The sequence below is a fragment of the Beta vulgaris genome, chromosome 4, assembly GCF_026745355.1.
Source record: "Beta vulgaris subsp. vulgaris cultivar EL10 chromosome 4, EL10.2, whole genome shotgun sequence".
In the NCBI taxonomy this organism is placed as follows: domain Eukaryota; kingdom Viridiplantae; phylum Streptophyta; class Magnoliopsida; order Caryophyllales; family Amaranthaceae; genus Beta; species Beta vulgaris.
In genome coordinates this window covers 31623655-31695743 of record NC_079205.1, presented here as the reverse complement: position 1 = coordinate 31695743, position 72089 = coordinate 31623655, and the positions used below count along the sequence as shown (strand labels likewise).

Here is a 72089-nt window from a genome sequence, read left to right as displayed (position 1 = left end):
GAAAAAACTAATGAAATAGAAAGATCTGTGCTTTATCTTAATTACATAGTAGTTCAGAAGATTTTGGTTATTGTAAAAGCTAAGTGCTACTACAACGATCTGGTTAGTCTTTCCAAGATATTGCCACTTCAAGACTAAAGTATAACCATTTCTTCAGAGCTCCATTCTTCACGAAAGTCCATATCAAAAAATAAATTGCAAATAGCTTCCCAGTCAATGTTTCCTTGGGATGCTACATGAGAACTCCTTGATTACTAGAACACATAATCCAAGTAGAACTAATAATCAAACTCCAAGCCTTGGAGAGGCATGAAATCATACCTGCAAATTCATGTAAGATTAATTAATAGCAAACACGAAAAATATTGAACATTCTAGACATTCCAAGGACAAGGCTACACATTGCAACAAAAACTTCATGTTTAGTTTTGAATTATAGACGCCAAAAAGCAAAAAATTGATGTCCATGATAACCTCTACCATTTCAAGCTTACAATGCAAGTTATGTTCTCATCTAATTAATGTGTTACTAAGTTTAATACGCACATTTCACTACTCAATCCCTCATATATCATAATGGTGTTTACGTAATTACTCTTTTGTTAAGTGGTTTTTCCAACTGTAATTATTCATGTATTTTTCTATTATTCATATTCATTTAATAAGAAATAAGGTCGAACAACTCTACTTTTCTCTCCAAACTCGACTCTTTCTTTCTCACTTTGATATTATTATTTATTTCCCCCCAGTACTCAACCTTTAACACTTCATATCTTCCCCTCAACTCTCATATGCTCATCTTCCCTCTTCTAGAATTTTCTTCATCCTTCGCAACAATTCTCCCCCTCCCTTGTATTACCATTGCTTTTTTCCAAAAAAAAAACTCATATAACAAAATATTCTCCTACAATTGCTTACTCAAATTGTCTCAAACTCGCTCTCTATCCTCAAAAGAACAGCGGAAGTGTATCATGTAATAAATTGGATATTAAACATGCTCCTCCAACGTCCTATTTTATTATATAATATGTTATACATAATTCTATCACCTAGGGTGATAACCTCAATCTCTCCTCCTCATTCTTTCTTGCCCGACACCTGGCCCTGTTCTCCACCTCCCCTTCCTCCCTCATTTCTCAAAAATGAACTCCCTAAAACCCTGCCTTTCTTCTCTACACATCCTTGAACATCTCCCCATTTATTTTAACAAGCACCCCTATTTTACATTACTACTCCAAGAAAATCAACAAAACCCTAAAAGAAAATTTTATTTGCAATATCAGATAAAACAACATTTGGTAAAGAAAGACCAGGAGAGAAAATTAGGGGAACCATTGCCAAAGAAGAAATTCTCAATTAATATAAATCATACATTTGGAATACTATTTTGTAAGATCTCATTGAATGTGTTTAGAAATGTTCCTCCAGTTCACCAATCATAAATTTGACCTAAATATGTCATTGCGAGAGAAAAGGCAAAAGCAAACCAACTAAGAAGTTATGACTTCTGAAATAGAGTCAAAAGTGCCATTTAAGATAATAAAAATAAGGCACTCAGAAAGATGAGTAGACAAAATACAAATGTCAACAAAGCTTTCCTTTCTACATAATCTCAAGAAAAGAAGTACAACTGTAGCGAAGCTCATGGTCCTCACTCATCACTCCTGAGTAACGATTCTACTTTCCAAGAAAGAGTGATTCATAAATATCATTCAACTTCCATTAACAAATCTTATCTTTATTCTCACAAAAACTAGAATAACCCCATGAAACACAAGACATCACCTGCCTTCGTATCATTCGTAGAAGACAATGTTTGGAAAATAGGGCATCTCAATCACAAATTTCTTAAGGTTTTTCAATGTGTCATGGACCAAATAATCACAAATATAAAAAATAACTTTGCTCATCATCATATATACAAAAACAATTATACTACTACCTTTTCTTATCCTAAGTTCTACCCACTTTCATTTAGATGATCTCCAACTGCTTCTACAAAATTTAAAAAATAGTTGAATACAGGAAAAACTAATGGAATTTACCTCTGTATTTGCTTTAACCAACATCAGCACATCTAGCCAGAGATGAGTTGCGAGCATACTTTTGTACCCAAAGAAGCAATGTGAAGTAGAGTAAGAGGGAGAGAAAGAAAAAGAAAAACCTTATGATAATCTAGAAGGACCTATGAAGCGTAGGAGAGTTAAAAGCCAATATAATCTGAAATATATCTCTGACGTCTGTGCCACTTGCTAACAACCATATGTTTTAATAAAAAAGAGAGAGGGAAGAAGTTCAAATAGTACATAATCTGGAACTTACCAATAAATTGATAACTTTAAACAGTATGCACTGACAGAAATTTGACAATTGGAGGGTAAAAAGAAACATAAGAAATTAAACTCTTGCTTCAAATTCGGATGTTGGTGTTGCAAATTACGCCTGGCATGGAGAAGAGAAGAGAGAGGAAAGGAGAATAGAGGAGGAGAGAGAAAAAAAGAGAGTGGTGTAAGAATTGGAAAGTTGTGAACAACAGAAAAGAGGTAAGGAAATAGAAAGCACAACTATTAAAGATAATAAAATTGGGGGAGGGGTTATCCACGGTGAATTTCAAGGTTTTCGGACTCATTTCATTATTGTACTAAACACCAAGTCGAACTCCAATTTTATAAGAGATAGAATTAAAGGAGGAAACCCAATAATAGTTTTTCTTTAATTATCTAAAAGTCATGCTCTCAGCTAATGTAATACTCTTTCTGCCCTACACTGCCGTTCACAAGTTTTCTGCTATGATTGACACGAATAGTATGCCACATTTCTATTTAGTTCAAAAATAATCACTCCATCGCAACCTTTATTTTTTTTCCTTATCCAAATGCTTTCTCTTACATTTTCTTTCTCTCGGTTAACTTTAATTTTTTCATACTACTTTCACCATCAGCGCCCTGTGAAATCCAAATATGGAAATCCTTTAGGGACAAAGGGACTGTATGTCAAACGATTAAAGATAAAAGATTCATTTTTTAGAACTACTACGTCCACACACACATACCATATTAGTCGAGAAAAGTAATGTTAAGAATGATTGTTTATATCAAACCATTAGAGCGGTAGGTTCTTTACAAAATGGAATGATTATCACAAATGCTCCTTACTTTTGATAGTAAGATAGAAAGAAAGATGAAATACCAGAAAGGCAGAAACATCGAGAGAGAGAGAGAGAGAGAGAGAGAGAGAGAAAACACAAAGTATCCTTGTGACATTGACCACTCACTCCAAAGTTCAATAAACTGCTTTATTATTCCATGATGAGCAGTAATATCCAATCCAATATCAATAGAACATTACGCAAATTGAGTATTAAACTCAAGAAACACATATATCGAAATACACTAAATCTTGTGTGGTAAACAACAAATTGTTGTATTCACGGTTTTAATGATGATAAATAATGTTATTGAGTCTAGGAAAATAAGTTGAGTCTGGTAAATGAATTGTGTAACTTGTGGAGAAATGGTTATGAGTTTAACCTAGTCAAGTTATTTAAATAAATTAGTACATATGCTCGAAATATTATGTGTTATAAATTGCTAACCTAGAGTTATGGAATATTATTTTGAATAAAAATAATCTCCATGATATTCGAGAGAGTATATGTTTGTTACTTTCTTGTAGAATGAAAGGCTGAAATAATGGGCGTAACAAACCATAACAACCTGAGCTATTGCGAAGGACACTAAATTTAAGCTGGTGTTCCTGGATTGTAGGGAGTCAGTTTCTAGAATCTTGGAGGAGTAACTAACTACCCAAGAAGATAGCGCATAACAACTAAGTGCTGAGACTATGGAGTGGTGGCTGGATGAATGTGGATTTAGTGAGAAAAACAGCATGGATATTATGGCTACATCAACGGTTAGATCATGGGTCACTTCTAACACCCATGTCTGCTTAGTGGAGCAAAAATAGGAGCTGTTGTGGTCTTCTATATATAGCTCAACAATGAACCAAAATAAACTAACACTCTCCAAAGTTATCGTAATATCTTATGTGAAAGTTTATTTTCGGTTATTACTCTTCAAGCAATTATTGTAATACTTTTCGAGTGTAGGTTGAAAGAACAAATATCTTGTATTCAAGAGAGAGAAAAGAGAAAGAGAAAGAGAAAAGAGAAAGAGAATACTTCTAGTGAAGTCAAGTGCATGAGGATAGTCATGTGTTCAGGGAGAACAAGGTGACTAGGAACTAAGTGAGGATAGATTTATAATAAGTTGTAAGAACTATTATAAATAAAAGAGCAAGGTCCTTCCTAAAGAATTAAGGAAGAGAACCTTATTAAAAGGATCTTCTTGTGTTCTTCCTTATTCCTACTGCTCTTTATTAGCTTTCCAATTAGTTTATCCATAAAAAGTTTGATAATCTCTCCAACTATAATTCACCCCCTTCTTGTAGTTGATCAAGTGTTTATACTAGACTAACAATTGGTATCAGAGCCTAGTTCCTCCAAAATCAGTTAACATTGAGGGGTCTAGTACCTAGTAATAATGAACACTACGGGATCGAAAAAGATTAGACGAAGGTTACTCAACCCAACGTCCGCCTATGTTCAATGGCAAGCATTATCCATATTGGAAGAACCGTATGGAAATCTTCATTCAGGCTGAAAACTATCAAGTTTGGAGAGTCATTGAAATCAATGACTTTGAAGTCAAAGAGAAGGATGAAAAAGGCGAGTCAGTTCCTAAACCACTCTCATAATATGATAAAGAGGACTTTGATGAAATGGAGATGAACAATCTAGCGAAGAAGATTCTCCACTGTGGTCTTGGTCCCCGTGAACACAATAGAATCATCGGATGCAAATCGACCAAGAAAATATGAGAACTTCTACAAGTGACTCACGAAGGAACAAGCGAAGTCAAAAGATCAAAGATAGACATGCTCATGCACAGATATGAGTTGTTCTAGATGAAACCTAAAGAGTCAGTTCAAGATATGCTCACTAGATTTTCCAATATCGTCAGTGAGCTTGACTCTCTAGGAAAGGCTATCACTCCAGAGGAACTGGTTCGAAAAGTCCTAAGGAGTCTCCCACATGATGACAAATGGATGGCGAAAGTCACAACTTTGCAGGAAACTAAGGACTTCACCACATTTGATGTCGAGCAACTTGCAGGTTCCTTGTTGAACTCATGAGTTGCACCTAGGAACTCATGAGGCTGATCCTAGTAGACCTATAGCTCTAGCTTCTAAAGAACAAGATGATTCAGAAACGGGTGATGAGGAACAACATTGATCGTGAAAAAGTTCAAGAAATTATTTAATAGCAACTACAAAGGGAAGAGCGCAAGAAAGCCCTCAAATCTTAACTGCCATAAATGTGGAAGTCCTGACCACTTTATTATGGAGTGTCCACTTTGGGAGAATGACAAGGGAAAAGGAAAATATCAGAAGAAAGGGAAGGAACAGTAAAAGCCTTTCTTAAAAACTGAAATGAGAAGGGGCATGGTTGCAGCCTGGGGGGAATCCGACTCTGATGAGGAGCAGGAACAGTCTGAAGAAGAAACAACACATCTATGTCTCATTGAAAAGACATATGATGAGGAAGACTTGCCAAACAACAAGGTATGTATTAATGTTATTGAAGAAAGTTATCATAACTTAAAAAGAACCAACTTATTAAATTGCTTTTGGAAACTTTGGATGATTACAAGGCAATCTACATTAGAGAGAAGAATATGAAAGTCACCAAAGAACATTCAAACTGGTTTAAAACTTTAAACACAAGTATTGAGGAACGGTTCTTTGAAGTTTTTGATGAAAACTGACGTATTTAAGAAGCATTTGAAAAAGTCAAAAATGAAAACTACTTCTTGAATATGGAAATGGCAGAATTGAAATTGTTTGTTCCTGAAGGAACCAGTTCCCCTAGAAATACCAGAACATATTTCGAGAAATTAAAATTTGAATACGATTCTGTTTTAAATGAAAATATGGTACTCAAAGGAAAATTGGAATCTTCAATAACAAAACTTCCTGATCTAGGTAGCCGGATACAAAAATATAAAAATGAAGGAAGAAATGGACTAGGATTCAATCATAAGAAGAAAAACAAAACGAAAAAAATATGTTGATCTGCCAAGCAACCAAATATGTTCTTAATGTGGGAACAGTGGTCACTTAGTATTCGACTGTTCCACCAGAGAAGAACACATTGAAAAGAACACTCGCTTAGTTAAGCAAGAGAGGAAAGTGAAAAGGAACTCAAGCCCGACAGAGGAACCCAAGTCAGACTGGTTTCCTACCACTGACTAATTGTGCTGGATATAGGCTAAAGTGAGGGGGAACAACCAGTGGTATTTCGATAGCAGTTCTAATAAGCACATGACAGGGGACAAAACCAAATTTCTCTCACTTTCAGTCTATGAAGGAGGAACTGTGACATTTGCAGAAAATCTTACATGTAATATAGTAGTTGTAGGTAAGGTTGGGAAATCTCAGTCACATTCCATAGATAATATATTTTTTGTCGAGGGTTTGAAACATAATTTACTTAGAATTTCCCAATTCTAATGACAAGGGGAACAATGTGAAGTTTACTAATGAATGTTGTGTAGTAAGTGATGTAGGTACAGGTACCAAGATTATGAAAGGAACTAGGAAGGAAAACATTTATGTTGTTGACCTGAACCTGGTTCCTAGGAACAATCTGATTTGTCTAAGTGCGGTAGATGATGAACCACTCCTTTGGCACAAAAGGTGTGGTCATGCAAGTATGACCTTGCTCCATAAGCTAAGTGGTAAGGACTTAGTTGTTGGTCTTCCAGCAATCAAGGTCTCAAATCATGAAGTTTGTGACGCATGTGCAAAAGAAAAACAAGTTAGATCCTTGTTCAAACCAAAGAAGATGGTAAGTACACAAAGTCCACTTGAAGTGATTCACATGGACTTATGTGGCTCTGTACGTGTCCAAAGCAGATCAGATAAGAGATATGTACTAGTCATACTTGATGATTTTTCAAGATACACTTGGGTTTTTTCTTTAGCAAAGATGAAACTTTTGATGAATTTGTGACCTTTGCTAAAATAATTCAAAGAATAAGTGGTTTTAAATTAAAACATTTAAGATCTGACCATGGTAAGGAGTTTGAAAACTCCAAGTTTGATAATTCTTACAACAGTGAAGGACTAGATCACAACTTCTCTACTCCTAGGACACCACAACAAAATGGCGTAATTGAAAGGAAAAATCGTACTCTGGAGGACATGGCTAGAACAATGCTCATAGCCAGCAATCTTCCAAAGAACTTTTGGGCAGAGGCAGTCAACACAGCTAGCCATATCATCAATAGGGTCATCCTGAGACCCATTACCTTCAAAACCCCTTATGAGCTTCTCAAAGGAAGAAAACCTAATATCTCTTATTTTCGAGTATTTGGATGTGAATATTTCAGAAACAACAATGATAAAGATAACTTAGAAAACTTTGATGCAAGAAGTGATGAGGCAGTTTTTATTGGATATGATATAAACTCGAAAGCCTATAGAGTGTATAATAAAAGAACAATGTATGTCGAGGAGAGTGTCCACATTATCTTTGATGAAACTAACACTCTGCAGGAACCATGTTATAATAGTGACTTTGAGATTGGATTCACTCAACGTGAAGAGTTAATCAACTTTGATGCGGAACTAACTCTTGCAGTTACCAACAAAAAGCATATTCCTAAAGAAGAAATGAATGTTCCTAATCCTAATCCTCAGGGGGAACATGCAGATGAAAGAACTCATGGTGATGAAGCACATGAAGAAGAACTCGATCCAGAGAATGAATCAACTGAAGAACCTCGAGTAGAAGGAACAGGAATAAGAAGGTTTGATCCAAAACCTTTGAAGCACCTAAACTCCCATCCACTAGAGTTGATCATAAGTGCTATTGAGAAGGGAACTCAGCCAAGATCCCAACTCAAAAACTTATGTGCATTCCAAGCCTTTCTGTCCGTGACAGAACCTCGAGATCATAACGAAGCCCCACTAGAGTCTGACTGGATAAATGTCATGCAAGAGGAACTGAATAAGTTCTAGAGGAACAAGGATGTCATGTTGAGACCAAGGCTAAGAACAATAAGATAATTTGGCTGAAATGGGTCTTTAGGAACAAGCTAGATAAGCATGGAACAGTGATAAGGAACAACGCCAGACTTGTGGCTAAAGAGTATAATCAACAAGAAGGTATTGATTTCGATGAAACCTTTGCTCCTGTTGGTAGAATAGAAGCTATTAGAATTTTGATTGCATTTGTTGCATTTATGGGGTTTAGGTTGTACCAAATGGACGTTAAATGTGCTTTCTTAAATGGATATTTAATGGAAGACGTCCATGTGGAACAACCTCACGGATTTGAAAACCCTAATCTTCCGAACCAAGTCTATAAGCTAGATAAAGCTCTTTACGGGCTGAAACAAGCTCCTAGATCTTGGTATAAAAGACTATCAAAATTCTTACTTTCTCATGAGTTTAAAAGAGGTAAAGTTGATACGACCCTGTTCCTTCAAGCTAAAGGAACATACATTCTAGTATTACAAATTTATGTAGATGATACAATTTTTGGTGCTACTAATGAATCTTTCTGCAAGGAATTTGCCAATTTAATGAGTAATGAATTTGAGATGAGCGTGATGGGAGCATTGAACTTCTTTCTTGGTTTGCAAATCAAGAAAACTGAAAGAGGAACAATGATCCATCAACAAAAATATGTGAAGGAACTATTGAAGAAGTATGGACTTGAACACGCTAAGACTAACCATACTCCTATAGGAACAGGAGCAAGGTTGGATGAGGATCAAAGTGGTAAAGTTCTAGATCAGAAAAAAAAAAGAGGTACGATTGGATCTTTACTTTATCTAACTACTAGTATACTTGACATTTCGTTTAGGGTTGGTTTGTGTGCTAAATTCCCGTCACATCCAAAGAAATCTCATTTGACAGCAGTCAAAAGAATTCTTAGGTATTTAAAAGGAAGTGATGATCTTTGTTTGTTCTATCATCGGAGTGACACATTTAATCTAGTTAGTTACTCTGATGCTGATTATGTTGGGAACTTGGTAAATCGCAAAAGCACTTGTGGAATTGCTCAGTTCCTGGGAACAAGCTTAGTTTCTTGGAGTTCAAAGAAACAAACACTGTTGCACTCTCAACAGCTGAGGCCGAGTATGTAACAGTAGCTGCTTGTTATTCCCAGGTATTGTGGATCAAACAACAGGTACGCGACTTTAGCATTTAATATAAGTGTGTTCCTATTTTATGTGATAATACTAGTGCAATATTTATTTTCAAGGATCCAGTACATCATTCTAGGGTCAAACATATTCATATTATACATCATTTCTTGAAAGATTATGTTGAAAAAGGTCTTGTAAAAGTAGAGTTCTGCCCTACTAAGAATCAAAATGCAGATATTTTGACCAAGCCTCTTTCTATAGATAGATTTGAAAAGATTCACTTGGAACTATAGGGATGATTAGAATAATATGAAAATGCCTTTATATTTATCTCCCTAAGTTATATTCATTACTAAGTGTGTCCTGCAATTTTCATGAATTTTATTCATACACCATAGTTAAGGTTGAGAACTCACATTAGTCTCATAATATTTCCCTTAGTGTCCTCACTACTACTTTGAGAATAAAACAGTACTCGTACAACTTAGTAAGAAGGTATCAAAAGCATGAGTTCAAATATTCTTCATTCTATTTCTTTCTTTTGTTTTTTCTTTTCTCATAATTTTATTATTATTCACATTTCATACGTTGCATTGGTTTGAAATATTTAAATGCATGCCCTTTTGAAAAATTGAATGTCTAAGAAAAAGGGAAAGCACCACAATAAATGAATCCTCTTGAAACACGCATAAAAGCCCCCTTCATAAACACTTCCCTCCATCCCATCATTACTCGCGCTCCTATTCACTCTCAAAATCCCATCACATCCGAAACTTATCATCTACTCTCTCTCTCCTCAAAACCCTAATCTCCATGGCACCAAAGCGTTCAAGCACCGAAAGTATTCATTTTTCACAGGAGGAAGCTCCTCTTGTGGAATATGATGAGAGCGAAAATGAGACAGAGGTATCAAGCCAAGAATCCTCTACATGCAAGAAAAAATTGCTGGAATTGGAACATTCTTCCAAGCAATTGGAAGATGAAATTGAGGAAGAAGAAGAAGTAAAAAGGGAAATTAAAGTTCCCGCGAAAACAGGTAAAAAGTCGAAATCCTCAAAAATTTTGATTGGTTTTTGTGTGGATTTGGTTTGTTGCAAGAAAGTTAAGTGGACAGAATTTCTTGAAATAGTTGAATTTTAAAAGTGGTCGAGTATCTTATGTGTTGATGAGGGGTTGTATCAAAACAAGATAACCGAATTTTGTTTCAAGTTTGTCAATACCAATGGTTTGTGTACAAGTGTTGTTAGGGGTAATGTAGTTTAGTTTGATGAACAAAAACTGAGTGAGTGGTTCCATGTACCTGCTGCTGGGTACAAGCAATATGTGAAGGGGATGGCTAAATTAAATGTGGCTGGTGCCAAAAATGAGAAAATTTTGAATTTTTTTGGTGGCCATCCCTCTGATCTATCTATGGACCAAAAGGACCTAAACTCTTTTCACAAATTTCTTTTTCAACTAGTTTGGTGGTTCCTTGTTCCTCACACCTCAAAAAGAAACCAAGTCAATCTCCTTGATCTTTCTCTCATGTATTGCCTAGCCAACAACATCCACATAAATCTCCCTACCTAATCGTAACTCACCTTACTCGTTGCATCACCCACAAAATTTGCATTGGTTGTGAAAATCTTATTACCATAATCTTGAAGAAGTGTAACATTAAACTACCCTCCAAACCCTTTTTTGCTCTAGAACCAAAGAATTATCTAACTAAAGACACCCTCTCCCGCCTAAGTTTAAGAGTTCATGGGGGTGTGTTGGGCTTTGAGATTGAAGAGGTAATTGTTAAGGTGGAGAAGGAGTCTGAGCCTGGTGGCAAGAGAAAGAGTGATGAGGAAGTGGAATCCGGGGTCAAGCAGTCTGTCAGGAGGAGCCAAAGATGGTTAAACCTAGGAGGAACCCAGCCAGTAGGATCATGATTGATCTGGAGGAGGATCAAGGTCTTTCAGGAACAACTTCTCAAGCTGTGGATTTTCCTATTATGTCTACTACGGGCGTACATGGGATCCTCAAGGAGATTCAAGCTTTGCTCTACTGGGAACTAAGGTGCAAGCTTTGGAGGCTCGAATAGCACATCAAGATGTTCAACATGATCAGCTTCTTCATGCTATGAGCAAGGGTGCCTCCAACATTTGTACCAAGATCGATATTGTTGCTGCCTCACTACTACAATTCGACTCTTGTGCCACTAATAGTATTGTGGCATAAGTTTGATATTCTCGTGGCAATGCTAATTTGCCATGAGATTTCAATTCAAATCTTCTGTGGCACAAGTTTGTGTGGCTAGATAGTGGCCACGGAAAAAACAAGCCCGTGGCATAAAACAATTTTGTTGCCACGGACAATACCATGGCAAAAAAAAACCCCTGCCACAAGTATACACACGGCAATTTGAATAATCCATGTCTAGAAACTTCACTTTAGCCACATGGGTAATTATGGCATGGTTTCATCATGCAACTAACATTTTATGTTAGCCACACAGATTTGAGTGTGGCAGCAATAATATTCCTAAGTGTCAAATGTGGTGGTAATACTTGAAAATACCATTAATCTAATTATTTATAAACTAGTGGTGACAAATAAAAATAAAATTTATACACATTTGGCAAAAATAAATTTCACAACCAATGCTTACAAATGTATACATGAAAGTACGTATAACTCACAAGTATTGTCCTAGTGTACTACATAATTGCCAACTGTTATAGTAAAAAAATAGTAACGAGACGGTATCCTAGTGTACTACGTAATTAAGAAAATAAAAACATTGTCTCTCATAATTTTCAACTACTAAAGTAAAAAATAAATAAAAAATTATCTTTTACTTCTTGTACTTTTGATCTCTAGGGATATGTTTCACTGCTTGAACTTCTTCCTACATGAGACAAAAAAAAAATGTAAGCATCAACAATGATCATAAGGTCATAGTAAGCACAACATTACAACAAAGACCAACGCACGTTGTTACATACTACTACTACTACCAAAACGCTAAAATAAAATAACCAACACTATTTTTGAAGTAAAAATCAGCAGTAGACACTTCAATGTTTCATGGATCTTAACAAAAAGGTCATGGTTGTTCAAATATGTCAAAATTAGATACGGATGTTCATTATACACACAAAATGAATCACAAGTCACAAGCTTCCACTTGATGAAACTTAAAGATTCAACAAAGAATCACAAGTGGATCGAGCATAAGGAACCAAATTCTGATGTTCATGTTCATGTTTCTTAGCTACCAAAGAGCATAAAGTGTTTCATCTTATAGAAGTGTTTTTGAATGTATCAAATATCAATAAGTCAATCTAATAAGGAATCATATTCTGATGTTCATGTTCATGTTTCTTAACTACCAAAGAGCATAAAGTGTTATAGTAGTGTTTTTGAATGTATCAATATCAATAAGTCAATCTAATAATACACACAAAATGAATCAAGTAAAAAGATTAACAATATAGAAAATCTACATACCTACTTAAAGATGATGAACCTGTGGTTTCGGAATCATTATTTTTGGAAGCATTTAATCCAAAACCTTGTAGTATATTTCTAAGTCGTTTTTCCCACAACTTATTATTAGCTGCAATTTTTTGATCCACCTCATCCCTTGTTGCTTGTGCTTCTTTCTTTGCATGCTCTGCATCTTCTCTAGCCTTTTCTGCTTCTTTTTTAGCATCTTCAGCTTCTTTACGGGCTTCTAGGACTGCTTGCTCAGCCGTCTTTTTTACTTCAATCACCTCATGTGCAAGATTTATACGGGATGGCTTAACACCAAAATGATCTGTAATACTTTTACCTCTTCCATAAGCGCGCAAATATCCATGAGTATCTTTACCAAGCACCCTCTCAAATATCTGTTCATCTGTGTGATTATTAAGCCCTATCTTTCTTTCTTCTGTCAACTTCTTCATCTCAGACTAAACGCAAGTGTAAAGTAATTAGATAATTCTGAATAGTGCTTTATTAACAAATAAAGAAATGTGACTTTACTTACAACTGCATGCATGCTATTAGCTAAGATAACATCATTAACAGATTTCTTTGACTTCCTCTTACGAGATTCAATTAGTAGCTCAACTCTTGAACAATCCTTGCCATGCATTTGTTTCTACAATAACATGTGAATGCAATTGATTCTTTATGAATAGGAGTAAGATAAGTTTAAATCAAATTAACAATTACTTACATATTCATCTTTAGCACGAGCAAAGCTTTTAGTCCCATTATAGTGAGGCATCTTTTGATAAGATCGACTCTCGTAGCTTTAGCACTCTTTGCCTATGGAAAAGAGTTAATATAACATAAAAATATCATGATCCACCACATTATAAACATTTTTCTTACCTGAAATTTGTCACCACTCCAAATATCAACCAAGTATTTCCAATCTCCTTTAGTTATCTGTTAAACCCTAGTTTTGATGATGGCAAAGGAACAAAGATGGAAAGTAAGTACTAGACTAACAAGTTGTTTAAGTGAGTGAATTTCAAGGTATCATTGAAAGGAACAAAGAGAATACTAAGTCGAGGAAGAAATCAAGTTTGGATTTTGAAAACTGTAAGTGAAGATGTTTCTCTATTTGATACTAAAGCGAGGCTTTTTATTTCTAGTTCCATTGTAAAGGAACGAGTAAACATGGTTAAGAACTATGGTAGTTTTGTTTGAGAATGATAGTTTGTTCCTTTGTGAGGAACAGACGAATTGGCGCTAAACTTATAAGTTAAAGGAACTAACAATTAAACGGAACTAGACTTAGGTTGAAGCATTACAACTTGATGGCAGTTGAGAAAATTATGCCTAGAATGTAGGTAACCGTTTTATTTAAGGAAAAATCTGATCTTATGGAAAAAAAATTTAAGGAAAAGATTTTATTTTTCCAAAGATAATAAAAAATATTTTTCGGTTTTTATGAACGTAATTTAAAGATAATATTTTTATTAAAATGATATAATTTCAGATTTAATAATTAATATGTTTTTAATTAAACCGGATTTTTGCGCAATGCTTAAAGTGGTTGCTATAATTGAGGAGCAGTAACTAAAAACACTCCTATGTCTAACAGTGATCATGGGATCATGGGATGTTTGAGTAACGTGTTCCTTGGGGTAAGGAACATCATGGGATAATGGTTTTTCACAAATACATGTTTTAAATCCCACGTTCTAAATTACTACCACTATAAATATTAATGTCGAATTAAGTTCCAAAGTGTGTCTGACTAAGTGATTTAGTGAGTTTAACTAATTAAAGTGTCAGTCCCTTCATTCTCTCATAAAAGCCATTTGTTCTTTGCTTTCTTACTCTAATTCCACTAAGCTTATTCGATCAATTGTATTTTGGTTTTTGGGGGTAAGGGAACTTTGAGTGAAAACGAGTATGTTGATAACATCATGGGATAATGGTTTTTCATAAATACATGTTTTAAATCACACGTTCTAAATTACTACCACTATAAATATATGTTGATGACATCATATTCGGAGCAACAAATGAAACATTATGCAAAGAATTCTCAAATCTCATGAGTAATGAATTTGAAATGAGTATGATGGGTGAGTTAAATTTCTTTCTTGAGTTACAAATTAAGCAAACTGAAAAGGGAATAATTGTTCACCAACAAAAATACATAACGGAACTGTTAAAGAAATATGGTCTCGAAAACTCAAAGATAAATCACACTCCTATGGGAACTTCAACTAGATTAGATGAACAAGTGTTGATCAAACAAAATATAGAGGAATGATTGGTTCACTTTTGTATCTAACTGCTAGTCGTCCAGACATAGCTTTCAGTGTTGGTTTGTGTGCTAGATTTCAAGCAAATCCCAAGGAATCTCATCTAACTGGCGTGGAGAGAATTCTTCGATATCTTAAAGGAACATATGATCTTGGACTCTACTATCCAAGAAGTGACACATTTGAGTTAAAAGGATATGCTGATGCTAATTATGCTAGAGACCTTGTAAATAGGAAAAGCACCTAAGGTATGGTTCAATTTTTTAGTCATAGTTTAGTTTCTTGGAGCACCAAGAAACAAAACACAGTTGCTTTATCCACTGCTGAAGGAGAATATGTAGCTGCTGCTGCATGTTGCTCTCAAATGCTTTGGATAAAGCAACGACTCTGTGACTATGGAATAAACTTTAATTGTGTTCCTATTTATTGTGATAATACTAGTGCCATTAGTATTTGAAAAGATCCAGTGCATCATTCAAGAGTTAAGCATTTACATATCAGACATCACTTTCTAAAAGAAAATGTGGAAAAAGGTTTGATTAAACTTGAGTTTTGTCAAACTGAAAATCAAATTGCTGATATACTAACTAAGTCTCTACAAAGAGATAGATATGAAAAATTAAGGCTTGAGTTAGGCTTAATAAAATCTAAGTAAATTGTTCATGTTCCAATCACTCATGTTTGAATTGATTTGACTTACTCTATGTGATATTAAGGAATTGTGATTAATTGCCAAAGACCGTTGCAAATTGAGATGTTAAAAACATAAACATGGACCCAAAGGAATAAAACAACTCACAAATGTCACATAATACTCCCCTTATTGTTCCTAAGTTAAAGAAACATTCATAATATGAAGAACGTTGACATTAAAACACAGTTGTTCCTATAGCACAAGTTCCTTAGAGTTAATTTTCTTTCAAAAATTAAAAAGTCCATAAATAGTAAAAGATCCGAAAATCCCAAAAATATAGGAATCAGATTTAATTAAATCATGATTCTCTTTTATCTGTTTTTCTCTTTTTTTTTCTTTTTTTTTTCCTCGTGTAACTCTTCATCTACTGTTACATGCATTTTCCTCTTTCATTCATCCCAAAATCGTGTTCCTTAGTCGCTTCATCTTCACCATTACTCATCTTCTTCACACCCCTTCACACACCATGAAATCCCAAATTCACTTCACAAAATGGCAAAAACCTCTCGCAATTCACCTTTTCCAAACACAAAATCTTCTCAACCCTCGAATATGGAAAACCTCTCTTCTCCTTCAAAAACCCTAGAAATCAAACAAATTCAAGAAACAACCATGGTGGAAGAAGAACAAAATGGGAATCACCTAGAAGAAGTGTGAGAAGATGAAAATTAATTGGGGAGGATGATGAAGAAGAATCCCCGAAACAAGCTAAGGGGGAAGAAGAAGTTACCCCTGTTCCTTCCAAAGGAACTGTTGCTTCTTCCTCCAAAAACGCGTAGAAAGAAGTGGATCAAGGTATGTTTTAGGTTTTTGTGTAGATTTAGAGTGGGAAAAAGAGGTAAAATTAAATGAATTAACCGACATCCTAAAGGAACAGGGTATGGAATACCTGTTTGAAACCGCATTTAACAATGACTTAGTTCATTTAGCTATGGATGAATTTTGTGCAAATTTCAACAACACTGATGGAATTTGTACTACTGAAGTAAGGGGGAAGAATAAAAATTTTCTAAAGAAACCTTGGCAAAAATTTGGGAAGTTCCTTGCAAAGGAACTGATGTGTATTTTAAGAGGAAAGGAGCTGTTTCCTTTCCCAATTTTCCCCAAGACAAGATTGTTGAATCTTTTGGGGGAACTGCTGGCCAAAACAAAATCAACCATAACTTTCTCTCTCCTGTCCAAAAAACTCTGTTTAACCTGGTTTGGAGAGCACTCATTCCTCGAACTGAAAAGAGGAATGAAGTGGGTCTCTTGGATATGTATTACATGTTTTTCCTTGACCACCACATCCAAATAAACTTTGCTTCTCTCTTCATCCAATATCTCACTCATTGCATTGAAAATAAATTTGTTGTTGGCTATAGAGCTTTAATTACTTCTCCACTTCATCACTTTAATTGAAAAACAACCGGATGGGCTACATTGGGAATAAATCAAGGAAATATTCTCAATGAGAAAACATTGCATGGTTTGGATCTCTCTGTGCAAGAGGGAGTGTTAACTCAAGGGAGTATTGCTCCCAGTTCCTCTAGCAAGAGGAAAATGCCTAGGGCCGTAAAAGAGGAACTGGCTGAAGTCATTCTGGAGGAACAAGTTCCTGTCCCCATAGAGCCAAAGGAACATAAACCCAAGAGGCGCAAAACAATAGCTAAAAAGCCTACTCCACATGTTCCTAAAAGAGTTCGGCAGAGCTCTAGATTGAAAGTTGCTCAAACTGCCCCTGTTCCTTCCAACAAGGACTCTCCTTTAGTCCTATCTGATGCGGAGGAACAGGACCATCACTCTCCTAAGGAACAAACTCCTCCACCCTCACCAAAAATCTCTGTTCCCACACTTACTCTCTTCCATCTCTCCCTCATCCTTTATCTGTTCCTTCTAGCTTTGAACAGTTAAAGGATGAGATGACTGGTCCTAATCCTTTCTCCACCACCTCTACTGATCTTCCACCACCACCACCTTTTCTTCCTCCCATTTATATTACCACTTCTCCATCTATTTCTATTCCAGGAACAACTGGTCCTTCATAAGAAACCACCCCATTTCCTCCATCAAAACCACCTACTGGCTCTAGTTCTAAGGGAGTGGAACAAGTTCCTTCAGATGATTGTGGTTGGGTAAATGAAGTATGTCTTCCTGCACAACACATGATTAAGTTTTATAATCACCTCCACTAGACTTTAGATGACAAAACTGATAAGATGTTGGGTTTAATGAAAGTCCTTAGTGATACGGTGATTGACAACAAAAGAAGATGGAGACAATGGCCCAAGCCATTGGGAGTTTGAAGCAGCAACTTGATGAGCATCATGGAGAGGTGATGAAGAAGTTGGAAGATGTAGTTGAAGAAGAAGTTGTTGAGGAACACCATTCCCCTTCCCTTCCTCGTACTTATTTCTTGTTTCTCTTCAAGGAACAAGACTACTTAGTTTTTTTTTTCTTTCTTTGTCTCTTTTGTACTTTAAGGAACAAGTGCTATAAATACATGACTTTTGCTATTTTTGTCTTCATTTGTGATTTATGTGCATAATTTTTTACTTGGAATGGCTAGTATTCTGTGATTGATGTTTAAGCTAGTCTAACCTTTGCATATCCTAACGTAACTATTTTATGGTGCTTGTTAATAGTATCAAGGTCTTGATCACTATTCATGAAATCACGCAGAGTTTGATCTTTTTGACGATGACAAAGGCGGAAAAGATTCCGGAACAAACTGATAACTAAAATAAAAAATAAAAATTTACATAGAAGTAAAGGTAAATGAAAAATCAAAATTAAGCTTCTTAATTTAAAAGATAAATGAAAAATCAAAATTAAGATACTTAATCCTGTTTTATTTTCATTTCCTATTTTATTATTTTGTCTTTTTCATTCGCTTATGTTATTTGTTATTTTCTTAGTTTGTACCTTTGTTGTCATCATCAAAAAGGGGAAATTGTTAACCCTAGTTTTGATGATGACAAAGGAACAAAGATGCAAACTAAGTACTGGACTAACAAGTTGTTTAAGTGAGTAAATTTCAAGGTATCGTTGAAAGGAACAAAGAGAATACTAAGTCGAGGAAGAAATCAAGTTTGGATTTTAAGACTAAGTGAAGATGTTTCTCTATTTGTACTGGAGCAGCATTGGAGCAAGAAGACTAAAGCGAGGCTTTTTATTTCTAGTTCCATTGTAAAGGAACAGTAAAATGGTAAGGAACTATGGCAGTTTTGTTGAGAATGATAGTTTGTTCCTTTGTAAGGAACATACGAATTGGCGCTAAACTTACAAGTTAACGGAACTAACAATTAAAAGGAACTAGACTTAGATTGAACCATTACAACGGTACATTGATGGCAGTTGAGAAAATTATGCCTACAATGTAGGTAACCGTTTAATTTAAGGAAAAATCTGATTTTATGGAATATCTTTTTAAGGAAAAGATTTTGTTTTTCCAAAGATAATAAAAATATTTTTCGGTTTTTATGGAAGTAATTTAAAGATAATATTTTTATTAAAATGATTTAATTTCAGATTTAATAATTAATATGTTTTTAATTAAACCGGATTTTTGAGTAATGCTTAAAGTGCTTGCTATAATTGAAGGAGCAGTAACTAAAACACTCCCACGTCTAACAGTGATCATGGGATCATGGGATATTTGAGGAACGTGTTCCTTGGGGTAAGGAACAACATGGGATAATGGTTTTTTACAAATACATGTTTTAAATCCCACGTTCTAAATTACTACCACTATAAATATTAATGTCTAATTAAGTTCCAAAGTGTGTCTGACTAAGTGATTTAGTGAGTTTAACTAATTAAAGTGTCAGTGCTTCATTCTCTCATAAAAGCATTTGCTCTTTGCTTTCTTACTCTAATTCCACTAAGCTTATTCGATCAATTGTATTTTGGTTTTTGGGGTAAGGGGACTTTGAGTGAAGTTCTGTGAGAGAGAAGCTTTGACTGAAGCAAGTAAAAGTGAGAAAACTTCGAGTGAAGTTGAGAAGAACTGCTGTTAAGGAAACAGTGGTTCAAGAACTTGAGTTTAGGAACTCAAGGTGTGGCTCGTGAGTATAATTAGGTTGTAACAAAGTTGTTTGGCCTATTTAGTGAAAGAGTTGAGTTTAAAATCCCTGGTGGTCGAGGTTGTTTCTTCTTGTCGGGCCCAAGAAGTTTTTCCTCGTAAAAATCTCTTGTGTTCCTTTAGCTTGTTTATTTGTTTAAGTTTGAGTTTCCGCAAAAATTTAAGTTTATTTCTACACATACAATTCACCCTCCCTCTTGTAGTGTTCCTAGTGAAATAACATTATCTTTTCACGCTTGTTTTTCAATCGTTCATCTTTTGTTTTCAGTTTTGGATTATCATAATATCAACGCTTCAACTTATACCCGCTATCTCTAAACAACCTCCTTGCATGTTGAATAACTATCTTTTCTTAACTTAGGGTCATCATATGAACATTTTTCCTGAAAGATAGGGAAAAAAATGACCAAGATAGGCAACGGGATGAATTACATAAGTAAAGAAAGAAACTATTCATCGATCAGGGTCTCATCTCACCAAAACACAACTCCAAATATGTTATATTCTTTCATATTTAATTTCTGCCCAATCTTTGACTTGCAGAGGAATCACAACACGATTTCTTACATGTTCACCTAAGAAAAAAGCAAATATCGAAGAATTTTTACCAATAGGAATACCATCACTATCAAATTCCACACTTATTTTTTCTCCTGGAGGTAATGCAGTAAGCTTTCTACAATATACGGGACCTCGTCTTCCCTTAACCGGTCCTCGTATTGAAAAGGCAAAATTAATAACGTGATTGAATTTTACATAATTGATTTTCCAGGAAATGTTTAATATCAAGAACAGTACTTCACCTTCCACCAATGCAAGCATCCTATCTCCATCTAATTCATCATCAGTTGCATGAGAAGATTCATGTTCTGTGTACTTTCTCACTTGGCTATATTCTTCATCAGTAGAATGTTTTAAACTATTAAATATTTATAGTGCAAGACTAAATAAAGTATTGCCTAAATTAACATGTTTACAAAGTTGGTTTCCAGGAATGACAATTTTTCATACCTTGAATCATTTGAACATCTCCATCACCAAATAAATGCTCATTTATTTTGACCTGATAAACATGGAATAACATCGTATGATTAACAAAATAATACTAAAAACCCACTTTTAATAGTATAAAAACAACTAAAGTACCATCATTTATTTCAACCCCTTCCACATTTCCCTTTATGGCATTCAACTCACGTGCATTCTCCTCTATATCATTCAACTCATCCAGATTACCCTGTATATTTTGCATATCTACGTTGTAATACGAAAAAATAAAAATTATTAACATGTAAGTGAAGTTCGAAGGTAAGTAGAGTACAACTTTCAAATGCCATGATAATATTATCCTTTATACTTAATATTTCCACCCTAACCAAGATTAACCATAAAACTTTCACCTTAAAAGCATAATTAAGTGTAAGTGACGAAGAGTATCTTTTACCTTCTGTTGAAACAAAATTTTCTTGATCAACATTCAATTTTTCACGATTACTAATAGCTGCATTAAAACATATCAACTTTATTTTATGTGAATCATTATAAGCATTAATATTATTCAAGAAAGTGATATAATATAAAGTATTTACCTTGTTCCAGAACTTTCATAGCGTTTGAAAGTGATTTAAATGTTTTATCTCCTATCATTCACTAGTAGAATAAATGTTTATTGCTGCGGTAATGTTGCTGCGATTTTACCCATACGCAGCAATATATCTTGTAAAAAGAAAAGAAAAAATATAAAATAACCATATTGTTGCGGTTTCGATCGGAAACCGCAGCAATATAGTTTGAACGAATTTTTTTTGGAAAATTTTGACTAGTTGACCAATCATATTGCTGCGGTTTCTGACCAAAACCGCAGCAATATAATAAAATAATATAAAAAATTATTATTTCAACCTATTGCTGCCGTTCCTAAAAAAAACCGCAGCAATATGCTTTTAAAATTAATAATAAAAACATCACCTAGGGTTTTAAACACTCCTCTCTTTCTTCCTCTCTTCAATTTCCACGCCCCTTTCAGTTTTACTCTCTCTCCTCTCTTCATCTTTCTCTCTTCAGCTTTCACGCCCCTCTCCTCTCTTCAGTTTTCACTCTCTCTCCTCTCTTCCTCTCTCTCTCTCTCTCTCTCTCTCTCTCTCTCTTCAGTTTTCACGCCCCTCTCCTCTTTTCAGTTTTCACTCTCTCCCCTCTCTTCCTCTCTCTCTCTTCAGTTTTCACGCCTCTCTCTTCACCCCGCCTCTTCAGTTTTCACGCCCCTCTCTTCCACCCTCCTCTCATCCACGCACCTCTGCGGTTCGTTCATCTACGGTTCGTGTATCTGCGGTTCATTTGTGAGTGGTAAGACGCAGATCCAGTTTCGAGAAACAGGTTTATTTCAAGAAACGAAATCCAGTTCTCAAGGGTGGAGACGCGAGCATGAATCGTTTTTGTCCGGTTCTCAAGGGTTGAGACGCGAGCAATAGAGGGTTTCGTTTGCAACAGAGGGTTTCGTTCTCAACATAGGGTTTCGTTTTCAATAGAGGGTTGTCCATTTCTCATTCGTTTTTGTTTTTTTTTTTAATCGTTCTGAACAGAGGGTTTCGAGAAACGACTGGTTCAAGCTGTTTTTTTTTTTTCGTTTTTTTCCTTTTTTTTTTAGATATGTTTGTGATTTCTCGTTTTAGGGTTTTTTTTTGTTTTTTTAGATCTGTTGGTAGTTTTTTGTTTTAGGATTTGTTTTGTTTTTTTTTTTTCGTTTTTTTAGTTCAATTTCTTATTTTTTGTTTTTATTATTTTTGTAATTAGTCATTTTTTGCTTTTTATTTTACTTTTTGATCTTTTGTATTACTTATGTGACTAGTTTTTTTTATTTTTATATATTAATGAGATTCAATTTATTTCAGTTTTAGTTTGTCTGCAAATTTGGTGGATGGGTTAGTTGCATGGTTTAATCTTTCAAATTTAATTGTTAAATTCCAAATTTTTTTTTCCTGTACCAGACCTATTGCTGCGGGTTTGGGCAACAACCACAGCAATAGACCAAGATATTGCTGCGGTTTCTAACCAAAACCGCAGCAATACCTTATACGTTTTTTATAAAAAATAAATATATTGCTGCGGTTTTACATAAAAACCGCATCAATATAATTATTACCTATTGCAGCCCCCTTGATTGCTGAACGCCCAAAACCGCAGCAATAGGCTACTTTTTGACTGCAGAAATAAGCATTTATTCTACTAGTGATTGCTTGCTGCTGTTTTCTCACTACAAAAAAAAATTGGCTATAGAGGCACATCATTTGGCCGACTTGCCTCTAAAACCCCCTTTTACCATCACATAAACATGGTTGCCTCTAATGTGTTTTTAGTGTCAAGTATATTCTGGTGCCTCTAAAGTATTTCAGCATCAGACGAATGTTGGTTGCCTCTAAAACCATGTTTTTAGCATCACATGGATATTGGTTGTCGCTAATCCATATTTTAGCATCACATGAATTTAATTGTCTCTAAAGCCATTTTTTTTAGCATCAACTGTAGTTAGTCATCTCTAAAGCCATGTATTTAGCGTCACATGACTTTAGTTGTCTCTAAAGCCATTTTTTCAGCATCAACTGTAGTTAGTTGTCTCTAAAGCCATGTATTTAGCGTCACATGAATTTAGTTGTCTCGAAAGCCATTTTTTCAACATCAACTGTAGTTAGTTGTCTCTAAAGCCATGTATTTAACGTCACATGAATTTAGCTGTCTCGATAGCCATTTTTTTCAGCATCTCATAGATTATTGTTGCATCTAAAGATATTTTTTAGTGTCACTTGAATTGTCGTTAGTGGTGTCAAAAACAGGTCTGACTGCTGGGTCAACCTGATATTGACCTAATTTGAACCTGGTTCGACCTGTGAGGGTCAGTCTCCAGACTTGATCGAAACCTGACCTGGGATTACCCAGACCTGACCGACACCCAGCAAAGTCATATTCTGACCTGACCACACAGACCTGCATTCAAACTCGGATCTGACCCTATCTCAACTCAATATTAACCCAAAACCAACTAGACCCAGTAAATACCCGATTTATTTATGACCAATCCGAATTCAACTATAATTCATGTTAACTAAATAAAATAAAATTTACCTTATTTGATCTAATTTTTAAATTAACATATTTGAACGACTAAACTCCACAAAATTCTTAAAATTCAATTATTTGTTTTATATCACAAAAATCATTTAAATATGTTACGTATTTTTCTAGATATGTTGGCAAATCAAATAGGGATACACAAAGGTTGGCAAATTCTTATACCCCACAACTAAGTCATCCCTGTAATTCTCCAAATCAAATAGGCATACCCAAAGATCGGCAACTAAATCATCCTCATAATTTTCCAAATTAGATAGACATACACAAAGATCGGCAACTACACCATTTTGTAATTTTCCAATTTTATGATCGACAACTAAATCATACTACATCATCTTTGTACATCATCCTCATAAGTTTTTATGAAGTGGCCTAATGCAAAAACTACTGAAATTTGCAGATCATACTTTCTAAATTTCACTACTAGAAAAACGCGGTTTTGGCTGCGCAGCAATTAAGAGGGCAGCAATAGGTCATTAATATATTGTTGCGGTTTTTAACTGAGATTTATAATGTATATTGTTGCGGTTTTCTCGGAAATACCGCAGCAATACATACAGGTTTAAAAAAAGTATTATTTTTTTTACATTTTGTCATTAAATTTGAAACATAAAAAAAATTCAAAAAATAGCGAAAAAATCATAAACTTCCACCACCAAAAAATGCAATGAAACTAACAAATAAAAACACAATAAAAAATAAAACAAAGTAAAAAACAAACGAATCTGAAACAAACAAATCTGAGAATTACACCATACCGAACAAACAAAAATGAGATAATTACAATGAACAAACAAATTTGAAACAATGAACAAATAAATCTAAAACAATGAACAAACAAATCAACAACACTAACCTAACAAAAAGAATTGAATTAAAACAACCATCTGTTTGCTGAATTAAAAAACAAATATGAGAATCTAATAAAAAAAAGTCGGCGGCGAGTTCCAGCGGTGAAGCGAAGGCGGCTAACGATGGAGAGCTGAGCGACGGCGAAGTCGGCGACGATGGAGGGCTGACGATGGAGGGCTGACGAGGATTGAGTTTCTTTTCCGTCATCGTTTATTCGTTCGTTGGTCACCGGCGAGTCATTAGGGTTCAGGTGAGAAAGAATTGAGTGAAGGAGTCGGGGAAGGAGATGAGAGCGTCGGTGTTAGGTGAGAGAGGAAGGAGAAAGTGAAGATAGAGGAAGAGAGAGAGGAGATGAGAGGTTGAGAATGAAACGGCGTGAGAGGAAGAGGGAGGAAGAGAGAGGAAGAGCGTCTGATTGAGAGAAGAAACAAAACTAAAATCAAACACTCCAACTATATGCAGCAGAAGAAACAATAATCATAGACATTTACCTGGAAATGAGATAGAGCCTCGAAGGTAAAAAAAAAAATTCAGAGAGATCGAACTGAGTGAACAATAGCACGAGAGGGAAGGAAGAAATGGAAGGGAATTTGGGGATTTTGACTTTTAAAACTTATTTGGAGTTTTGGAGTAGCGGGCGTGGGAGTTTTGAATATGGATGAATATTTTGCTGCAGCCTTTCTTAATTTTACTTTGCTAAGAAAAAAAAAATACTTCAGGAATTTTACGGATTATAACTTATTTTTGATAGATAAACTTATTTTCAATTAATCTCTATTATATAAGGGAAGGGGGAGCAATGGTGTCCTCTTTTGAGATGCCTATTTTGCCCCCCTTCCTTTTCTAAATTACAAAAGGAATGTCAAAATTAAAATTGGCAATCAAAGAAAACTACCAAAAATTAATTTACAACACTCACTCATAAATCACTCACAAATCACTCAAAAGAAGAAACTTACAAATCAGTCATACAATTGAGAAAATCACGTTATAAAAATCACGCAAATCATGCAAATAATCAAGAAACTTTATTAAAACTTCAAATTAACATACAAACTAAAACTAATACCCTAGAACATCAATACAGACAAAAATATTTACAAAAATTTACTTACAAATCACTATTCTCAAGAACCATTCACAATTAATGGTGGGTCATGATAAAAAATAGAGGTGTATTTGTAGTGAAATTAGAATTTAGAAGTTAGACAAGGAAACAAATTATTTACTTTTTTTATAGTGTTTCCTATATATAATGAAACTTTTACATATATTTGGACCAATCTTTTTCTATTATATAATAGCGATTAATTATCAAGGTAAAAAGGTTTATGTAAAATATCATTCAAGAATTAAAGTACAACATATCTCTATTATATAAGGGAAAGGGGGAGCTATGGTGTCCCCAAATGAAGAGACTATTTTACCCCCTTCCATTCTAAATTACAAATTCACTTACAAATCAAATGGGGCTTCAAACCAAAATACCAAAAATATAATTATAACAATCACTCACAAGTCAACTAAAATCATAAAATTGCATAATTTACGTTATGCAAATCACTAAAATGAGAAAAAAATTACAAAAATGTAAAAATTCACTTACGAACTACAACCTATGAAAAAATTGACTTGAAATCAAAGTGTCCACTTTCTTTACAATTTATGAAGTACTGTACTTAATTCAAAAATCAACTAAAAAATCATGATAATAGAAATCAGAAATAAATTTAATAAAATTTCTATATTGTTCATAGGATTTAACTTTGAAAAGTAAAAAAAAAAAATGGTGAGAGACTTAAGTGAAATAAACTAAACCAAAAACAATTATACTTCGTATGTCTAATGTCAAATTTTGACTCTTATGCCGAAGAAAATCGAGTTTCTGTTCCAAAAAAATTCAAGCACGCATCGCGTGCAAAAAATTGTAGTAAATTTAATAGATTATTACTAAGGCCCAGTTCAGTTCACCTGATAATTGCTAATCAGAACTTATTAGAGCTGGTTAGAACTGATTAGAACTGATTAGAACTGATTAGAACTGATTTGAACTGATTAGAATTGATTTTTACTGAACTAATTTTTAAGAATTAAAACAGATTAGAACTGGTTAAAACTTATTAGAACTTATTAAAACTGATTAAAATTTATTATTGAATTGATTGGAACTGATTAAAACTGATTAGAACTGATCACAGTTGAACTCATTTCTTAAATACTGACTAAAACTAATTTTTACTTATTAAAACTGATTAAAACTTATTAAACTTTATTAGAACTTATTAGAACTAAACATTATTTTTTTAAAGGTGAACTGAACAGGGCCTACTTTATCAAAAAATAGTAGGTTTATTTAGGGTTGTCCATTATTCGGAAAAAATCCAAAATCCAATCCAAATTATCAATTCAGATTGGACATTTTCTATTTCAGATTGGATTTAGACTCAAAAGTTTTAGATTTTGAATTATCGAATTGGATTTGGACTAGGCATATTAAAATCCATATATATATATATATATGTATATGTATATATGTATATATATGTATATATGTATGTATATGTATATATGTATGTATGTATATATATGTATGTATGTATATATATGTATGTATGTATATATATGTATGTATATATATATGTATATGTATATATATATATATATGTATATATATATATATATATATATACATATATATATATATATATACATATATATATATATATACATATATATATATATATATACATATATATATATATATATATATATATACATATATATATATATATATATACATATATATATATATATATATACATATATATATATATATATACATATATATATATATATATATACATATATATATATATTATATACATATATATATATATATATATATACATATATATATATATATATATATATATATATATAATATATATATATATATATATATGTATGTATATATATATATATATAAAAGTGTCATTAGCCCAATTTTTATGGAGCAAGGTTTAACCCCAAAGTCTACATCAAAGATAAGTCATTTGCCAACACATCTCTCATATTTTCGGATCGGATTATATTAGACTGTACAAAAAATTTGAATTGGATTTGGATTGAAAAATTGAGTCCAAATTTTATTTGGATTGGATTTGGACTAAAAAAAAATCTAATCAAAAGTCCAAATAGACAGCCCTAGGTTTATTTAATTTGGAAACGTATGTCTTAAAATAGAATAAAGCAAAATGCACAAATCATTACAGAATGTCCAAATTGGGAAAGTGCACAGATCATTATAGAATAGAGGGAGTACAATAAGTAAGATAAATTTAGATCTTAACAAAAAATTAAGATCATATTAGATCAAATAAGAATAATTCCAAAAAATAAAGATCATATCACAGAAGAAAATTTCATATTACTCACTCCGTTTCCTAAAGATCTTCCTTGTTACTGTTTCTACAGATACCAAGGTGAATTCATTTGTGTGGGGTGTTGGGTGGGTAAAGTAGGAGAGAGAAAGGGGTTAAGATAAATAAACAAATAAAAATGGGTTAAAGTAGGAGAGAGAAAGGGAGTAAATTGAATTAATAATGTAATGGTGGACCATATGATAGGGACATGAGAGGGTAAAAAGGGAAAAAAAAATTCTCAATAAGGAATAAAGTAAAAGAGGGAAGATCTTTTGAAACGCACTTAAACGGAAAGCGCGAAGATCTTTAGGAAACGTAAGGAGTAGATCAGAATAGTTCAAATTAGATCAGAATAGTTCACCCACCCTTAGTAGTTCACATAATAAATCAAGCAATGTTGTAAGTTTATAAAAATATTACAAATTAATACGGTCCAATAAGTGAACATAAGTTACTCCAATAAGTTAAAATAAGTTTATGAGTTTATAACATCTGAAAGAAATTTCCCAAAAAAAGGCATTAGCGAAAAAAAAAAGTGGAAACTACTATAGCGAGCAAGCTGGATTTGTATCGTCTAATAAAATTTGGGGTCTGAAAGACCAAAACGAAAAAGCCCTTTATGTTTGCACCAACATCAAGAAACCCTTTTCATCAAAATCATTCCAAAATCCCCAATTCAAAATCCCTAATTATTCCTATTTAAGCTTGTTGCTACTAACGTCAATAAAGATGTTAATCTTCCCACGAACCGCTCTTAAAGATTTCGGTGTTATGGTTAGAATTCGTGTTTCTCGACGAAACCCTAGTTTTGATTTTGTTGTTTTTTCAGTTTATGACTTCTTAGGTGAGATGTTCTATAATTCATTATATTCTAATTATTTTATTTCACTAGTAGAATAAATCAATTTTGCTGTAATATATTAGCATTGAAATATTCTAATAATTCTTACTAATTCTCAAGAATTATTTTGCATGGTTGGGTAAATAAATGTGTGGAATAGGGTAATTAAATTTTTTGAAATTTTGTTAGTGTATCTAAATTTTTTGGGATAGGGGCGATCAATTTTATTTATTTATTTATTTTATTTTGGGATAGGTGAATATTCAAAAATTTCGTATCAAATACTCCCTCTGTTTCCTAAAGATCTTCCCTCTTTCCGTTTAAGTGTGTTTCCAAAAGATCTTCCCTCTTTTACTTTATTCCTTATTTGCAAAAAAAATTACCTTTTTACCCTCTCATGTCCCTGTCATATGGTTCACCATTACATTATTAATTCAATTTTACCCCCTTTCTCTCTCCTACTTCAACCACTTTTTATTTATTTATTTATCTTAACCCCTTTATTTATTTATTTATTTTATTTTGGGATAGGTGAATATTCAAAAATTTCGTATCAAATACTCCCTCTGTTTCCTAAAGATCTTCCCTCTTTCCGTTTAAGTGTGTTTCCAAAAGATCTTCCCTCTTTTACTTTATTCCTTATTTGGAAAAAAAATTACCTTTTTACCCTCTCATGTCCCTGTCATATGGTTCACCATTACATTATTAATTCAATTTTACCCCCTTTCTCTCTCCTACTTCAACCACTTTTTATTTATTTATTTATCTTAACCCCTTTCTCTCTCCTACTTTACCCACCACATACCCCATACAAATGGATCCTCCTTGATATCTGTAGGAATAGTAACAATGAAAATATTTAGGAAACGGAGGTAGTATCCCTTAAAAAAAAGTATAAAAGTTTCAAGAGACTTAATCATTTTTTTTTGAGATATACAAGAGACTCAATAATCTACGCCCAAATATCTTCATGCAGCCTTATTACCCGACATTTCAAAACAAGAAAAACAAAACCCTTCGCTTTCCACCACCAATCCTCCTCTCTCCTCCTCACTTGTCACCACCGACCTTCCTCTCTTTCTCAAGGCGACAATTTCTGAAAATGTCGACGACGACACCACTTGACGGGTTGCAGCTGTTACTGCTTGACACTTTGTTGCTGCTGCTGGGCCACCTCGCTACTGCTACCGCCTAACCAACGTTTCTGCTTCACGGTTACAGTTCCAATAACTCAAATCCTTCCTTAATTCGCATCTCATCAGGGAATTTCAGAGGTTGCCATTATCAAAAATCAAAACCAATTTTGGGGTTTTTTCGTTTTTGAGGTTTAAGGGCATGAATTAGAACAAAATTAGGTATTTTTCCTTTTTAAATTGCTTTTATCATCATTCATTTTCTATAATTGATTTTAGAGCTTCATTTTCGTGCTTAATTGCTTGATTGTTGTGCTGTTTATATTTCGTCTTTACTCTTGTTTCTTGTGCAAATCGAATTGTCATTGTTGTTTGGCTTATATTTACTATTGTCTGCTGCTTTTATTTGGTTCGAATTTATTGTAATTTGCTATCACTACACTATATACTGCCTTTAATAGCATTGATTTGTTACATGTAGATTTGTTCTGACAATTGTTGTTGAAGTAATATAATAGAGGTATGCTTTATTCAAGCTTTATTATTTCTGCTTAATTGAAAATTGGTAGTTCTAATCAAACTTAATTGAACCTAAAAGAGATGAAATGGACTTAATTATTCTTTGAACTAGTTGATTTAAGGTGAAAGAACGAGGCATTCACTTGCTAAGAGTGGTAAAAGTGTTGTTAGGAATTGTTAATTTAAAGAGTAAGGGAGTCCTAGCCTAAAATTATGAGACACATAGGAAATGCAGTGTTAATTTAAGTCCTGAGAATCTTGTATATGTTAATTTTTTGAGTGCTTTTATTTCATTCTAGCAAGTGTTTGATAATGTATGTTATAGCCTATTTACTCTGTAGTGCTTCTAATCGTAGAGTTTCATGCACTTGGTTAGAACCTTGAATAGTTGAATGTGAGTTGGTTTGGTTAAGTTTTTCTTCGAATTTTAAAGACTAGCTACGTATTATTCATACCTAAAGTCATGTTATTTGAAATTTGTTCTATTTGTATTTCCATTTTTTATATGAAGTAAGTCTTTAATGTACAATCCCTCAAGTTAATTTGTCCTATATAGCATGTTTTATAGTAGTCTGCTTTGTTAACACACTTAGATTGTATATTAATTGGGGTCAATTTTGGTCTCGTTATTTTTTTAAAAAATTCTATTTGAAGTGATTTTGGGTGGTTTGTTGTTGTACCTTTGTGTGATTGAGGTAGCTAAAAATGGGGTAGTTCTATGTGGCCAAATGGTTTTTGCTTGGAGGTGAATTGGTGGAAGCGAGTGCGACTCAGGGAACTTGGATCTAGTTTGTTGCGTGTAAGACTCAAAATTTGGTTTAGTTTTTGTGTGAATTGTATCCTATCCTTAATGTAGGAGAAATACTTGTTTCTCTAAGTAGTTAAATGTCTCCAAAGCTGCTTGCCCGTTGAATAGATATTTGCCTTAATGCTTATTAATTTCTTAATGGGACTTGGTCGGGAAATGAATCAGGTACAAGTTAGGAATGCAAATGAAGTAAACAAGCTGTTCGCGAGTGTATCGGCTCATTGACGCCCCTAGTTTCATCCTTGTAAATTACATCTTTTGATTGCTTTGGGGTGTTGATTCTTCTACTTAGAGGTTGTTCTTTACTCCTTTGGCCTCTTCTTGATTGAGTGAATGCTTATGATATTGCAGAGAGAACAAGAGCCTAACGGGTACAACACCTTATGCAAGTGTTAATACTCATCTTGGAATTGGTTAGTGGCTGACGTATAATTGTTTTTCCATTTCACTAAATAGCATTTATTGTCAGTTTTACAGAATTGATTTCATTTTTATTTTTAGTTGTACTATTGTTCTGCAAATCTGCAGCATGCTAAGCCAATTTTTGTACAAGTTATTACAGCTTTATTAAACTAATATTTACTATATGCATGTGTTGCAGATGCCTAGGAATCTAACTATTTGCAAACAATTGAAGAATAATATGAGGAAGAAAAATGGATGACACTAACAGAGACTGAGGCTTTCATTAAATATCATTTTTTCTTTCTCTTCTAGTTTCCAATTCCTGTTTAGTGTAACACTTGTGAACAACCAAAGAGAAATGTTAGTTTATTAAGGTGTTTTTGTAAATGACAATTATATTTATCTATATAGTAACTTTTTATTGATTTGTTAAATTGTTTAGTTGGTTTACTTTTAGTACTAATATATATATATATATATATATATATATATATATATATATATATATATTCAATTATAAATTTTTAAATGTAAAATGTGTAGTTGCCCCTAATAGTATTAATGATTAATGGAAATGTCATAAGTTGCATCTAAAGACATCCTTTAGCGATAGACTTATGGTTGCATAGAGGCAACATATAATAGAGATGGACTTATAGTTGCCTCTAAATATAAGTGGTCTTATCAACAATATAACTTGTGTGCCCCAAAAAGGGGATTTTAGGGGCAACCGATAATTAGCAATTGGCTTATGATTGCCTCTAAATGTAAGTGGCTTTAACAGCACTGGAACTTGTGTGCCTAAAAAAGGTGGCATTTGGAGCAACCAATAATTAGCGATAGGTTTATGGTTGCCTCTAAGTGTAAGTGGCTTTAGCAGCATTATAACTTGTGTGCCTCAAAAAGGTTGCATTAGGGGCAACCTATAATTAGCGACGGAGTAATTAGAGGCAGCGAGAAAATTGCTTCTAAACACCATTAGAGGCTACAAATATATATTTAGATGCAATTTTGGCTTGCCTCTATATGTGGTTTTTTTTGTAGTGTCTATTCATATTAAAAAATTTAGCTATAGACATTGGTGGAATGAGTTGACCTTTTTTTGGTTTTTTTCTTTTGATGGACAACATTGAACCTGAAAAATATATTAAATATATGCTTAAAAACTTGATTATGTTAGTACAAAATTGAAATTTGAAGAAGTGATGATGATACGTGTTTTGACATTGAGCAATTATTTTTTATTCTCATATTCATCGTCTAAAATATGTATGTCTTGTTCTTCATCACTAGAGGTAGGAATATAATCTGTGTCATCCTCAATAACATTCTGCCACTTCTTTGTCTTTTTCTGTACTTTTTTACTGCCTACTAAACTTCTCAGGGAAGCTGAAATGCGTTCTATACCCAAGGATTGCATTTTACACTTGTTATACTGAATCCTCATTAGCCTTAGTTGTTCATACTCATTTTATTGAAGAGGTTCCTTTGGAGTTTTATTCTTCTCCATCAATCTGCTCCAGAAGTGTTAGCTATGCACAAATTTACTCATAAATATTGTAACATCCCGTCCAATACGAAGGAGAGTGGAGACTAAAGTAAAGGAAAAGATACAAATAGCGGCAGCGGATTTACCAATAAGACAGAGATTCTACTCTAAGGAGTAGAATATGAAACTATAAATAGGTAAAATCCTTCAAAGACAATATTCAAACTCCAAAATCATATATATAAAAAGGGAAAATGAGGTCCCAAAACCCTCATTCCAACAAGTCTCAAAATGTCATATGATTTCCAAAAGAAACCTCAAAATAGAGATAATCCAAACCAAAGACAACTGAAATCCATAGTTCAAAACATGTGACAAAACAAAAGAGATATCTACTTAAGACCAACTAAGTAACTAGTTTCTTGCTCACATGGTTATAACGCACAACCCCGGTCCAAACCGTGACGATCCTAAATAGCATCACCATCTGCAGAATAAATCAACAACTTCCACAATCAGTGGGGAGTAACTAGCAGTTTTCCCAGCTCAAATAGAAACAGATAATGAACTTAAAAGTAGTTAGAAACAACATCAAGTCTCGATCAACCATGCAACAAATGCGGTCAACAAGCTCAAACATAACAGACCATACCGTCTGTGAGAGGACTCATTAGACCATGCCGCCCAAGGCCTAAGTTGCATATTCGAGGAACCATACCGCCCTTTTCGAATAGCTATAATCTACGGATCATACCACCCGTAAGTGAACCAATGGACCATACCGCCCAAGGTTAAGTCACCAAGTTCCTAGGACCATACCACCCTTAGGATAACCAAACTCAAGTTCCTAGGACCATGTCGCCCTTAGGATCATCAAACCCAAATTCTTAGAACCATACCGTTCTTATAATCAATCAAATTTAACCAATACAAGGTATACTCGACAAGGTATACTCCAAATCTATCTAATCCATCTTTCCAAGGTATACACCACAAGTTATACAACCAACAAGGTTGAAATGTAAGTACACAAGCAAGGCACAAGCCCTCCACACACACTACAACCAACTAACCATAAGCTACCCAAACAAATTGGGCACATACCCTTCATATAACCTAAACCAACCAAAACTTACTTTAACACACTTAGCATACATGCCTAAGACCAACCAAGGAAAGATATATATGCTGTAAGCCAAGAAGGGAATTAAACCAAGGTAACACAACCCAGGGGACAGGCCCTCGTCGCGAGGTGCGACGAGCGTCGTGAGTCGCGACCCCATGCCGTCGCGAGTCGCGAGGCTGCTCGCGAGTCGCGAGCTGCGTCTGCTCGTGGCTTGCGAGCTGCGCTCGTATGCCAACCGAAAGTCCAATGACTCCTTCACCTAGCCTTCCACGTCCAAACCAACTCCATTTCATGCCAAACACAACACCAATCACCCTCACATGGGGCTAAACTCATTACAACAACAACTACTCAATTCCAAAGAAAATCTAAGTGAACCAATTAAATAAATTCAACCACAACAACAACAACACTAGTAGAATAATGCTATTTGCTGCGGTGATATTGCTGCAGTTTTACCTATACGCAGAAATATAACACGCAAAAAGAAAAGAAAAAATAGAAATTGACAATATTGCTGCGGTTCCTGCCCAAAACCGCAACAATATTGTCTGATGGATACTTTTTAAAATAAAGTGGGGCCTTGAACAGCAAATATTGTTGCGGTTTCTACATAGGACCGCAGCAATATATTAAATTTTTTTTTTTAATATACTGTTGCGGTCCTACGTGCAAACCGCAGCAATATTAGCTGGCAAAAAAATTAAACGGCTCCTCACATACTCTCTCACACTCTATTCACTACTTATAAACCAAACCCTATACTCTCACGCCTCCCTCACAACTCACTCCTGCGCCTCCCTCCCTAAACCCTAAACGAAAAAAACAGATCTGACCTCTCTCCTCTCTCCTCTCTCCTCAACTAGATCTTCTTTGTCGTTCGTCATTCTTTGTCCTACTTCGTCGTTCGTCATTTATAGAGGATGTGAAGAAGAGGATTGTTTCTATATTTTCGAAGTTTTGGCGAAGGAAAAAAAAGTAAATTGTAGTACAATTGGTGCTTTCCAGTATGATTTTATTTTGTTATTGAAATGAAAGGCATATAGGAGGGATTACCTTTATCTTTCAAATTCTTGTGGTGAACTTCCCATGTAGATTAAATATTACATGCCAGTACATTGGTTTATCTCATGGATGAAGTGATTGTTTTGTTGAAATCGTGGTCTTATACATGAATCATTTTTTGGGTGTTGTCTTTGATGTATGAACTCAGTACCTCTTCATCTGAGACATCTAGAAATTGCTTCTTTTTGGGTAGATTTTCCTTTGACTCATAGTTATATACTTATATATTTATCACTTTATCGTATCTTTGAGTTCTTGTTACTAATGTGAAAGGTTACTAATACCTCACAATGGTGTCATGCAAGAGCCACTCTGGATCTAGTTATGAACCTAGGAGTTTCCATGATGAATTGCTATAATAGTTTCGGATTAGAGAATTATTGTTGCCATCTCATCTTGCTGGCCCTTTTTCTGGCAAGCCTTTTTTTCCCTTTTTTTCCGTTTTGTAGATTCGTAAATTTTGTATTTCAGGAATTATAATTATTCTTATGTTGGTAATTCTTAAGGCAACTGTTATAATTTTTTTCAGATCTGTTGTTGTTTTGGTATTATAATTTTGATTTTTTTTATAATCTGCCTTAAATTTATTGTAATAATATACTTCAATCTGTATTTTTGTATTTTTTATGTTTTTGAATTTGTATTATAATATTTTGTCATTAGTTTCAATCAGTAGTGTTTTATTTTCTTTCCGCCTTTTTGTCTTTCAAATTTGATGGAATAATGCAAAAAAAAAAAAAATTCAATTAACCGGTATCTATTGTTGCGGTTTCTAGTCAAACCGCAGCAATATGTTGTATTTTTTTCAATTAAAAAAACATATATTGCTGCGGTTTTGGCCTAGAAGCGGCATCAATATTTGTAGATATTGTTGCGGTTTAAAATCGCAGCAATATGATTAATACCTATTGCTGCCCCCTTAATTGTTGCGCGTCCTAAACCGCAACAATATGCCACTTTTTAACCGCAGCAAATAGCATTTGTTCTACTAGTGCAAGGAGACAACTAATCAACATGTCTTGACAATATGATCATAGTAGCAATCAAAGGTATGAAAACAACACCAACAACCATAAATCTACATGAAACTTCGATTATACAATCCTCTAAGTTCCACCTAGCATGATACTACGTTCTCTAACGCAATTCTAACAACCTAAGTTAAAAATCTATACTCTACCGAACTAGAATAACGCTAGTTACCTTTTTCTTGAAGAGAAATGTAGTAGAACGCTTCGAAAGTACTCTAATTGCCTTATGAGATATCACCACCTTCGTCTCCTACGAACACAAATGCAACGAACTCAACGCATGCTTGAAACCCTACAAAAATGGCTTGAAATCAAGGAGCAAATGACTGATTTTTGTGTGAAAATTGTGAAGGAAGAACAAAGAACTTTTCCTCTCCCTTTCTCTTGAAATAGGCATGTGAAATGAAGTAACAAGGGGAAATTTTTCTGATTTAATTTTCAGAAAATGAAGGTGAAGAGATTGAAGATTAAAGGGTGTAATAAGAAAGGTAAATGAAGAGATAACTCTTGATTAACTTTAACGCTACAAGAGTTCAATATGGCTGTCCAAAGACTCTTCGGATGCCACCAAATAAAATCAGAAATTTGGACTTAAACAAATAATACAATGTACGAAAGCACTAGTACAGTGTACATTTCATGCACTAAGTAAAACGTTCAAAAAGTAATATGTACAAGTAATATTTTTATAATTAAAAATTATAATTATTAAGGTAATACAAATACGTACTTACCACACTACCACATTTTACACTTTGCACAAACACGAGCACTACATTGTCCGTTTCATATAACCAACGCAAATACAAGTATTATACGTCTATCAAACAATGCCACACATAAAACACATTATAAACACACTAAAACAATATTAATCAAAATAATGGAGGCGTAAAAGTATATATATATTTATACTTTCCGAAAATATATTAGTAAAATATAATTTAACACTCAAATAATAATAACTAACGCGCGAAAATTTCAGAGAAATTTTGGGGTGTTACTATCTCCCCTCGTTAAGAAAAGTTTTGTCCTCGAAACATAAAATAACAAGGAAATACCTGGGACAAAAAGTTCGGGATACTTAAGCCTCATCGACTCTTCCGTTTCCCAAGTGGCTTCCTCGTATTTTTGGCTTCTCCAAAGTTCCTTAACCAAGGGTATCACCTTTCTTCTCAGGGGACGATTCTGACGGTCAAAGATCTGGACAGGTCGCTCCTCGAAAGTCATATTCGGCTCAATAGAGACCGACTCTATAGGAATGACATGAGACGGATCACTGCAATATCTTCGCAACTGCGACACATGGAACACATCGTGCACCCTCGATAACTCGGGTGGCATAGCCAATCTGTAAGCTACCTCCCCAATCCTCTCGAGAATCTCATAGGGACCAACATACTTCGGGCTTAACTTGCCTTTTTGCCCAAATCTCGCCACACCCTTCATCGGAGATACTTTCAACAGCACCCTATCTCCAACGGCGTAAGAAATAGGCTTCCGATGCAAGTCTGCATAAGACTTTTGCCTATCTTGAGCAGCCTTCATTCTAGCCTGAATCACCTTTACTTGCTCAACGGTATCTTGGATCAAGTCTGGTCCCAACACCAAAGAGTCACTTATGTCGCTCCAACAAGTAGGACTACGACACTTTCGCCCATACAAGGCTTCATAAGGAGCCATCAGAATGCTAGCATGGTAACTGTTGTTGTAAGAGAACTCTACCAAATTCAATGACTTCAACCAGGACTCCTGAAATTCCAAAGCACAAGCACGGAGCATATCCTCCAGAGTCTGAATAGTCCTCTCAGTTTACTCATCGGTAGCAGCATGGAAAGCGGTACTCAACTTCAACTTAGTACCAAAAGCTTCTTGCAGAGCAACCCAAAATGAGACAAAAACCTAGGGTCACGATCAGAGACTATATCCTTCGGAACACCATGCAATCGAATGATTTCATTAGCGTAAGCTTCCGCTAACTCTTCCATAGACCAAGTATTCTTCATCGGAATAAATCGAGCCACCTTAGTCAACCGGTCTACGATCACCCACATGACATTCTTACCACCAGCAGCTCTCGGAAACCCATAACAAATTCCATCGAGCTAGAATCAAACTTCCGTGCGGGAATAGGTAATGGTTGTAGCAAACCACATGGTCTTTGATGCTCGATCTTGACCTTTTGACACACCAGACACCTAGCCACAAATTGCCACTTCCCTCTTCATACAAGGCCACCAGAAATTAGCCTTGAGATCTTTGTAAAGCTTATCACCTCCAGGATGAACAAAATAGGGAGTGCAATGAGCTTCTTCGAGAATCTTCTTCCTAAGCTCTAGGTCATTAGGTACCCACCAACGACCCATAAATTTCAGACCTCCCTTGGAATCAACTTCAAAATTTTCGGCTCGACCCTGAACCTTAGCTTCACGGATCTTCTCCAACTTAGGATCATTCCTCTGCTTCTATCGCAATTCTTGGAACAAGACAGGCTCGGCACTCATAGCACAAAGAGTTTCTACTGAACCCTGAGGTACAACCTCGATTTCAAGCTTCTGAAATTCATCACACAAGTCCCTCGATGGGATTCTAACCGCATTAAGAGAATGCTTCGACTTACGACTGAGAGCATCCGCAACCACATTAGCTTTACCTTCATGGTAATCGAGTTGCAAATTGTAATCCTTGATCAATTCCAACCATCGCCTCTGCCTCAGATTCAAATCTCGCTGAGTGAAGATATACTTAAGGCTTTTATGGTTGGTAAACACTCTACATGAAACTCCATACAAATAGTGTCGCCAGATTTTAAGGGCAAACACCACAGCGGCCAATTCTAGATCATGAGTAGGGTAGTTCCTTTCATGCACCTTCAACTGTCTAGAGGCATACGCCACCACCTTTCCTTGTTGCATAAGGACACAACCCAAATCGAGCTTCGATTCGTCACTATAAACTTCAAACCCAACCCCTTCGGTAGGTAAGGTCAGAACAGGAGCATTAGTGAGGCACTTCTTCAATTCATGGAATGCCTTTTCGCACTCTTCGGACCACATAAACTTGCTCTCCTTCCTCATCAATTTGGTCGACGACTGAGCTATCTTTGAGAAATCCTTAACAAACCTCCGATAGTAACCAGCAAGACTTAGGAAACTTCGGATCTCAGAAACATTCTTAGGACTCTCCCAATCCACCACAACTCTAATCTTGGAAGGGTCTACCATCACACCGTCCTTGCTGATGACGTGGCCTAGAAACGATACTTCCTTTAGCCAAAACTCACACTTGGAGAACTTCGCAAACCACTTCTGTTGCCTCAGAATACCAAAAATCAACCTCAGATGCTTCTCATGATCTTCTTCATTCTTAGAGTACACCAGGATATCGTCAATGAAGACAACCACACACGTATCCAGGAACTCATGGAAAGAGCGGTTCATCTGGTCCACGAACACAACAAGAGCATTTGTAACAGCAAAGGGCATAACAACGAACTCATAATGCCCATATCTAGTACGGAAGGCGGTCTTAGGAATATCCTCCTTCTTCACCAGAATCTGATGATATCCTGACCTCAAATCTATCTTAGAGAACACTCCAGCACCCTTTAGTTGGTCAAACAGATCCTCAATGCAGGGCAAGGGATACCTATTCTTGATAGTCACCTTGTTCAATTCACGATAGTCGATGCAAAGCAGCATACTTCTGTCCTTCTTCCTGACAAACAAAACCGGAGCACCCCACGGTGAGACACTCGGCCTAATGAATCCCTTATCAATCAGTTCTTGCAACTGAGTCTTCAACTCTTGCAATTCAGCAGGCGCCGTCCTATACGGGGCCTTTGATAGAGGAGCAGTACCAGGAGTGAGGTCAATGCTAAACTCGACCTCTCTTTCAGGAGGGATACCTGGTAACTCATCAGGGAAGATGTCCGGATACTCACGAACAATGGGGATGTCCTCTAACTTCACCTCTTGAGTCAAATCTTTAACCATGCAGAGGAACACTTGCTCTCTTTTCTGACGAAGCTTTTGCATTTTGAGAGCAGACACGAACTTTACCCCTTTCTTCAACACCACTCCACTATAGGAGATACACTTACCACACGGACCACGAAGAGTCACCTTTTGATCGCGGCAATGAATCTGAGCAAAATACTTAAACAACCAATCCATACCCAGGATAACATCAAACTCAATCATGGAGAATTCTTTGAGATCAGCGGGAAGATTGGTACCCAACATGGAAATAGGCACATCACGATACTCGGCAAAACAAGGGTAGTTCTCACCAGAATGCAAAGATATAAGAGTTCAAAGAGGAGAACTCGAAGACAAGTTAGCTTTCTTGGCAAAAGACTTACACACACATGACACGGAAGCTCCAGAATCAAACAAAACAAAAGCAAGGACTGAATTAACAAGAAAGGTACCAGAGATGACGTCGGGATGAACATCAGCGTCAGAATGAGTCATGCTATAAACTCGATTCTTCGGCGGAGCAGGAAGACTACAAGTAGCAGGAGGCTTAGCTGTAGCCCTCGGATCCTTTGTACACTCATAACTCTTGTGACCCGCTTCCCTACAGTAGAAGCAAACAATAGCAGATCCATCACAATCCTTCCCCGGATGATTAGGCTTCTCACACCTCCGACACTTGGACGGATCAAAACTCGGCCTAGAACTGGAACCTTGATATCCACCACGAAAACTCGGCTCAAACCTCGGCTTCTTAGCTAGACCAGGAGCAACAGACGGAACAGGCCATCTCATATGCAGCTTGGAAAGTAGTAACTCCCGAGCACAACACAAGGGTCTTTACCCTAGGATCCATCTTCTTTATGTATCTCTTAACCCTCTCAGCTTCGGTGGGAATGACAATACCAGCAAACTTAGACAGCTCGGTGAAGCGGTCGGTGTACTTTAGGATATCCATATTCCCCTGAGTCAGAGATAGAAATTCCTCTTGCTTCTGCCAACGCAACTCATCAGGGTAGAACCTCTCCTTCAGCTTGGCGGAGAACTGAGTCCACCCAAAACCAGCATTAGCCATACATGCAGCCTTCACCGTACCCCACCAATTATTAGCTTCTTTCTTCAGATAGTTCGTCCCAATAGGTACCATCTCAGCAACAGGGCAGTTTGTTGCCGTGAAAAGCTTCTCCATTTCCCTTAACCAATTCTCCAGAGCCACAGGGTCAGCAGCACCATCATAAGTAGGGGGCCTATGACGGTCAAATCGGCCGAAAGCAGACTGCACACCAGCGGAAGAAGTAGCTTTGTTAGTCAAGGATATAAAAGCATCTTAAAGCCTACACGGCGACGACGAGCAGCCTCCTTTCTAGTAGCCAACTGTTGTCGTGGAGGCATTCTACAAAATAGAAGCTTTCACATTAGTTAACTAAATTCACATAAGAAAGCATTAAATCGATAAATGTGGTAAACGAAAATGATTCCCGAGGTTTAGTTTCCTACCCAAGTAACTCTCATAAGCACTAGACTTGAAGCCTAAGACACTAGTAATCCTAGTCACAAGTCTACTCATTCTCTGGAAATAAATATATAGCAACGCAAAGAGAGCTTCTAGAACGCTTTGCTCTGAGACCAACTATAACATCCCGTCCAATACGAAGGAGAGTGGAGACTAAAGTAAAGGAAAAGAACAAATAGCGGTAGCGAAAATACCAATAAGACGGAGATGCTACTCTAAGGAATAGAATATGAAACTATAAATAGGTAAAATCCTTCAAAGACAATATTCAAACTCCAAAATCATATATATAAAAAGGGAAAATGAGGTCCCATAGCCTCATTCCAACAAGTCTCAAAATGTCATATGATTTCCAAAATAAGCCCAAAATAGAGAAAATACAAACCATAGACAACTGAAATCCGTAGTTCAAAACATGTGACAAAACAAAAGAGATAGCTACTTAAGACCAACTATGTAATTAGTTCTAATTCCTGTCTACAAATGCTCATCCACTATGACTAGCACTACTTTCTTGCTCACATGGTTATAACGCACAACCCCAGTCCAAAACGTTATGATCCTAAATAGCATCACCATCTGCATAATAAATCAACAACTTCCATAATCAGTGAGGAGTAACTAGCAGTTCTCCCGGCTGAAATAGAAATAGATAATGAACTTAAAAGTAGTTAGAAACAACATCAAAGAACACATTAACAAGTTACTAATCTCACCAAGAGGCACAAATAATCACAGTAAACAATGAACAAAACTAGCATCACACCAAGTCCCAATCAACCATGCAACAAATGCGGTCAACAAGCTGAAACATAACAGACCATACCGTCTATGAGAGGACTCATTGGACCACGCCGCCCAAGCCCTAAGTTGCATATTCGAGGAACCATACCGCCCTTTTCGAATAGCTATAAACTACGAATCATACCACCCGTAAGTGAACCAATGGACCATACCGTCCAAGGTTAAGTCACCAAGTTCCTAGGACCATACCACCCTTGGGATAACCAAACTCAAGTTCCTAGGACCATGCCCCGCCCTTAGGATCATCAAACCCAAATTCTTAGAACCATACCGTTCTTAGAATCAATCAAATTTAACCAATACAAGGTATACTCGACAAGGTATACTCCAAATCTATCTAATCCATCTTTCCAAGGTATATAACAACAAGGTTCAAATGTAAGTACACAAGCAAGGCACAAGCCCTCCAAACACACTACAACCAACTAACCATAAGCTACCCAAACAAATTGGCACATACCCTTCATATATTAACTTAAACCAACCAAAACTTACTCTAACACACTTAGCATACATGCCTAAGACCAACCAACCAAAGATATATATGATGTAAGCCAAGAAGGGAATTAAACCAAGGCAACACAACCAAGGGGACAGGCCCTTGTCGCGAGGTGCGACGAGCGTTGCGAGTCGCGATCCCCTGTTGTCGCGAGTCGCGAGGTTGCTCGCGAGTCGCGATCTACTTCTGCTTGTGGCTTGCGAGCTGCACTGGTATGCCAACCGAAAGTCCAATGACTTCTACACCTAGCCTTCCACGTACAAACCAACTCCATTTCATGCCAAACACAACACTAATCACCCTCACATAGGGCTAAACTCATCTCAACAATAACTACTCAAATCCAAAGAAAATCAAAGTGAACCAATTAAATAAATTTAACCACAACAACAACAAGGAGACAACTAATCGACATGTCTTAATAATATGATCATAGTAGCAATCAAAGGTATGAAAACAACACCAACAACCATAAATCTACATGAAACTTCGATCATACAATCCTCTAAGTTCCACCTAGCATGATACTACGTTCTCTAACGCAATTCTAACAACCTAAGTTAAAAATCTATACTCTACCGAACTAGAATAATGCTAGTTACCTTTTTCTTGAAGAGAAATGTAGTAGAACGCTTCGAAAGAACTCTAATTGCCTTGTGAGATATCACCACCTTCGTCTCCTACGAACACAGATGCTACGAACTCAACGCATGCTTGAAACCGGTACAAAAATGGCTTGAAATCAAGGAGCAAATGATTGATTTTTGTGTGAAAATTGTGAAGGAAGAACAAAGAACTTTCCTCTCCCTTTCTCTTGAAATAGGCGTGTGAAATGAAGTAACAAGTGGGAAATTTTTCTGATTTAATTTTCAGAAAATGAAGGTGAAGAGATTGAAGATTAAAGGGTGTAATAAGAATCGTAAATGAAGAGATAACTCTTGATTAACTTTAACGCTACAAGAGTTCAATATGGCTGTCCAAAGACTCTTCGTATGCCACCAAATAAAATCAGAAATTTGGACATCCTTAAACAAATAATACAATGTACGAAAGCACTAGTACAATGTACATTTCAGGCACTAAGTAAAACGTTCAAAAAGTAATATGTATAAGTAATATTTTTATAATTAAAAATTATAATTATTAACGTAATACAAATACGTAGTTACCACACTACCACATTTTACACTTTGCACAGACACGAGCACTACATTGTCTGTTTCATATAAACAATGCAGATACAAGTATTATACGTCTATCAAACAATGCCACACATAAAACACATTATAAACACACTAAAACAATATTGATCAAAATAATGTAGGCGTAAAAGTATATATATATATATATATATATATATATATATATATATATATATATATATATATATATATATATATACTTTCTGAAAATATATTAGTAAAATATAAATTAAAACTCAAATAATAATAATTAACGCGCGAAAATTTCAGAGAAATTTTGGGATGTTACAAATATCATCATACATTGATAGAATTAAGGGGAAAAAACATCATAATTTATCATATTGAGCATAATTTGTAAACGAATGCTAAAATAAGTGTTACCACACAATCAAAATATTTTATGAAAAGCACCAATAATGTTGAATTAGCAATGGAGTTTAAGAAAATATATATTTTAATGAAAAGTGGTCACAAAATATTAAACTCATGCAATATCATCATCATCACCGTCCTCCTCTCCGTCAACATTGTCGAAGTCTTCTTCACTATTGTTGTCACTGTCTTCATCGTCTTCCATTTCGTTGCCATCAAAATCTTTAGGTTGATTTTGGTCATTGGCATCTATTACTATGTCATCTATTCTACCATCAAATGGAATAGGAATGTCCTCCATATCTTCATCACCTAACAAGGACACACTATTAAAGGACATCGTATTGATGTCTAGAATGGGTCTTAACAACAATCAACCAATATGGATCAAAACCATCTCTGACATAGAAAACTTGTTGAGCTTGAGACATGAGCACAAATGGCTCACTAGTATTCAACTTACATCTAGTGTTTACACTAACCACGCCACCTTTGTTAATCTTAACATCTTACCAATCTTATGCACATCCCACCAATCACATTTAAACAAAATCACACGCTTTCCATCTAAATATTGCAGCGAAATTATGTCATTAAGAATCCCATAGTAATCAATATCTTCGGATTCTACAGCTCCCTTCACCATAACTCCCGAATTCTGATTTTTTCTCTTTTTTTCGATGTCGCTAGTATGAAATCTAAAACCATTAGCTAGATATCCACCGAAACATTGGACACCTCTAAAAGGCCCTAAAGCGAAAGTTCTTAAATCTTGCATTACTTGATCCCCATTTTCTTCTGGCAGTGTTGTTATCTAGTAAGGAGTATTGGGTAAGTCATGTGATAATAATAATAAGAAGAAAAAATCATTACAAGCTAACATACTCGATCTCTAAACCATTCCGACAAACTCTTGTTGAATCTTCCCTTTTTATATTCACTGTATACAAAAGTAAGGAAATTATATAAATTACATTGTAGAAGTATCTAGTTATTAAGAGTTGATAGCTCATAGAATTACTTGAACAAGAAATTTTATACCTAAGATATATTTCCGCTTGATCACAATTTTTCAGCACATATTCTTGAGCTTGTATCAACTCCTCATTGCTAAGGTATCTAGATTTAGCCTTTCCTAAGGGAATACCACATCGGGAAAATAATGATAGTCCCTTAGATACATTATTTTCTCCATCTGCATTCCTCTCTAGTTGATTATATCTTGTCTCCATGTCATTTAAGTACCTTGAACAAAAGAACATGCATTCTTCTATTATATATCCTTCAGCAATAGACCCCTATGGTCTATTTTTATTCCGCACGTATGACTTAAACTTATGCAAAAGCCTATACAATAAGAAGAAGGATATTGTGAATATTTTATTCAAAACCCACAAAAAAGTTCATTGAATTAGCAAAGCAAAAGAATACCTTTCAATAGGATACATCCATCAGTAGTGAACCGGTCCAGCCACCTTAGCTTCCTCAAGGAAGAAAAATATTTTCCATTTCACACAAGGGGATAGAAATATGATTCTCAAGATCATTCAAGTCCTTCAGTTTTAAAGACTTGGAACACCTCATACACTTTGGGAGATGATACTCCACGAATCGCCAAGGGTAATAATTCGTTTAGAAGAACATGACAGTCATGTGTTTTAAGTCCCCAAATCTTACGCTTCTTAAGGGTTATGCACTTAGAGAAGTTAGACGAATACCCATCCGGAACCTTTATATCCTCCAAAAATTTGCGCACCAATATTTTTTGAGCGCTGGACAATGTATAAGGTGCTGCTGGTATATGCGATTTTTCGCCAACTAGCTTTGGGCTAGATGCTTCATAATATTCACATTCAAATCATGCCTAGATTTTATGTGATCTTTACTTTTACATTCAATGTCTAGTAAAGTGCCTAAAATATTATCACATACATTTTTTTCGATATGCATGACATCAAGGTTATAACGAAGCAAGAGACTACTCCAATAAGGCAAATAAAAAATATACTATTTTTCTTCCAGTTATCTTCTATCTTGGGCAACTTAAAAGTTTTGCCAAATTTCATTCCTTCAAGATCTTTAACTTGCTCTAAGATCTCATTAACTGATAATTTCTTTGGGGGACATCTTCTTTTAACTTTTCCATTGAAAGTCTTACTATTTCTCCATTTATGATCTACATGTAGGAAGCATCGATAATCCATATAGCAACATTTTCTACAACTGGGTAGTCTAGTTGAAAAAGTTTGATTCATACAATGAGGACATGCCTTCTAACCCTTAATAGACCACCCAGATAAGTTTGCATATGCTGTAAAATCATTAATAGTCCATAATAGAGATGCATGCATATCAAAGTATTCATTTTTTGAAGCATCATAAGTCTTAGCCCCAAATTTCCGCAATGTTATTTCCTTGTGCACTCTTACCTGGAATTAACAAAGATAGCATCATATAAGGTTGTTTCATGCACATCCACGGCGGGAGATTATATACGACAATCACTACTGGCCATATACTATAGTCACTTCTTAGACCACCAAAAAGGATTAAACCCGTCATATGCCAAGCCTAATCTAACATTACGAGACTCTGAAGCAAATAAAGAATATGACTTGTCAAAATGCTTCCATGGTTTGCTATCAGCTGGGTGTCTAAGAATTTCATCATTATCTCGCTTATCTATATGCCATCTCATATCACTAGCAGTTTTTAGATGACATAAACAACCTTTGCAACCTTGGTGTTAACGGGAAATAATGCAACACTTTTGAAGAAGCTCTATTACGTTTTGTATCACATACACTACAACTTTGAAGGTTAACATTCTCCATGATATTCGAGAAATATTATGTGTTATAATTCCTTTCCCATTCATGAGCTTCCCTGATCCTAGTCCCTTCTCCCTTAGACTTTATATATTTTGATTTTGGGCGTGTATAATTGCATCGTACTTTATTTTGTCTTTTTCTTGTGGAAATCACAAGATTTTAATCTATGCATCTTTCCTTTCTCTATTTTTATCTTCTTCTCTTTTATTTTTTGAACTCTGCTCCTAATAGGCTACTACTTTGTTGTGCTTGTGTCTGTGTTTATTACTCTTGGAATGTGTGGATGGCTAATATTCTGAGATAGTATGTTAGAGCTACTTGCCTTAATTTAAGATTGTTGACTCTACTAGTGCTGCAGGTTTCACTACTTAGTTTTGATGATGACAAAAGCGGGAAGATGTATTGGCACTTGAAAAATATTTCTGAAACTTACCTTAGTCTCTACTACGTTTCTTGATGATCTTTGCCTCTGTTCGTAGTCACAGTATAGTCTTAGAGTTTTCAAATAAGTTTTAGTGTGTCTTATTATGTTCACATAATTTTGTTATTTCTTATTTCTTTCTTTTTCCTTTCTTAAGTTTTGCCAATTATTTGCCATCATCAAAAAGGGGGGATATTATTGTATTCACCATTTTAATGATGACAAATAATGTTATTGAGTCTAGGAAAATAAGTTGAGTCTAGGAAATTAATTGTGTAACTTGTGACCTAGTCAAGTTATTTAAATAAATTAGTAAATATTCTCGAAATATTATGTGTTATAAATTGCTAACCTAATGTTATGGAATATCATTTTGCATACAAATAATCTCCATGATATTCGAGAGAGTATATTTTTGTTACTTTCTTGTAGAATGAACGGATGAAATAATGGGTGTGACAAACAATAACAACCTGAGCTATTGCGAAGGACTAAATTCAAGTTGCTGTTCCTGGGTTGTAGGGAGTCGGTTTCTAGAATCTTGGTGGAGTAACCAACTACCCAAGAAGATAGCGTATAACAACTAAGTGTTATGGCTACATCAACAGTTAGATCATGGGTCACCCTTGACACCCATGTCTGCTTAGTGGAGCAAAAATAGGAGCTGATGTGGTCTTCCATATATAGCTCAACAATGAACCAGAATAAACTAACACTTTCCAGATTTATTGTAATATCTTATGTGAAAGTTTATTTTCGGTTATTACTCTTTAAGAAATTATTGTAATACTTTTCGAGTGTGGGTTGAGAGAACAAAAATTTTGTATTCAAGAGAGCGAAAAGAGAAAGAGAAATAGAAGACTTCTAGTGAAGTCAAGTGAGGATAGTCACGTGTTTAGGGGGAACAAGGCGATTGTGAACTGGTTCCTAGATGAACTAAGTGAGGATAGATTTACAATAAGTTGTAAGAACTAGTATAAATGGAAGAGCAAGGTTCTTCCTAAAGAATTAAGGAAGAGAACCTTGTTAAAAGGATCTTCTTGTGTTCTCCCTTATTTCTACTTCTCTTTATTAGCTTTTCAATTAGTTTATCCGCAAAAAGTTTGAAAATCTCTCCAACTACAATCCACCCCCCTCTTGTAGTTGATCTAGTGTTTATACTAGACTAACACAAATATATAATGACCAAGCAAGGCATAGCTCGTAGGGCTAAGAATAAACTTTCAAAATCATTAGTAATTATCGAGGTGCAAAGGGATCTGTAGGATCAATTGTGGATCCAAGCCAAATAAAAAGTTTATGAGTATAGGGGTTAAGGGTGATGAATAATGTCTTATTTGTGTGATGCAACCTAAAACTCGTAGTCATATTTTTCTTCACTATCCTTTTAGTACAAGATGTGCATCCTTGGTTTACAACTAGGTACATATTAGAAATGAAAGAGAGGAAATGACACAAAGCTGGAAGCTTATTTGGAGGCAAGATGCAAGAAACAAACTAAAAAAAATCTGTCAAGATTGGAGGCCTTGGTGCTCTTATTAACTTTGCAAGCTAAGAACATGGTGTTAATGTTCTTGAATATCACAATGGTGATGGACAGTACAGCGGGAGAGAATACTAAAGTTGTCTTTTCGATAGGTAAAGTTTCAAAAGTCAATAGCTGGTTACGCATAATGTGATGTCGATAGAAGATGTATAACTACTCCTTTTTCCAGTGTTCTTTTAGGTCCTACTCCCCAGTTCAAGTCCGTGATTTGATCTTACAGAGGATAAGTGCTTATCTGCTGTAGGGTTTAGATGGCTTCTTCTATACTTTTTTTTTTATCTTACTTGAGATGTCTTGGTTTGATGAGCTATGATTGTAAATATTAGAAGAAAAGAACATGTCTGTCTTTGGAGGCGATAGGAAACAGACGATGAGATGGACAACTGCCCCCTGATATTTGTGTATGGCAGTTTGAGGTGTTCTTTGTATTATGATCTTTAAGTGCTATGCATGTCTGAAGTCCTGCCAATTTTTGCATATATAGCAGATGCACCTTGATTTCAGGACATGTTTGCAGTCTAAGATGTGGTGGTCATTGCTAAATATGCTATTGTTAGGTTTGATTTAGAAATGTGGGTGAGCAAGTACTTTTATGCCATCTGTTATTTTACACAGTCGTGCCCTTAGTACTTTATTACTAAATACATCTTTGTGCTTTTGCATTCTCTTCAGTGCTTTCCTGTAAAATCTTTAAGTACCCCTTAAAAAGTTACTGTGTCTTTAGATGTGGTTTGGACAGCAAAGAAAATTTTGAAAGACTTCTAATTGATTCTGGAAGTTTGGTGTCATCAAGTTGTCAGTAGTATCATCAGCTTTTGTTGGTAGAAAGCACTGTACTGGATAGTATTATCCCACTACATTGATGAACAAAACATACACCTTTCTTTAGTGTGTTTGAAGGAATTCAATATGTATATACACCAGTTGGTTTAGTGTCATAGGAGAGCAAATGTGCAATGGATGCAATGCAATGCCAAGTGTAAACTCGAAAGAGGTAAATCATGAGCATCTTCCTTTTCACAGGAAAATGTATAAGTTTCCTTTGACTCAAAGGATGAGTTTTGGGAATTGTTCCACAATAAGGAATAAACTTATGACTCCAATGCTAAGTTTGTGGTTAAAATTAGTATTCAGAATGTAATGCAAAACAAGACACGTGTTAGTGACAAAGGTTGGTTTTCGAGTTTGTAATTAGTATGATGGCCTATAGTGTTCATTTTCTATATAATTAAGATCTTCTTCATTGTAGAATGGATGAAACATCCACATATGTTAGCTTGCAGCATGAAATACACGCAGAGACATATGACAATTAAACTTTGCTAATAGATATATATACTTTATTATTCAGTGACACAAAATCTTTGTTAGTAAACCCAAAACATTATAAAAACATATAGCTCCCTAAAAGTTGGAAAAATTGATTCTAATAATCCAACCTTTGAGCCGTTCGCTCAAAATAATCCAACCTTTTGATTATTATTTAATTTTCCGACCTTTTAGTTGTATCTGCTCATAATGATCCATGAAACCGGTAACCTGTTGAAGTTGTAAAATTAATTTTTTTCCATATTTCTTTTTTTTCTCTAACCCCTCCCTCCCTATCTCTATTCCTCCCCCTTACCACCCTTTACTCATCACTTCACCCACCCCCCTCCCCTCCCCTCCCCACCCCAACCCCCAGTGTTAGCACCCCCTCCCCTCCACTGTCCTTCCCGACCCCACTGTGAGCACCCCGCCCCCTCCCCTGCCCTCTACCCCTACTTTGAGCACCCCCCACCCCCCACTAGCACCCCTCCCCCGCAGCAGCGCCTCCCCATCCCGCTCCCCCGCATGCCCCTTCGAATCCCCCTCCCCGTCCCACGTATCCACATTCGAATCCCCCTCCCCCGCCCCGCATCCCCTTCGAATCCCCCTTCTGCTCCTCCACATCCCCCTTCGAATTCCGCAGCAGCGCCTCCCCCGCCCCCCCTTCAAATCTCTCTCTCTCTTCTTCTTGTTGATGCCACGCCTCCCATCTTGGAATTTTGAATTCGGGTGGTGGGCAGATTATGCAGAAGGTTTCGTGGTGGTTGGTACTGCGATTGTGTGGTGTGGTGTGGGTGAAATGGGGGTTGTTGGCAGTGGTGGTGGTGGGGTGGGGTGTTGTTTGGTGGTGTGATGTGAGGTACTCTGATTGTGTGGTGGTGGTGTTGTTTGGGGTGGGGTGAAATGGGGGTTGTTGGCAATCATGGTGGTGTGGGTGAAGTGCGGTTAGTAGTGGTAGTGGTGTGGGTGAAATGCGGTTGGCAGTGGTGGTTGGTACTGCGGTTGTGTGGTGGTGGTGGTGGGGTGAAATGGGAGTGGCAGTGGTGGTGGTGGGGGTGGGGTGTTGTTTGGTTATCTTAATGAAGATTAACATTGAGTAATTAAATCACAACAAATCAGACCAAAATTAACCTATTCTAATGGTCATCTACCTGTTTCAACAGGTCACGGTGCATTATATGCAAATTGTCCTAAAAGGTTAGATTATTAAATAATAATCAAAAGGTTGGATCATTTTGAGCGAACTGCCCAAAGGTTGGATTATTAGAATTAATTTTTCCCTAAAAGTTTCCAACGAGCTACTGCTGGAAATTTAAATGGTACATGGTTTTAGTAGCTTGACATCAGGTACCGATTATGTTTCTAAAATGAAGAATTACACAAAAAGTGTTTGTTGTCGATAATAACACAAGCAGGGATGAAGGGTCTCTGTCCCCTTGAAAGATTATTTGTTTCTATTTTTCCCTTGATGACTGACCATTAGGTTCTTAACATAAACTTCCTCCATTTCTAAAAAAGTGCAACATTTTCCATTTTAGAAAATGCCATAATAAGTGCAAAATGGCTCAAAAGGTAAAGTATGGCTTTTAGACAATCTGAATAAAACATTAAAATCTGCTAAATAAAAAGTAACCCACCATTTATCATACTAATATCGCCTTGGAAAAAACTCTACAACTAGCAAAGCTTACGTTTTGATATATTTCTCTTTAAATCACAAGAGAAATGGCCAAATATTCCATCTTTTTGTTATTTGTCAAATATCTACTCTTATTTTTTTTCTCACATTTCAAATATATTAGCAATAAGAAATTGAAAATGGAAAAAATTATAGAAAATGAAGATAACTTACATGAATTAGCTTTCCCTTTCCTTCATTATTCTTCCTTCTCCCTGCTCCCTTCGATCTCATCCCCCATGCCACCACGACCACCACCGAGCTCCATTCTCTTCTTCTTCCTCATGTGTTCCTCCTCACAATTCCTTTAAAAAAAGAGACGAATATAATAATAACTAAACAGAAGATAAAAAATTCTTCATTTTGAATATTAAAGTACAGAAAAGGGAATTTCAAACTGCATTCAAAAAGCACTAATTGACGCAAATATTTATACAAGAAGATTAACATCTTAAAAACTATAAAAAGTGGCCTTAAAAAGTTGAAGTAATTACCGAAAGGATTAATTGAAGATGGCTTCATGCTTGTGAATGTTGTGGATTGCACTAGTGATGCTTTTACAATCATATTCCATCACCTTTATCCACTTCTCAAAATGACGATTTCCTACTCACACATTTACTCACAAATCAACGAATTGAATTCCAATATAATCGAAAAAATAAAATTTAATGACACTGATTTGCATACCTTAATCTCAATGTTGAGAAAGTGAGAATAGAGGGGAGAGTAGGAGGCGTTGGTCGAAAATGAAGGGGATTCATCTAGGTTAAAGAGGACTGGGGAGTGAGGAGGATGAAGATGAAGATGAAGATGAAGATGGAGGGTTGAGAGAAAAACTGGGAGGAAAGAGAAAAGAAGGGGGGAAAATAGCCAATCCACTGTTACTAAGCTACAGTAGACAAATTTCTCAGTTTTTAATGGGTATGGATTAAGGAGTAGCTCTTACTTTGTTGTATACTTTACAATTAACTATTATTAATCTGCCTTGACTTGGAACTTCACATCAAAATTTATCTATCTACCTATTTTTTAGCATTTATTTTCTTTAAAGTAACCTGAGTTGACTTGGCCATTAGAATTATACATCACATAATTCAGATAGAAATGAAGGACTTTGGCTTAAGCCCCGATTTGGTTAAGGACGGAATACACTCAACTATTCCCATTAGCTTGCTCCATCACCTTCTTGGCCGCTACTCCTGAATCCACCCACATCAGCAAACTAACTTCACTCATCTTCCACGATTACAAAGCTTAAAATCATATTTTTGAAATTAAGTAAAAGAAAGATAGCATAAGATTGTCCATTTAGTTTCACGAACACATAGTAATGGAAAGCAAAAACAGCAAGATATTATCCATTAGCACTATTAAAAAACAAATCTATAATTCTTCATAGGGAATACAACAGAATAACGCATACTCTAGTGGTTAGATCAAAGAAGTTGAGATAAGGCAAACCTTAAGTCTAATATGTGCATTGGCGTGTAGCATAGCTTGCTAAACCACACATCTCTAAGTAAAAAAACATGAGACGGAGAGGGAAAGAAGGAACATATTAGTAGGCATTTAGTTATAAACAAATCAATGATACATTTTTCACCCAATTAAGTTAATTTACAAAATACCATTCAAATTGCAATTGAATTCAAAGAATATTCACTTCCATGATTTCAGACATTCTTTTTAACTTAGATTTATTTCTTTCTCTTCTTATTTTTAGCAACTATGAGTAATTAAACCTGGACATAATACAGGCTTAACTACCCAACTCGAGTTTTCTAGAGCAATGGTAGGATGGTGAGTGAGGAATCTTTAGAGTAGATCTATATATTGGAAGGCCTCAAGTTCCTAGTAAATAAAGGGCCAGTCAAGTAGGGTCAACAAGAAGTATAAATCAATCTTTTAGTCAAAAAATTTAAAACATAAATAAAAACTAACAAAAGCACATCATCTTTAAAGAAAAAAAATAAGAAGTATATATCAGACGGTTAGTCAACAAATAATTTCAAAAAAATTAGACTATCACAATGCTTGCATTCTTCAATACTCCCTCTGTATTTTTTTATCTTTCTCACTTAGAATCTTGACACTATTCATAATTAGAGAGAATCTTTTAGATTTTTCTCAATATATAAGAAAAAATATGGTCATGTGGGGTCTTGTTTGATTCGTCTCAATGAGTACTTTATTAATATTCAATTATTATAATTTTTACTAATATGTAATGAAAGATATTTAACGTAGAATAAGTGCATTGGCAAACGTGCAAAGTCAAAGTAGGAAAGATAAAAAAATACAGAGGGAGTAAGTGCTAAATGGACCCAAAATTTACCTGATTTCAGTAACAGGCATAGAAGCGCTTATCTATGGATCCTTGCATTATGAAGGTCATAACTAGTGGTGTCAAAACAGGTTCTTAAACAAGTTCTGGGTATACCCACGGTGAACCAGGTCAGACCCGGACATGTCAGGATTCTGATTGTCAGTGCCCCAGGTCATGATTGGTCAGGTTTTGTTCAACTGGGTCGAACACATTTGAATCATTGGATTCCCGGGTGCCGGACAGGTCTGAGCGTTCCATTTACAAGTCGATCCATTCCTAGATATGATCACCCGTTGACATTTTTTTTACCGGGTTCGTGCAGGTCGTATTTAGGTTTCATGTATGGTTGTGTCAAGTCAAATGTACTCGGGTTGAATAAGTAATGACCTTGGTTCTATCATTGTGAAACATCGGGTCCATTCGCTATTGAACATCAATTCAACTTCGGGTAACTCCTGATCGGGCCATCTTGATTTTGTTATGGATTTTGTAAACGATTCATATTAATAAAAGTATTAAGATTGACATATATATACATAACTTCATAGCCGGTCGAAGACACCGAAAGACAAGTATTCACCTCATGTCTGTCAGGCAACGAAGAGAAGAAGACTTGGCAGATTACATCAAGAGATTCAACGAGGAATCACTAAAGGTCTCCGACCTTCAGGACAGTGTCGCATTTGCTGCGCTCATGTCCTGATTATACCTTTCGAGCAGATTCAAACTAAAGCTCGCAGAAAGCGAGGCCTAGACATTCTCAGAAGCTATGAACCTTGCTCAGAAGTTCATTCAAGCTTCCGACACCTTTATAACACACGAGGAACCCAGTTCCAACAAAAGAAAGCAGGATTATACTCCTCGAGAGGATAACTTGCGGGATGTCCCTTGAAAAGAAAGAGATAAGAAGCCTCGATTGGAAGACAACGGGAATGATCCTCGGTAATATTTAAATCGAAGAGAGATCTACCTGAACATCAAGGAAAAATACACCTTACTAAAGCCTAACGCCATCCGAACGTCCGTCAACAAGAGGGACAAGAGGCTCTAGTGCGAATACCACCATGAATTGCGGTCACACAACAAGCGACTGCCGAGAGGTGAAAAGAGCACTAGATAAGCTAGCCAGTGAAGGAAAATTGAATCGATATCTAAAAGATCCGAAGGAAAAGAAAATTGAGCCTCAGAAGGAAAAGCAAACCCGGAACAACGAGACAGCTAGGTATGTGAATGTCATCGCGGGGGGATACGCCTCAGGCGACTTAATCAGCTGCTCTCGAAAGAAGCACCTATACACCCTGAAAAACGGGACTGATGTCGCTTCTTCGACAACATGCCCAACAATGACCTTCAAGGACAGTCATCGGCCCAATCAGATACCGCATGATGACCCCCTGGTCGTCGAGATGAAAATAGCCAATCTGCGGGTAGGTTGAGTGCTGATCGACAGCGGAAGCTCCGCAGACATCATCACCATGGACTGTTTGAGGGAACTGAAATACCAAGAAGCAGATCTCACGCCCATCGACCAGCCTTTGGTATGGTTTGGCGTACAGTCCGTCCATGCCCTCGACTCGATCAAGCTCCCCACTCGGATGGGGGAAAAGGGCAAAGGAAGAAATTTGGTTGTTGACTATCTCGTCGTCGATACTAGCCTCCCCTATATGTGATCATGGAGTGCCCCACGCTCAAAAAAGTCTGCTCCTACAATTCAAGGTCGACGACGGAACGGTCGCCCGATTAATCGGGGACCAAAAGTCTGCCCAAGAATGCTACGTCAACTGTCTTAAGAACAGAGATGAAGAAGTAACTCGAAAGAGAAAGTGCCCAAAGCATGAGGATCCTCTCCATGTTATGAGGCTTTGTATGGCCGAAAACCCCAAGCGCTATGAGAGGCCTCGACCAGCAGACAAGGACGAGGAGGTGTGCATCAACAAGGAGAGGGGTTGAACGGTCCGAATCGGCAACCAAGTCACTGATGGCATAAGGGCTCAAATCATCGATGTCATCCAAGAGTTACAAGATGTGTTTGCCTACACCGTCGACGAGATGCCAGAAATTCATCCCCAGCTTATGGTCCATCGGCTGAATATTCGAGAAGGATACAAGCCGATCAAACAAAAACTTAGGCACCAAGGGGCTGAAAGAAGTGTTGCTGCCTCCGAGGAAGTAAAGATGCTATTAGCCACGGACTTTATTCGAGAATGCCAATACACCGAATGGCTGGCCAATGTAGTCCTGGTTCGAAAGCAGACCGGGGCCTGGAGGATGTGTGTCGACTTCACATAACTAAACAAGGCTTGTCCAAAGGATGATTTCCCTCTCCCAAAGATCCACAAGCTGGTCGACTCGACAGCAGTCCATGCATTGTTCAGCTTCATAGATGCGAATGTGGGGCACTACCAGATACCCATGGCCGCAGAAGACCAGGTACACACCGCATTCACCACAAACTCAGGGGTTTATTGCTACAAAGTAATGCCCTTCGGTCTCAAGAACGCCGGGGCTACCTACCAGTGTTTCGTGAACAAAATGTTCGAAAAACAAATCGGGCTAAATGTGAAAGTCTATATCGACGACATGATCGTCAAAAGCAAAAAAGAAGGAGATCATGTCTCAGACTTCAGGGAAACGCTTTCAACCCCCCGCGCCTACAAGATGAAGCTGAATCCGAAGAAATGTCTCTTCGGTGTAAAGGGGGAAAGTGCCTCGGGTTCCTTGTCGACGAAAGAAGGATAGAAGCCAATCTTGACAAAATTCAGGCCATCATTGAGATTAAGAGTCCTCGAACCGTCAAGGAAGTCTAACGCTTAACCGACTGTATGGCGGCCTTAGGACGATTTTTTTCTCGGTCTGCCGACAAGAGCCTCCATTTCTCTCGAGCCCAGAAAAAGTCAACATTCGAATGGGATAAGTCTGCAGAAGAAGCTTTTCAACAGCTCAAGTCCTACCTGGCCAGCCTTCTTAAATTAGTCTCACGTTTACCAGGAGAGACGCTCTTCGTCTTCATAAGCCATCGCCTTTCGAGGGAGCAGAAGCCAAGTATACCCCCATCGAAAAAATGATCTTTGCCTTAGTTCTCGCCACTCGGAAGCTCAAACCCTATTTTCAAGCTCACCTCATCAAAGTTCTCACAAGTCAGCCAATCCGAAAAGTAATCGAAGGAAAGAACCAGTCGAGCAGAGAAACTGACTGGTCCAACCAAATTTCAGACATCGGCATCGAATTCGAGCCACGACGCGCCTTCTTTAAGGCACAAGCTCTGGCCGACTTTTCCTGGGATCTGTTTGTCGATGGGTCGTCATCTAAAGCCGGATGTGGCGCCGGACTCTTGATCCTGGACCCACAAAAGAACTGAACAGAATACGCCATTAAGTTCGACTTCACTGCCTCAAATGATGAGGCCGAAGATGAAGCACTACTCCTCGGTATCCAGCTATGCAAAACGGCTGGCGCTCGAAAGCTTAAAGCCCACTCTAATTCCCGCTCATCGTTGGGAAGGTGATAGGGGAGTTCAAGGCCAAGGAGGACAACATGAAGATATATCTGAGGAAGGTGAAGGAGGAAATTTCGGCCCTAACACTCTTCACCATCACTCACATGCCTCGATCTGAGAATCAACAAGCGGATGCATTATCAAGGCTAGCAAGCTCGGTAGAGGACCTCTTGCCTCGACCCATCATGTGGGAAGTTTTAAAGGCACCCAACATCAACAGGGGGGTTACCACTCTCGACAGAAGTCCTACCAGGATGGACAAGACATATCCTACTCTCGAGATGGCATCCTCCATGAAGACGATCTCGAAGCAGAAAGAATCCGAAGGCGGGCTCGATAATTCATATACCACGAAGGATAATTATACAAGAAGTCATTTACTCACCCACTTTACCTGGATGGACAAGATCATATCCTTCTCTCAAGATGGCATCCTCCCTGAGGACGAGCTCGAAGTAGAAAGAATACGAAGGCAGGCTCGATGGTTCATATACCACGAGGGATAATTATACAAGAAGTCATTTACTCACCCACTACTCCGTTGCCTCACCCCCTAAGAAGGGGACTATGTCCTCCAAGAAAGACATCAAGGGGCATATAGAAGTCACCAAGGTGCTCGAACTATCACAGTTAAAGGTATTCGAGCAGGGTACTACTGGCCCACCATGATGGAAGATGCCTTGAAGATGGTCCGAAAATGTAAAGACTGCCGGATGCATGCTAATCTTCCTCACCAAGCTGCAAGTACCTTGACCACCATCCAGGCCCCTCTTCCGTTCGATATGTGGGGTATGGATCTTCTTAGGCCTTTCCTTCCAGCCTCAGGGTAGCGAAGGTTCTTACTCGTGGCGGTCGACAACTTTACAAAGTGGGTCGAGGCAGCACCTCTGGCCTTGATCATTGACAAACAAGTTCAGCAGTTCATCTGGCAGCATTTAATCACCCGATTTGGGGTCCCTCAAGTCCTTATATTAGACAATGGTTGACAATTCAACAACGGCCCCACTCGCGACTACTGCTCCAAGTTCGGCATCGAAACCAGATTCTCCGCTGTTAGTCCACCACAGACTAATGGGTAGGCAGAAGCAACCAATAAAGTTGTCTTGAAAAGGCTAAAAACAATGCTCAAAGGAGCTAAGGGTTCGTGGATTGATGACCTTCCTGGTATCCTATGGTCAAGAAGGACGACTGTTCGAGAAGCAACGAGCCACTCGCCATTCAACTTGGTATATGATAGCGTGGATGTCGTGCCTGTCGAGGTGGGTATCCCATCACCCCGGATCAAATTTTATGACCACGACCTCAATGAGGAAAAAAATAAAATCAACCTCGACCTTCTTCCAGAGACTCGAGGTATGGCTCTTTTAAAAGCCATCTTCTACAAACATAAACTTATTCCGTTGTTCAACCGTCGAGTCAAGCATCGACCCTTCCAAGTCGATGATTGGGTGAAGGAAGTTCGAAGCAACTGGACGAGAGCCTAAGCTGGGTAAACTGCAACCCAACTGGGAGGGCTCATATCGAGTCACCTCGGTGGTCCGTCCCGGCACTTATCGCGTAGAAGACCAAGAGGGACGTCCTTTTCCTCGACCATGGAATGCGGATAATCCCCGTAAATTCTATGTCTAAAAGTTTGTCCCTCGAGCTTAGGGGCATACTACATAAAGATACTCCTTTTCTAAATTTTGTAAGGCTTTTGTATATTTTGTAAGGCACTAGACCTCAATGCATCAATTTATTGTAACTTTGTAAGAGTCACTTGCCTTATTCTTTCGGGCATTGACTCTCATAGCAATGGTTAAATTAGCCTTTGTAAAAGTTGCTTATGTTGTTAAAAGACCCTCAAGTTTGCTCAATCGGATAGTGTTTCGAATTGAAAAAAATACAAAATGTAAAAAGTTTAAAGGCACAAAAAGCTCAAAGACACAAAATTGGAAACAACAAATAATCGAGTTTTATTCCATTAATCATGGTACAAGCCATCGTAGCTACTACATTACAAGTTTAAGAAAGAGCTTAGATCAAACAAGAAAACTTAAGGGTTTAACCCTAGTAGGAGACATAAGAAAAGAAAGAAGAGCCTGGGAGAAGAGAAGAAAGAGAAAAAGGAGGCGCAGGAAGAAAAGAAGGAAGAGTCGGGGTTCATCCCTCGAGATTAGCAAGACGTGGAACTTGACCCTCGACTTGAGAAGCTTCAGCAGCTCCTCCTTCCTCCTTGGAAAGTGCCTTAACGCCTTCCTCAACGTCAGCCCAAGAGAGACTGGGGGCAATCCTCTCGAGGACCAATCACACCTTCCGCAGCGCCTCGGCCTGACCTATCTCAGAAGCCTGCAGGGAGGCGTCGTCGCGGAAGGTCCTCCCATCATTAGAAACGTTCCAGTCATTGACTATCGCTTCCCGGCACTCTCGGGCCTTGGCAATAGCCGCCTAAGCATTCTTTCGAGCCTTTTTAGCTCACTGGTCGGCCTTCTTGCAGTCTTTGAGGGCCTCCCTCCGCCTCTTGCTGGCAGACTCTCTCCGGGCTGTGGCGACCTCCACAGCATGTTCGAGCTTTGCCACCTTCTCTTCAAAGGCCTCGTCAACCTTGACCATGGTCTCTTGGGCCTCCGAAAGCCGCATCTCGGCCAGGCGTAGCCGACCAACAAGAATTGTCCTTTCGTCCCAAGACATCTCCCCCGATGTAGTTCCTGTGGTTATCCCCGGCCTAGACCTTCGAGCGAGGGTGAACACCCGGATCGATAGCTGACGTAAAAAGGGAAAGTCAGCATCATTAAACAAACGAAACATTCAAAGAAGGGAAAAAAGAATAATCCTACCTCAGTCAGGGTCGCCTTAACAGCCTCGACCTCCCGCCCATCAAGGATCAGGCATGCGTTCTCCTCGACCTCAGTCATGAGGTGCTCCGAGCCCTTGTCAAGCCTCACCACCATTTCGGCCCTCGAGAGGGCTGAGACGGGTAGCCTGGTGGTCTCCTCGGGCCATGACCTCTTCTTCGAGACCTTCGCGACAGCGGCACTTGAGGCAGCAGCTGTCGAAGGGTTCTTGACCTTAACCACCGGTGGGTCCTCGACCTTAACCTCCTTTGGCTCAGGCTTTGGAGCCAAGATGCTTGGGGGCAGTTCCCCCCCCCCCCTCCATGGAGGCATCATCCTCGAGCTTCACAATCGAAGCCCCTATTACTGCTTTCGAGGTAGAAGACGAGCTAGAGCTGGACTTAGCCAGCTAGCGGCATTTGGCTGCTCGAAGGGCCTCAGTAGTGATTAAAGGTTGAGACATCGTCGGTCGAGGTTAAGAAAGAGGGTATGAAGGTTAAGTTAAAGAGAGAGAAGAGAGGAAATGGGATTATGAGTTTTGCAGGACTTTTGTCCGTACTTATAAGCAAGTCAGATTACAGTTCCCTAGAAAGGCATATGATGACCTACCCTACAATGGGCTCCACATGTCAAAAGCCTAGGAAAGCGCATCACGTGCGACGCGCCCGCATGAGCTATGGCCCACAAAAGGGATGCCAAAGCTCCTCGAGGGGGCTGTAAGTCTCGAGTATACCACACATCGAAAGACTGGACGTAAAAGAATAAATCAAGAAAAGATGGCACTAGTGGAAAAATCATCAAATGCTCCGGTTAAAAAGCCCATAAATGCTCTGTATTTGACGTGTAGCAGACATCATACGAGCATTTGAGCATTTTACAAATGCTCCGGTTGTAAACTGGAGCATTTAGTTTCTTAAATGCTCCGGTTGTGAGCAAAACCAGAGCATTTGAGCTTTTTTATATGGGTAAAAATCAACAAATGCTCCTGTTATTAAGAAAAACCGAAGCATTTGATGCTACAAATGCTAAGGTTTTCCCAAACAACCGGAGCATTTGTAACTTTTGAATAATAATAAAAAAATTCAACTATCTACTCCCAGCCAGCAACATACGTACTGCCACTCTCTGTTCCTTCCAGAGATACTATCCATGCCTTCCTCTAAGGCTTCAAGTAAACTTCTATGAGCAGTTGTGCAAACCCAAGAAGCATCCAATTACACAGAGAAGATGACATACAATATATGTCACACTTCTAAGAAGGCATAATAAAAAGTTGAAACGGGTCAACACAATAAAGAAAACAGGTTTGCCGGTCTTGTTGTACTCTTCCCACAAAGAACTGGTGAATTTGGACATGCTGATGTCTCCCGTCCAAGATTTCTTCAAGACGGCTTTAGTAGAAGCTGAAAAGGAGAAACATAACGTTAGTAAGGCAATGTCCTCGGACGAAGAATTTTACTTGGGGAATAAGAGTTGTACCTCTATCTTCGGCCAACCGCAAACCAGCGGCGACTAGTAAATTATCATCGTAAAACATTTCCTTAGAAGGGAATCAGTTGGACACAACCTTAAAGGACGAGTTGTTTAGGGAAGAATACTCTAATATCCTGAAGTATTCCACCAGTTTGTCGGTCGAATCCCTCTCCAACTCTAAAAAGGAAGTTGTTCGTCCAGTATTGGTGGAAGCCCGGCTAATATAGTGGCATCTCCTACCCACCGCCTCATAAGGTGCTCGGACAAACAAGAATTATGCCTTCCAGCGATGCATCTTTGAAGTCTCGCCCCAAGACGTCAGAAAGCCATCACGGTTGTAGACACTAAACCACGCTCCTTCTACTGTTTTAGGAACCCTATATACATAGTGTACCTGGGTGAAGGGCGACAAAGACGGAGTGACGCCTTTTAACTTGCAAACAACCAAAAAGGTCAAGATGTTTTGCAAGGAGTTTGGGGCTAATTGGTTGTGGTTGATGTTATAATGATTGTTGAACCCTAGTTTTGATGATGACAAAGGAACAAAGATACAAACTAAGTATTGGACTAACAAGTTGTTTAAGTGAGTGAATTTCAAGATATCAATGAAAGGAACAAAGAGAATACTAAGTCAAGGAAGAAATCAAGTTTGGATTTTGAAGACTAAGTGAAGATGTTTCTATATTTGGTACTGGAGCCGCATTGGAGCAAGAAGACTAAAGCAAGGCTTTTTGTTTCTAGTTCCATCGTAAAGGAACGAGTAAGAACGGTCAGGAACTATGGCAATTTAGAATGAGAATGATTGTTTCTTCTATTTGTAAGGAATAGACGTACTGGCGTTGAACTAATAAGTTAAAGGAACTAACAATTAAAAGGAACTAGACTTAGGATGAAACATTACAACGGTACATTATTGTCAGTTGAGTAAATTATGCCTAGATTCTAGGTAACCGTTTTATTTTAGGAAAAATCTAATTTTACGGAAAATATTTTTAAGGAAAAGATTTTGTTTTTCTAAAGATAATAAAATTCTTTTCGGTTTTTATGGAAATATTTTAAAGACAATATTTTTGGTAAAAGGATTCTATTTCGATTTTAATGATTAACATCTTTTTTAATTAAATCAGATTTTCGAAATTAATGCTTAAAGTGGTTGCTAAAATTAAGGAGCATTAAATTAATTCTTTCCCACGTTTAATAGTGATCATGGAGATCATGGGGTGATTAAGAAACGTGTTTCTCCGGCGAAGGAACATCATGGGATAATGGTTCTACCACTTATACATGTTTTAATCCCACGTTCTAAGTTATTACCACTATAAATACTAATGTCTAATGAGGTTCCATTAAGTGTGTCTGACTAAGAGATTTAGTGAGTTTAACTAAGTAAAGTGTCAGTGCCTTCATTCTCTCATAAAAGCCATTTGTTCTTTGCCTTCTTACTCTAATTCCACTAAGTTTATTTGATTTATTGTATTGGTTTTTGGGGTAAGGGGACTTTGAGTGAAGTTTTGTAAGAGAGAAGCTTTGAGTAAAGCAAGTTAAAGTGAGAAAACTTCGAGTGAAGTTGAGAGGAACAACTGTTAAGGGAACAGTTATTCAGGAACTTGAGTTTAGGAACTCAAGGTGTGGCTCGTGAGTAGGATTAGGTTGTAACAAAGTTGTTTGGCCTAATTAGTGAAAGAGTTGAGTTTAAAATCCCTAGTGGTCGAGGTTGTTTCTTCTTATTAGGCCTAAGAAGTTTTTCCTCGTAAAAATCCCTTGTGTTCCTTTAGTTTGTTTCTTTGTTTAAGTTTAAAATTCTGCAAAAAAGTTACGTTTATTTCTACACATACAATTCCCCCCCCCCCCCCTCTTGTAGTGTACCTAGTGAAATAACAATTGGTATTAGAGCTAGAACTCACAAAAGATAGGAAACCCTATTAAGAAAAAGATCCAAGGAATAATGAATACCACCGAGAAACTTGAGGAAGGTTGCTCCACGCAAAGGCCTCCCATGTTCAATGGGAAGTTCTATTCCTACTGGAAGAACCGAATGTAGATATTCATCAAGACTGAAAACTACCAGGTATGGAGAGTCATTGAAGTTGGTGATTTCGAGGTCATAACTACGAATGACAAAAATGAGGTAATTTTAAAACCCTTCTCTGAATATGACAAAGTCGATTTCGAAAAAATGGAAGTAAATGTAATGGTTGTTAAATTGTTGCAATATGGAATTGGACCCCATAAACACAATAGGATCATGGGATGCAAATTCGCAAAGAAAATATGGGATTTACTAGAAGTACCTCATGAAGGAACTAAAGAAGTCAAAAGATCTAAAATTGATTTACTAATGAATCAATATGAACTGTTCTCCAGGAAGACTAAGGAAAGCTTATAAGAGATGTTTACTCGTTTTACTAACATTATTAATGAGTTAGCTTCTCTTGGTAAGTTTATTTCATCAGAGGAACAGGTTCGAAAAGTTCTTAGGAGTCTTCCTAAAGACAGATGGATGGCTAAGGTCACTACTTTACAAGAAACAAAAGACTTCACTTAGTTCAACTTGGAACAACTGGCTGGGTCACTTATGACTCATGAGCTTCACCTTGATACTGAGTATGGGGAAAGCTCCAAATCAAAATCCATTGCCCTCAAAGCAGATGATGAAGATGACTCTGACTCAGAAGAAGAGGAAGCAGCTCTCATGGTCTGAAATTTTTGAAAGATGTATATGAACATGAAGAACGGGAACTTCAAAGGTAAAACTAAATAGTTTTCTAACAAAGCTTCTTGTCATAAATGTGGTAGTACAGATCACTTCATCAAGGGATGCCCACTTTGGGAAAATGATAAAACCAAAGAAAGGAATAAGGAACGATTCGCTAAAAAGAACAAGGAAACTAAGGCACCCTTCTCTAAGGGGAACGTTCGTAAGGCAATGATAGCTGCTTGGGGAGATTCAGAGATGGAAGAGGAAGAAGAGCAACAAACTGAAGAAACTGCAAATCTTTACCTCATGGAAAACATTGATGAAAAAGAAGATGAAGAAAATTTTGAGGTAAGCCAACATAGACTTGAATCAGACTTAAATTGCAAAACTAGGCCTGAAATTTATGATCTTCTTTATGATGCAATTCTTGAATGTAAAGATGAACGTGAAAAATGTGAACAAACTGAACAAGCTCTTAAAGTTTGCAAAGAACATATAGTGATATAGAATTCTAGTTCTGTTAGGATTCTATATAAAGTAGGGTTTTATTTTCAGTTTATTTTAATTAAATGTTTAAGTGATAAAGGAATCCTATTATGTTTAGGAGTCTAATTCCTTATCATTTGAGTCAAAGTAGGATTTTTGTTTTCCTAATTATATTCTGATTAGGCGTGTGAATTAGTATTTAGGCGTGTGAAGTAGTTAAGATAAAGATAGGGTAATTATTTATCTTGGTCCTTAAGATAAAGATAAATAAGTTTATTTGTTTTACTAATTCAATTAGGATTAGGAAATCTTGTATTATAAATACATGGTTCGGCCATCATAATAAAGTGAGTTGATGTTTTTGTGAGTTTAACCTATTCCTTGTGGAATTAAAGTTTTCGGAGTGAATCCAAAGTTTAAGCAGTGAATGCAACCCCAGTTATTATCACCCTTGGTTAGGAGTTGGTAATTTCATATCCTTGGAATTCTTATGCGTGAGGCATAGGTTTTTCGAACCAAAATCATTAAAGAAACACATAAAAAACTAATCTTTCATTGAAGAACTTAAGTATAACCTTCAATTTCACATCAATTGGTGTGGCTGCTGGGATCTCAAAGGTGCTTCATTGGAATTGGAAGGTTATAGATTGAGCAAGATGACTGAACCTACGATCACTCTTGCGTCCCTAGCTAAGCAGATTGCGGACCTTATGGAGATGAATGCCATGGTGCATGCAGATGTGGCTGAGGTAAGGCGTGATGTGGTAGATTTAAGGAGTAATAGAAGGAATACTTCTCCATCTAGTGTAGGAAACCGAAGGAGGGATGATGATCTCAAACTTTCGGACTTGCCTTCCTTTGATGGTGATGAAGATGCCGAGGCATATTTGGATTGGGAAAGGAGGTTGGAACGTCTCTTTAACCACAAACAATTGGAGGAACACTCTCGTTTCTCATATGCCACGTTAAAGCTTACAAAGTATGCATCACTATGGTTTGATTCACTTCAAGCTAGGCGTGAATCTGAAGGAAAGGAACCACTTGACTCATGGGCCGAATTGAAGAACAAGATGAAGAAAAGGTTTGTGCCACGAAACCACAAACAAGATTTGTTCTTAAGGCTAAATTCACTCACACAAGGAACCATGACTGTCGAAAAATACATCAAGGAATTTGAGCGTCTTTACATAGCTTGTGATTGTAGAGATCAAGAAGAACAAAAAATCGCCAAATTTGTGCTTGGATTGAATAGGAATTTACGCAACTATGTGAGTTGCAACCACTCACAAACGTTGATGAAGTATGTTCCTTGGCATGTAAGCTTGAGAGACAACATAAAGGCTCGGCCTTTGGGATGTTCAAGCAAGGTAAAGGTGAGATGGAGATGAGTAGTGCAGCTAAGGAGGCCGTGAGTGCCAAGATCACTACACAAGAGGTTGTGGAGGCTATGAAGGGAACTCTTCCTCTTGGTGCATCTAAGGAGCCGGCTGTGAAGAAGATGGTGTGCTTTAAGTGTCAAGGGTTGGGACATGTAGCTAGAAACTGCCCTAATCGAACCATGGTAACAAGGGAGGATTACTATAGTTTCCTTATCCAAAGTAGGATGGAAGAAAGTGAGTCACAACATGAGGAATCACACGACATAAGGGACATGACTAGTGAAGAGTTTTGGACCAAGCAAGCCAAGTGTAGTCCAGAAGAGGCGCATGAAGTGTTGGTAGTAAGGAGATCTTTGTTAGCTGAATTGCAAGATGAACAAGAAGATGAGCAAAGACAAAGTCTTTTTCTTTCGACATGCTTAATAAAGGATCAAGCTTGCTCTTTTATCATTGATAGTGGATCATGTACTAATGCTTGCTCTCTAATTATGGTGGAAAAGTTACAATTACTTACAAGAAAACACCCTAACTCTTATAAACTTAGCTGGTTGAATGATGAAGGTGGTGTGTGGGTAAGAAAACAAGCATTGGTTAGCTTCAAGGTAGGGGAGTATCATGATGAGTTATGGTGTGATGCTATTCCTATGACAGCTTGTTCATTGTTGCTTGGTAGGCCATGGCAAAGTGATAGGTTTGTTCTTCACAATGGCAAAACAAATGAGTATTCAGTTCTTATGGGTAATAGGCGCTTACTACTTGAGCCTTTGCCTCAAAGAAGTGCTGCCACGCAAGGAAAGGAGAAAGGGAAGCAAGAAGGAGCTCATATGTGCGGTGAGTTTGTGCCATAAAGAAGTCTTGAAAACCGCAAGCAATAAGAAGGAAAAAAGGGAACAAGTGCTACAATTGCGTCAAGGCTCTAAGTTGGAGTTAGGAGATAAGGTGTGGTTGTCCCTTGCAGCTCAAAGACTCCATATGAATCACAAAAATGATGAGCCTATGGATGAAGGTCCATTTGAAATTGTTGAGAAAGTAGGCTATGAAACATTCAAGGTGTTACTAGGAGGTGGCATATGTGCAACATTGCCTTCATGTGACTTGGTACCATGCTTTCCAGATTAAAACTTGAGACAAGTTTTTTTCTACAGGGGGAGTATGATATAGAATTCTAGTTCTGTTAGGATTCTATATAAAGTAGGGTTTTATTTTCAGTTTATTTTAATTAAATGTTTAAGTGATAAAGGAATCCTATTATGTTTAGGAGTCTAATTCCTTATCATTTGAGTCAAAGTAGGAGTTTTTGTTTTCCTAATTATATTCTGATTAGGCGTGTGAATTAGTATTTAGGCGTGTGAAGTAGTTAAGATAAAGATAGGGTAATTATTTATCTTGGTCCTTAAGATAAAGATAAATAAGTTTATTTGTTTTACTAATTCAATTAGGATTAGGAAATCTTGTATTATAAATACATGGTTCGGCCATCATAATAAAGTTAGTTGATGTTTTGTGAGTTTAACCTATTCCTTGTGGAATTAAAGTTTTCGGAGTGAATCCAAAGTTTAAGCAGTGAATGCAACCCCAGTTATTATCACCCTTGGTTAGGAGTTGATAATTTCATATCCTTGGAATTCTTATGCGTGAGGCATAGGTTTTTCGAACCAAAATCATTAAAGAAACACATAAAAAAACTAATCTTTCATTGAAGAACCTAAGTATAACCTTCAATTTCACATCATATAGAATGGCTAAAGAAAATGAGATCGGATGTTGAAACTAGGTTCTTTGATTTGTTTGATAAAAACTTGAAAATCAAGGAATCACTAGTAGAAAAAGGACGATTTGCGTCCCCCCATGTGCGTCGCACTAAAACGGAAACGACGCAAAAAGTGAGTTTGCGTCGCATCGGAGCCAGAGTGCGATGCAAAACAACTACTCAAACCAACAGATACGAGCCATATGCGTCGGATCCAGATGATGTGCGACGCATATCGTTCATGTGCGTCGGACCCCGAGGCCCATCCGATGCACATTGTTGACAACTATCTGCGTCGCACGTCGTTTAGGTGCATTGTAAATTATTAATTTGCGTCGGACACCAAGCCCATGCGACGCACATCAATTGGGCCCTAACAAAATAAACAAATTAAACCCAGTCGCATCTCTTAACCTAAAACGAAACAAACCCAGATCGTCGAAATTTCTCCCTCTCTCTCTCTCCCTCTCCCTCTCCCTCTCCCTCTCTTTCACTCGCCGAAATTTAACGTTTCACTTTGAAATTCGTTCATTTCACTTCGTTTCACTTCGAAATTCGTTCATCTCACTTCGTTTCACTTCGTTGGTCGATTTTCGTTTCGTTTCATTTTTTTCTTTGGCCGTTGTGAAGGGCGTCGTTACAGATCAAGGGAGCCAAACTATTGCCCGTTGTGAAGGTATTCTTTCTTTTTCTTTATTTTTCCTTATATCTGATTTTTTTTGTTTATTTTTATGGCATTTACCTTCTCTCGTTTTCAGATCCGAAATTTCTTCTCTCGTTTTCAGATCTGAAATTTTCAGTAAGAGGATGGTATTTTCCGATGAACTTTGATTTTGATTCTTAATCTTTTCTCCTTTGCACCGAGGTTGAATTTTGATTCTTAATATTTTCTCGTTTTCAGATCTGGTTCTTCTCGAAATCTTGTTGTTGCATTTGAGGTGAAGATGTGGATTGCTATGAAATTACAAGAAATTCTCGAAGATCTGGATTGTGTTTGCGTTTGAGCTTTTTATTTTTATTTTTAATTTTATCTCCCCTTCATCTTCTGGTTAGGGTTAGAATTTCTTTTTTTTTTTGTATGTTTTAGTTATAGATCTGATGTTAGTGGTAATGGTGATATTTTTTTCTTCTTGTATTTTTTTCAATTAAAATTATATAAAACCGAGGTTGTTGATGAGACTACTTTTCTTACATCTCCATAGTCCATTGCCTTTGTAGTTTGTAATTTCTATCTTCTCTATTTGTGATTGCCATTTGCCAAATGAAGATGATATAACGGTTCTTAATTTCCATTTCAATTACTGCACGCCACTATCATTCTATGCTTTCTAGCAATTGTATATGGATGTCCTGCATTCGTTAGTTATTTTTAATAATAAAAAAAAAATTGAAAAAATTGCAATTTACGTCGCACGTAGTCCAAGGTGCGACGCAAATCACTCATCTGCGTCGCACCCTAGGCGATGTGCGACGCACATTACCCTCACATTACCCTTTGAAGTGGGCTGGGGAGAGCCATTTGCGTCGCACCGTATACAACGTGCGACGCAAATAGCATACGACGCAGATCACTTTCAAGTCATTTGCGTCGTGACCTGTGTCGTCGGACCCAAGTTCGACGCAAATAGGGGTCCAGGGTCCGACGCAAATCGACGTTTTTGTACTAATGAATCTTATGAAAGTATGAAGAATGAAAATTATCTGATTAATTTAGAAATTTTACACTTAAAAAAATTTGGCCCTGTTTTAAGTTCCTTTGACATTAGATCAACCCCTTTGGAAGGATACAGATCTGAGATCGAAAATTTGAATAAAGAGAAAATTGTTTTAAAGGAACAGGTCTGTAATCTTACGAAGGAACTGGTTATTGCAAGGAACAGAGAAAAGACGATGGTTGTTCCTAAATGTATTGAGAGACCACAGACTAAAAGAAAAGAAGGTCTTGGTTTTGGAAACTACAAGAAAATATGTTGACCTACCCAGGGATAAATTTTGCATATACTATGGTAAGATATGTCATTACATAAATCAATGTCAACTAAGAACTGAAATGATTAGCAAAAATGTGCAGATGAGTAACATGAAATGGATTGTCAAATCAAGTCCTAGTCAAGAACAGGAACCCACAAAACAAGGGGTTCCTACAACTAACAAGTACTTGATTTTCGCATGTTGGAGTGAGGGGGAACAACACTTGGTATCTTGATAGTGGTTGTTCTAAGCATATGACAGGAGACAAATCTAAGTTTCTCTCATTCTCAACCTATGAGGGTGGAAGTGTGACGTTTGGTTACAATAAGAAAGGTAACATAGTTGCCATAGGTAAGGTTAGTAAGTCACCATCACATTCCATTGAAAATGTATTTTTAGTTGAAGGATTAAAACACAATCTATTAAGTATTTCCCAATTTTGTGATAAGGGAAATGTTGTCAAATTTAATAATGAAAAATGCTGGATCATTAACATTAAATCGAAGAAGGTCATCTTGGAAGGAATAAGGAAAGGAAACACATATATTGTGGATCTTGATCTTGTTCCTAAATATAATCTGACATGTCTTAGTGTTATTGAAGATGATCCACTCCTTTGGCATAAGCGTCTAGGACATGCTAGCTTTTCATTACTTGACAAACTTCGATCAAAAGGTCTTGTCTTGGGATTACCATCTATAAAATTTCATATTGATCAAGTTTGTGATGCATGTGCCCGAGGAAAGCATGTTAGATCCTCTTTCAAATCATTAGAATTAATTCATATGGATGTGTGTGGTCGTATGAGAATTCAAAGTAGAAGTGGAAAGAGGTATGTGTTAGATATTGTTGATGATTACTCTAGGTATACTTGGGTTATTTTTCTCTCTAGTAAAGATGAGACTTATGATGAGTTCCTTGTCTTTCTAAAAGAGTTCAACATTTGAGTGGTCATAAATTGATGCATATTAGATCTAATCATGGTAAAGAATTTGAAAATTATAAATT

The 72089-nt window shown here is 36.8% G+C and overlaps 2 protein-coding genes and 1 long non-coding RNA gene across 8 annotated transcripts; 1 reads left to right on the top strand and 2 right to left on the bottom strand.

Annotated features, from left to right (window-relative positions):
* The first annotated feature begins 29869 nt into the window (after positions 1-29869).
* On the top strand, positions 29870-32255 carry LOC104907799 (uncharacterized). 6 transcript variants are annotated; one of them, XR_008969022.1, is made up of 4 exons: positions 29870-30311; positions 30571-31407; positions 31582-31829; positions 32018-32255. It is a non-coding gene; the product is annotated as an uncharacterized LOC104907799 (long non-coding RNA). The 6 variants fall into 6 exon arrangements; XR_008969020.1 differs by having other exon boundaries at positions 30571-31660; positions 31768-31829; XR_002041419.3 differs by lacking the exon at positions 30571-31407 and having other exon boundaries at positions 29878-30311; positions 31582-31660; positions 31768-31829.
* An 800-nt stretch (positions 32256-33055) lies between these two features.
* Positions 33056-38898, bottom strand: LOC104907812 (uncharacterized). The gene is made up of 4 exons (XM_010696807.2): positions 38746-38898; positions 38395-38637; positions 37594-38284; positions 33056-33222 (listed from the first exon to the last, which is right to left on the bottom strand). The coding sequence occupies exons 1-4, from the start codon at positions 38896-38898 to the stop codon at positions 33056-33058; spliced, it is 1254 nt and encodes a 417-aa protein (XP_010695109.2).
* Positions 38899-40845: 1947 nt separating this feature from the next.
* On the bottom strand, positions 40846-41901 carry LOC104907811 (uncharacterized). Its single transcript, XM_010696805.1, has 3 exons — positions 41848-41901; positions 41354-41785; positions 40846-41310 (listed from the first exon to the last, which is right to left on the bottom strand). The coding sequence occupies exons 1-3, from the start codon at positions 41899-41901 to the stop codon at positions 40846-40848; spliced, it is 951 nt and encodes a 316-aa protein (XP_010695107.1).
* Positions 41902-72089: the final 30188 nt, after the last annotated feature.

What these genes read in the sequence shown, in the direction of transcription:
- LOC104907812 (XM_010696807.2), bottom strand. Translation starts at nt 38,898, where the DNA reads ATGGGTCGTTGGTGGGTACCTAATGACCTAGAGCTTAGGAAGAAGATT. An exon ending in CTTGTATGAAGAGGGAAGTG is followed by an intron (nt 38,638 to 38,745) that starts GCAATTTGTGGC and finishes GTTTGATTCTAG; the next exon opens with CTCGATGGAATTTGTTATGG. An exon ending in TGCTCTGCAAGAAGCTTTTG is followed by an intron (nt 38,285 to 38,394) that starts GTACTAAGTTGA and finishes TTGGAATTTCAG; the next exon opens with GAGTCCTGGTTGAAGTCATT.
- LOC104907811 (XM_010696805.1), bottom strand. Translation starts at nt 41,901, where the DNA reads ATGCCTCCACGACAACAGTTGGCTACTAGAAAGGAGGCTGCTCGTCGT. An exon ending in AGGCTGCTCGTCGTCGCCGT is followed by an intron (nt 41,786 to 41,847) that starts GTAGGCTTTAAG and finishes GCTGGTGTGCAG; the next exon opens with TCTGCTTTCGGCCGATTTGA. An exon ending in TAAAGAAGATGGATCCTAGG is followed by an intron (nt 41,311 to 41,353) that starts GTAAAGACCCTT and finishes CTACTTTCCAAG; the next exon opens with CTGCATATGAGATGGCCTGT.